Below are 72,089 nucleotides of genomic sequence, written 5' to 3'. Positions count from 1 at the left end.
GTTTTAGTGCATATACTAATATAGAGGAATTAATCAAAATGTCACATGACATACAGTATATGCCCCTATATCAATAAGGTTTTTTTCCACATACACCAATTAGGCATAACATTATGACCACCTTCCTAATATTGTGTTAGTCCCCCTCTTTCTGCCAAAACAGCCCTGACCCATCAAGGCATGGACTCCACTAGACCCCTAAAGGTGTGCTGTGGTATCTGGCACCAAGATGTTAGCAGCAGATCCTTTAACTCCTGTAAGTTGCGAGGTGGGGCTTCCATGGATTAGACTTGTTTGTCCAGCACATCCCACAGATGCTCCACAGAATTGAGATCTGGGGAATTTGGAGGCCAAGTCAACACCTCAAACTCATTGTTGTAGTGCTCCTCAAACCATTCCTGCTGAAAGAGGCCACAACCATCAGGGAATACCATCTATGCAGCCCTATGATGCACTGTGTATTCTGACACCTTTCTATCAGAACCAGCATTAACTTCTTTAGCAGTTTGAGCTACAGTAGCTCGTCTGTTGGATCGGACCACACGGGCCAGCCTTCACTCTACACGTGCATCAATGAGTCTTGGCCACCCCGACCCTGTCGCCTGTTTACCACTGTTCCTTTCTTGGACCACTTTTGATAGATACTGACCACTGCAAACCGGGAACACATCACAAGAGCTGCAGTTTTGGAGATGCTCTGACCCGTCGTCTAGCCATCACAATTTGGCTCTTGTCAAGCTCAAATCCTTACGCTTGATCATTTTTCCTGCTTCTAACACATCAACTTGCTTGCCTAATATATCCCACCCACTAACAGGTGCCGTGATGAAGAGATAATCAGTGTTATTCACTTCACCTGTCAGTGATCATAATGTTATGCTTGGTTGGTGTATGTTACATATATGTCAAAAAATTTATTACACATACATGAGCATACACATTTCTATGGGCCACACATAGTATATGTCAATATATGAAATTGTTCCAATTTCCAATAGGTGTCATATACAGTTTGCACAAATATGGGCATACAGTGTATCACAAAAGTGAGTACACCCCTCACATTTCTGCAAATATTTCATTATATCTTTTCATGGGACAACACTATAGAAATAAAACTTGGATATAAGTTAGAGTAGTCAGTGTACAACTTGTATAGCAGTGTAGATTTACTGTCTTCTGAAAATAACTCAACACACAGCCATTAATGTCTAAATGGCTGGCAACATAAGTGAGTACACCCCACAGTGAACATGTCCAAATTGTGCCCAAAGTGTCAATATTTTGTGTGACCACCATTATTATCCAGCACTGCCTTAACCCTCCTGGGCATGGAATTCACCAGAGCTGCACAGGTTGCTACTGGAATCCTCTTCCACTCCTCCATGATGACATCACGGAGCTGGTGGATGTTAGACACCTTGAACTCCTCCACCTTCCACTTGAGGATGCGCCACAGGTGCTCAATTGGGTTTAGTCCATCACCTTTACCTTCAGCTTCCTCAGCAAGGCAGTTGTCATCTTGGAGGTTGTTTTTGGGGTCGTTATCCTGTTGGAAAACTGCCATGAGGCCCAGTTTTCGAAGGGAGGGGATCATGCTCTGTTTCAGAATGTCACAGTACATGTTGGAATTCATGTTTCCCTCAATGAACTGCAGCTCCCCAGTGCCAGCAACACTCATGCAGCCCAAGACCATGATGCTACCACCACCATGCTTGACTGTAGGCAAGATACAGTTGTCTTGGTACTTCTCACCAGGGCGCCGCCACACATGCTGGACACCATCTGAGCCAAACAAGTTTATCTTGGTCTCGTCAGACCACAGGGCATTCCAGTAATCCATGTTCTTGGACTGCTTGTCTTCAGCAAACTGTTTGCGGGCTTTCTTGTGCGTCAGCTTCCTTCTGGGATGACGACCATGCAGACCGAGTTGATGCAGTGTGCGGCGTATGGTCTGAGCACTGACAGGCTGACCTCCCACGTCTTCAACCTCTGCAGCAATGTTGGCAGCACTCATGTGTCTATTTTTTAAAGCCAACCTCTGGATATGACGCCGAACACGTGGACTCAACTTCTTTGGTCGACCCTGGCGAAGCCTGTTCCGAGTGGAACCTGTCCTGGAAAACCGCTGTATGACCTTGGCCACCATGCTGTAGCTCAGTTTCAGGGTGTTAGCAATCTTCTTATAGCCCAGGCCATCTTTGTGGAGAGCAACAATTCTATTTCTCACATCCTCAGAGAGTTCTTTGCCATGAGGTGCCATGTTGAATATCCAGTGGCCAGTATGAGAGAATTGTACCCAAAACACCAAATTTAACAGCCCTGCTCCCCATTCACACCTGGGACCTTGACACATGACACCAGGGAGGGACAACGACACATTTGGGCACAATTTGGACATGTTCACTGTGGGGTGTACTCACTTATGTTGCCAGCTATTTAGACATTAATGGCTGTGTGTTGAGTTATTTTCAGAAGACAGTAAATCTACACTGCTATACAAGCTGTACACTGACTACTGTAAGTTATATCCAAGTTTCATTTCTATAGTGTTGTCCCATGAAAAGATATAATGAAATATTTGCAGAGATGTGAGGGGTGTACTCACTTTTGTGATACACTGTATATTAAAAAAGGTTATATATGTATTACAATTGCGTATGGGTTGATTTAGGTATCATGTTTTACCCCAGTGGCTTGTTTTGCATCCTTCTGCATGGTACTATTTTATTTTATGCATTTATTTAATACAATCTATGACTATTAAGTGCTCTCTGGATGGCATGCTGTATCGATTTAGCAGTGACTACCCTGTAATATTGTTACGGCCAATTCCCATTGGCAACTTATGCATAGCTGCCAAAAACAAGTAAAGAATCTGGCCTGCTAAACATACCTCTGGTTTTCTAATGATCCTAGCAGACTCTGTTTTCTCTGTCAGTGACACATTGTTTTACTTGCACGTAGACCACAAAATGACCTTTGGCTAATAATAATGTCTGTCCTTTACTTTGGGTATCAGTGACTGATTAATTGAACGCATGGGGTCACTTTTAGTCCTTGGTATAACGTAAGAATTTGCTAGTGCGGCAGGTAGTTTGAGTGCTTTGCAGTACTAAGGATTTAGAGATCTAAGCTCTGCATTGTGTTTAGATGAGTGAGCGAATGTTTGCCCTTTGATGCACTGGCAGCATGTTCAGGGTCTAATCCAGGGTTAAAACAAGTGTTTACAGGTGGGGTCGGACTGCAACCCGACCTGGAAAAGTAGTTAGTGTAAATAAATAAATGTAAAAATAAACGTGCCGCTCAGGTACGCCAGCACACCAGAGTTGGGGTTTCTAATACATCGTATCGAATCTCAGCTCTGCCTTCCGACTGGGCTGGGCGGCCGCATTAACAGCGATTGGCTGTTGTTCATAGGGGTAAAAAGTTTTTAATTTCGACCGTAGCGGGCACTGATTCGCTGAATAAGACTTGATTCTTATTGAGTTTTACTGTTGACTTAGTCAAAACAGATGTCACATGTGAGCAGAATATAAGATTTCGACCACTTTCACCTGCAGTGTAAACACAGCCAAACACTGTGTGTGTATGTGTGTGTGATCCTGTTGAACATGTTTATGTGGCATATGCGTGTGTGCGCAACCTCAGCTCCTCGACCTCCCCTTAGACTGTAGTTCCTGGGGCCCCCAAGTTAACACCTCTGACTGTCACACACACCTGCGTCTGATTACAACATGTGTGTAACCAATGAAGCATGTCTTCTCTCATGAAATATTTCATCCAATTTGAGGTGTGTTAGGTCCTGACCCGTGTTACCAGAGAGGACTATGCTCATACCTCACAGCCTTTCCTGAAGCCTTGCAGATTTGATTGAATGTTTTGTGGTTTTCTGTATGTGTCCATGTTGTGCATCTGGGTATGAGTGTATGTACATTTGCAGGAAATAATACCTAAGTTTGTACAAGCCTTAGTTTTAAAAAAGTTGGGATATCGGATCTTTATGTATGAAAGATTCAAATTGAAAATCTTTACAGATATAAATTGTATAATTTTTTAGAAGAAAATGATAGTGACAGGCAACAATGGTTAATGGAAACCAACATCTTCAACCCATTAAGGCTTGGATTCAAAATAACACTCAAAATCAAAGTAAAAAATGAATTCACAGGCTGATCCAATTTGTGTGAATTTCATAATGTGACTCACTAGTGGGTTTGATCCTCACATGCCTGTATACACTCCTGTCCAAGTACTAACCAGGGCCGACCCTGTTTAGCTTCTTAGATCGGGCGTTCTCAGGGTGGTATGGCCATAAGCGATGGATGCCTGTATACATTCCTGACAACATCTGGGCATGCTCCTGATGAGACGATCATTTTGTAGGGCTCTGGTAGTGCTCCTTCTGTTCCTCCTTGCACAAAAGAGCAAATATCAGTCCTACCCAAATATCGGTTGATGCTCTTCTATGGCACTGTCCAGTTCTCTTCATGTAACTCTCCTGGCATCTCATTAATGTTCTTGAGACTGTGCTCGGATGCACAGCAAACCTTCTTGCGATGGCACATGGTTGTGCCCTCCTTATGTGCCAGAACCAGCATTAACTTCTTCAGCAATTTGAGCTACAGTAGCTCGTCTGTTGGATCGGACCACACAGGCCAGCCTTCGCTCCCCTTGTGCATCAATGAGCCTTGGCTGCCCATGACCCTGTCACTGGTTTACCACTGTTCCTTCCTTGGACCACTTTTGATAGATACTGACCACTGCAGACCGGGAACACCCCACAAGACCTGCAGTTTTGGAGATGATCTGACCCAGTTGTCTAGCCATCACAATTCGGCCCTTGTTAAACTCACTCAAATCCTTATGCTTGCCCATTTCTCCTGCTTCTAACACATCAACTTTGAGGATAAAATGTTCACTTGCTGCCTAATATATCCCACCCACTAACAGGTGCCGTGATGAAGAGATAGTAAGTGTTATTCACTTCACCTGTCAGTGGTCATAATGTCATAATGGTATGCCTAGTTGGTGTATAATCTTAATTAAATACTATTTATGAAAATAAACAGAGATTTTTTTATATTTAAAGCAAAAATACTTTCAGTTCGGAGCTAAACTACATAAATGACTGACATTATAAAATGGTACTTTTTTCATCTCATATCAAGAAGAAATCATAGACTTCCACAATCTTATGAGGAGTTATGAGATACACATCTTGGTCACATATAGACCTAAAGAATATGTAGGAATTTTTTAGTTACTTGTAAACTACGGACATTGAATCAGCATGACCACAATGCCTCAAATGCTGAAATTACCGGTGAAGAAATAATAAATTCAATTAGCTCTTTAAAAAATGGGAAAAATCCAGGTCCAGATGGGCTAGGAAATGAGATGTTGGTTAATTCGCTTACTCTATGGTTCTTATATACCAATTAAAAAAGAAAAACCCTGGCCAAAATACAGCTAGAAGACTGTGTACTAATGGATATGTTATTGCATACAGACCATACCTCTATACAGTCCTTGGAAAGTTTTAAATGGGCAACGAATTCATTTCCTGGATCAAATTTCTATAGCAATCCTACAGCAAGAATACTCACAAATCAGATGCTATCTACATAAGTTAGGTTTTGCAGAGGCACCAGGCAAGAGTACGTGCTTAGCTACTTGCTGTTTGCTTTAGCTCTGGAACTGCTTGCAGAGGATATTAGATTTCATCCTGATGTACATGGATTTAATGTGGGCCATACAGTCAATAAGATATCACTGTACCCAGATTTATATTGATATATGTATCTAAAGCTTAGATCACTATCCCAGCTATTTTAATTATGGGGGAGTTAGTCTGTGCCTTTTTAGGATGTAGGGTCAGTTGGGGTAAGAGCAATATAAATCCTATAGAATGTAAATATAAGAAAGAGCACATTTGTGCTCATCAAGCATAGATCACATGGGGGCTTGCATTACCTAATTTTACATATTATTTTTGTTGTTATTATAGGGCTAGTTGTACAGTCATGTGAAAAAGTTAGAACACCCCATGAAAACCTTTCTTTTTGAACCTATTTAAACATATAAACATTTGAACTTCATTTGAACAGTACTGAGAGATGGAGCTTATATAACTAAACAAAAAAATGTTAAAAATTACTTTTAAACACAAGTTGTAAAATGTAATGAACAAAAATTGAAATTTATTGTGAGAAAAAAGTTAGGACACCCCCACATTTATTACTACTAAAAATGTCTAAAATTAGAATCCGGTGCAGCAATCAGCTGCAATGATTAGACCATCGTTAGAGGACATTGGAGTTTTATTTAAACCTCAGACATTAGTTTGGTTTGCTCTTGATTGTTGAAGTGAGTGTTATCACCATGGAGAGTTCTAAAGAGCTCTCTGAGGCCTTCAGAAAGAAGGTTGTAGATGCATATGAGTCTGGGAAGGGATTTAAAAAGATCTCAAAACAATTAGAAATCAGCCATTCCACTGTCTGGAAAATAATTTACCATTGGTGAACATTTAAAACAACTGCCAACATGGCCAGGTTAGGCTATCCTAGCAAGTTCAGCCCAAGATCAGACCGCAAGTCTCCAGTAATCCTACAATGTCATCACGGGACCTACAGGTAACTCTTGGTACATGCATCTATCATCAGAAAGAGACTGCACAAGTTTAATTTTTATTGGAGGTGAGCAAGGAGGAAACCCTTGCTGTGAAAAAAAACATCAGAGCAAGGCTAAAGTTTACCAGAGAACGCCTAGACAAAGACCAGGACTTCTGGAACAATGTGCTTTGGACAGATGAATCCAAAGTTGAATTATTTGGGCACAGTATCAGAAGACATGTTTGGTGCAAACCAAACACAGCATTTGAGCAGAAGAACCCCATACCAATTGTGAAGTATGGAGGTGGAAATGTCATGGTGTGGGGCTGCTTTGCAGCAGCAGGGCCTGGCAAGCTCTCTAGTATAGAATCTCTGATGAATTCTTCACTGTATCAGAGGGTGCTTGAGAAAATGTAAGACCATCTGTCCAAAAACTGAAGCTGAAGTGGAAGTGGACCATGCAGCATGACTACGACCCAAAACATTCCAGTAAATCTACCAAGGAATGGCTCAAAAGAAAGAAATGGAGAGTTCTGGCATTAACCAGTCAAAGCCCGGATCTTAATCCTATTGAGTTGTTGTGAAAAGGGCTCTGCATGCAAGAAACCCTTCAAACCTCACACAGCTGAAGAAATTCTGCATGGAGGAGTGGGAAAAACTTTCTCCCAGTTGATGTCAGAGACTGGTAGATGGTTATAGGAAATGTCTAATTGAGGTTATTTCAGCCAAAAGGAGAAATACCAGCTATTAGGACATAGTGTGTGCTAACTTTTTCCTCACAATCAATTTCCATTTTTGTTCATTACATTTTACAACTTGTGTTTAAAAGTAATTTTTACAGTTTTATTTGTTTAGTTATTTAAGCTCCATCTCTCAATACTGTTCAAATGAAGCTCAAATGTCCATATGTTTAAATATGTTCAAAAAGACAAAGGTTCTCAAGGGGTGTCCTAACTTTTTCACATGGCTGTATATGTTCCATTACAGCTCTGCTAGATGATACAGCTGTGCTTCTTAGTGGACTGTCCGCCATACTCAGTTCAGTGCAGTAATTTTGCCTCCAGTTCCTCTTAGTAACACATGCTATAAATTCCGGAAACATTTTCAAATCCTTTTTATTGCCATTATCAGCAAACCCACCTTTCCCTCCATCCAGTGTAGATGGGGCCTTTAATACATGGAAAGGCCGCTCAGGTGGTGCAGTAGTAAAACACGCTAGCACACCAGAGCTGACATTTCAAACTCGTCGGTTCCAAACTCAGCTCTGCCATCCGGCTGAGCTGGGTGGCTATATGAACAACGATTGACGATAAATCCGAACTACTGTATAAGCTCTCTCTCAGACACGGCCAATTACTACTCCGCCCACCCTCACCCAAATCCTCAATACAATAAAGTGTGCTAAGAGTCCACTGTATGTGTGTGTGGCTTCAAAGAAACTAAGGCTTGTCTGGTCTGCCTTGATGTTTCAAAACTATATATTTTTTTCCCAGTAACCCTGTTTGTTCATCCCATCTTGACCCTGCTGTCATAATAAATCTAAATGATAAAAACAGTTGTCTACATTTCTTCTGCTTTTTTTCCACTTCACTTATATCTGCTACTGTCTGTATCCATGCTGCAAACCCTCAGACAGTAATGACCATTCCCACAGGAACCAGATGACAAGGGCCGTCAGCGCTTGATGAACACGCCGGACGCAAAGCTGCCTTTTTTATCGGCAGGAAGTTATTGGAAGGAAAAGATACTTTTGTTTGTTGGTGTTGTGATGGAAACAGTCAGGTGACATGTTTGCGGAGAGGCAAGGGTAAACTGGACCAACTACAGCTGTGTATAGAGGAGCGAAGTAATGGAGTAATCAATCAACACGGCACACTTAAAAAGAACACGGCCGAGGCTTTACTGGTGCCTTTAGTGTTCATGTTCAAAGTTACTACAGTATATTCTTTATAACCAGGAACTAGTGACAAATAACTTGAAGCAGCTCTTTTAAGTCTTCCTTTAGTACAAGACCAACTGTACAGTTCAAGTTAAAAGTAAAGGTCATGTATGTGATTTTAATTATTAACTTCTTTAATAACATTCTAGAACGTTCCACATCACCAAATTATTGATCTTATTACAGTATGTATACTTTACAGTATGTTTAAATTTGCAGAGTAGATTTTTAAGATGTATTAGCATAGGGGTTTAGATATCTATATATCTGTCTGCCTATCTATCTATCTGTCTGTCTGTCATCTGTCTGTCAATATATCTGTCTGTCTATCCTATGTCTGTCTATATATCTGTCTGCCTATCTGTCTGCCTATCTATCTGCCTGTCTGTCTGTCATCTGTCTGTCTATATATCTATCTGTCTGTTGTCTATTTGTCTGTCTATCTGCCTGGAGTCTGTCTATCTGTTTATATATCTGTCTGTCTATCTATTAATCTGTCTGTCTTTCTGTCTATTTTAGAACGTTCCACATCACCAAATTATTGATCTTATTACAGTATGTATACTTTACAGTATGTTTAAATTTGCCATGTAGATGTATTAGCATAGGGGTTTATATATCTATAAATCTGTCTGCTTATCTATCTGTCTGTCTTTCTATCTGTCTGTCTATCTATCTGTCTGTCGTCTGTCTGTCAATATATCTGTCTATCTATCTATCTATCTATCTATCTATCTATCTATCTATCTATCTATCTATCTATCTATCTATTTCTCTATATATCTGTCTGTCTATATATCTGTCTGTCTATCCTATCTGTCTCTCTGTATGTTTGTCTGTCTATCTATCTATCTATCTATCTATCTATCTATCTATCTATCTATCTATCTATCTATCTATCTATCTATCTATCTATCTATCTATTTCTCTATATATCTGTCTGTCTATATATCTGTCTGTCTATCCTATCTGTCTCTCTGTATGTTTGTCTGTCTATCTATCTATCTATCTATCTATCTATCTATCTATCTATCTATCTATCTATCTATCTATCTATCTATCTATCTATCTATCTATCTATCTATCTATCTATCTATCTATCTATCTATCTATCTATCTATCTATCTATCTATCTAGGCCATGCAGGACAAACAAATCCACTCCTTGTTACGCTTGCTTGACTGTTAAAAGTGCCACCCAAGTTCCAGCCCCTTTAAATATGGCAGACCTTTGGTTTTTGGTGCTTCTTTGATTACCTTTGATTACCTGTTTAGATCTGACCATCTAAACACATTTTCTTTTAGCATAAGGTGTGAGTTTGGGATTTCTTGCGGACCTTGGCAGGAGACCACTTTTCCATGTACTTCGTAATGGGTATGGTCAAATTAGTTGTATTTATATGGGCATAGATAAGTCATCAGCTGTAGTCTATCACCAACAAACAAGAGAGGCCCTGCCACAACTTTGATAACATTCTAGAACTTTCCACATCACTAAAATATTAATTATAAAACGGATAGTTCCGGTCCTAAAATCTGATTGGCTGAGCCGCGTTCGAAGCCGTTGTAAAATCCCCGATAAACGCACACCTAGGACCACCTCACATCATTCCATATTAATACGCCACTGAATAGAGAAAGTTTATGTTATTTTCGCCCTCACGTTGCCTAGCAACACTGTTAATCGGATTACCTTGCGTCGCGGAAGAATGCTTTATTGTAAGTTTATACACAATAAATACATTTATGATTAAACATTGTTGTATTTATTATATTTTATGTTGACCGGCGTTTTATAAAAGCAATAAGCCACTCGAGACCGTACGTTACTGTTATGATTTTAGCACGGGGAAAGAAGTTTTAGGCACTCCGCTTCGCGTCGTGCCAAAAACGTCATCCCCGTGCTAAAATCACAGTAACGTACGGCCTCTCGTGGCTTATTGCTTTATTTTATTACAGTATGTATACTGTAGAGTACTGTTTATATTTGCCAAGTACATTTTTAAGAGCCACAATAAAGGTGGATTGCATCACTTGGTGCATGTCAAACAAAACTATAATTTATAGCAACATTAGTTATTAGTAGCATATTAAATGTAAACATATACATTATTACAAATGATTTGCATTATTGAATAGTTGAGTGTAGTTGCTGTAGGAAAATTGTATTCAGTTGTATTTGTAGGGTTAATGTAAAGCCTAGAATGTGCTGGAATGTTTAGTGAGAACTGTTAGAACTGTTTAAGCTCATCCTTAGTTTACCTTAATTGCCAAATGTACACAATGGGTGTGTTCGAAAAGCTAGTGTGCTGTCTACATAGACAGCATTTTACGTCATCCTGTGCGCGCTCCCAAGAAGGAGGCTGTTCGAAATCCTAGATGACTTAAAATCCTCACTTCTGAGGCATCTTCATATTTCAATGTTATTTTGGCTCAAGAACGAGTGAGCTCCGACGCTGCCTTAGTGATCAAGGCAACAGCGTTCATTGTGGGTCGGCTCTCACAGAAAAATAAACATTGCTGACGGGTCGTTGAAACGAATGGAGTTATTTTTAAACGTAAATAAAATATTACTAATTTTTAACTTGTATAAACTTGTGCCGAGTGTTTTTATTTGCAAGTTCGGGCTTGTCAGGAAATTTAACCGTTATCGGTACATGAAGAGAGATGTTATTGACGTTAGCATGCTGTGCTACCTCAGTTTATTGGTTTTAAAGGATCTTTTAAGGGTTAATGGCGAGATGCTAAATGCTAAACGCGAAATGCTAAACCCGATGTTATCGCTATCTAAGTAGTGCGTTCGAATAACCTGACTTTTAAGTCACTAACTTATTAGAATCCTCTCTACTAAGTCAGCTGCCTATGTAGACAGTAAGACAGCAAGGCAGCTCCCTAGGTTTTCGAACACACCCAATATCTTGGCAAGCAGCTCAGAATTCACTCCAGAAGCATCCATCTATACAATCTGAAGCATCCTGCATCCTGATTCTGCATCCAAACATTCCAGAGCCTTTGTTTTCAGATGTAAGGAAATAAAGTAAATGAGTCTTCTGTTGACTTGACATCCTTGGAAAGCCCAAAAGACCCTCGCACCTGCTGACAATCCATGCCATCCCTCTGCATGTAGGTCCGGAGGATGCATCGTCTGGAAAGTATGCATTCAGCTGAAGACTTGAGAAATAGAATGCTTTTGGGAGTTGCCAAGAATGTCCGTTGATCGTGACTTCCACGTCCACCTATGAAGCCAAGAATGTGACCATTGTTTGTGTAGCTGTATGCTTCATTATTGATATAAACATCTGTTCAACTGATTCTACAGTGCAGTTTTGTATATCTATATTATGCCAGTCATTTAGAAGTACATGTTCACAAGTCGCTACAGTGACAAGAAAGTATGACACCTAAATGACAGTGTATGTACTATTCCTTTTATACTTCAGCTATTAAGAATGATGACCGAGACATTATTAGGGTCAGTGAGTCCAACTGCAGTGTGACAGCTACATTACTTGGCAGGTACAGAATTAGAAATGTCCTTGAGAGTTGGACTGCTCTGTCCAGGGTGAAACACTTTCAGTGCCCTTTTAAACTTATGTAGTTACAATGGAATTTCAGTGAAGAAAGCATTGCTGAAAGAAGTTTCAGCAATCTAAAGATCAAAAGAACCCTAATTCCACCTAAAAACCACAGACTTAACAACAGTGTTATAAATAATTGCTTTTCTCATCTATGCTGTTCGGAGTTACCGTAAACATCAATCTGTTATCAAATGGCTGAGTTAAAAGTTTGATTGTGACATGGCTCAAGACCAATAAAACAATAAATCAAAACCAATCATTATGAAACCAATTTTTTTTTTCTCAGTGGTCAGTAATGTTATGTACATTTTACATTTTTGCGGCATTTAGCAGACACTTTAATCCAAAGCGACTTACAGTACTGTGACACTATACTGTCTAAGAAATTAAGGGTTAAGAGCCTTGCTTAGGGGCTTAACAGTTGCACCCTGGCAGTGGTGGGGCGTAAACCAGAGACCTTTTGATTACTAGTGCAGTACCTTAACAGCTAGGCTACAACTGCCCTTCAAGTTGGATTTTACATTATTATACAGTATTTTACTCCAGTATGTGGCCAAAACCATACTGTACTTGTAATTAAGGGTTAAGGGCCTTGCTTAAGGGCCCAACAGTGGCAACCTGGCAGTGGTCGGGCTTAAACCAGAGACCTTTTGATTACTAGTACAGTACCTTAACAGCCAGGCTACAACTGCCCTTCGAGTTAAATTTTACATTATTATACAGTATTTTACTCCAAACTATATCCAGTATGTTGCCAAAACCATACTGTACTGTGATAGTATACTGTCTAAGCAATTGAGGGTTAACAGCCTTGCTCAAGTGCCCAACAGTGGCAGCCTGGCAGTGGTGGGGCTTGAACCAGAGACCTTTTGATTACTATTACAGTACCTTAACCACTAGGCTATAACTGCCCTATAAGTTGGATTTTACATCATTATACAGTATTTTACTCCAAACCACATCCAGTATGTGGCAAAAACCATACTGTACTTGTAATTGAGGGTCAAAGGCTTTGCTTAAGGGCCCAACAGTGGCAACCTGGCAGTGGCAGGGCTTGAACCAGCAACATTTTGACTACTAGTATAGTCCCTTAACAGCTAGGCTACAACTGCCCTTCGAGTTGGATTTTACATTATTATACAGTATTTTACTCCAAACCACATCCAGTATATGGCCAGAACCTTGTTTGTACCTGACCCTGGGCATAATTATGGGGTTACCCCCTTCACCCTTTGTGGTTAAACCTGTAACAGAGGCACTAGGCGAAGCCCTGCATTTCAAATGTTAAAGAGAATGAACCCAATGTGATCGAGCCACATGGGGATCCTTCAGTACCAAACAACATTCCAATATATTCCAAAGGTCTTCGATGGGTTTGAGTTCAGAGCACTCCGGTCACTCGAGTAAACTAAAATCTCAAACCTTGTCTTTATGTACCTTACGTTGTGCACCAGGGCACAGTCACCACTGAACTGTTGCGACAAATCTGGAAACAGCTATTAAGTTCCTGTAGTGCACACATCCATCAGTCCAGACTTCGGTCAGTGTGCCCTGTGGCATGTCTTTGTCTGCTCCAGGCCGCCCTGTTACACACAGGGGAAGCTGCTGAAAGGTTTGATATATAATCAGGAAGCTCTAAGGGTCGGCTTCAGCTCTCCAGCAGGCATTTGATTCCCATGCTAGACTTCGTTTCTTTTTCTCCGCAGCCGCTGGTTAATGTGGCACCCTATGGTTTTGTCCTACTCAGGAGCCCCCTGACAGCATCCCAGCCTTAAATTTACGAGGGCTCTGCTTTGTTTGGTTTTGGGTTTACTCTTGTTTGGTTTGGCTTTTTAAGAGACTATGTCTTAAGATAATGAATCAGCAAGTGAAAGGGAGAGTTCAAGCATCTTAGGGATCCTTTGGTTGACCAGTCATCTGGTTTGAGCATTTTACTGAGGGCAGGAGTCACTGCAAGGTCTTCAGGAACATAAACCTAAAGCAGACAAACAATCAAAATCTTTTTCTGTTCTATAGGTACGGTTCTGGAAATGTGTAGGACGGATATAGCCAAGGTGTCAAGGTTGAGGAATTCCACCAGATAATTCTGAAGGGCCTCAATCATCTTTACTCAGTATGCAGCACTTGTGGCTCTCCAGGAATCACAGAATTAGCAGAGCAGCAATTTTCCCATGCCCATTTGTAGCACTGTTTTCTTTAGCCCAGCAAGTTCTGAAGAGGCCTCAATGCTAATGTATCATTTTAAAGCAAACACATTATATTTAAGTGTGGAATACGTAGGATTTATGGTGTTAACCACATGGAACTAATCCTAAAACCACTTTAATTGTTCCAAGATGAAAACATAACCAACACATCTACACTTGTAGAATTGTAGCCTAGAGGTTAAGGAACTGGACTAGTAATCAAAGTTCACTGGTTCAAGCTCCACCATTGCCAGGTTGCCAGTGTTGGGCCCTTAAGCAAGGCCCTTAATGCTCAAGTGCTTGGACAATATACTTTCACAGTGCTGTAAGTCGCTTTGGATATAAGCTTCTGCTAAATGCCAAAAATGTAAATGTAAACATAGAGATATGATGATTGTTAAAAACAAAGTTAAATTACTAAATCCACTGACTTATAGCCCCCTCAATGCTTAGTGTGTGGAGAAGGTGAAAGGTGACCACAGTGGAAAAATGACTGGTGGGGCTATAATGAGCTAAAAATAGAAGGTGTCACTGAATCAGTGAAAGGCATGTGTGTTCAGAAGGGTCAAAGCTACCAGCCAGCACGTATGTTTCAGATTGCTAGGAGCATGATGCTTCTTTTTTCCAAGTGGCCAGCTTGGAGAGTCTAAATACCAGGGCCTTATTGAACTCTGTGCCTCTCAATCCTTCTTGCTAAAGGAAAAGCTAGTTAGCAAAGTGCTTGTATACCAGCTGTATTAAACATGGTACTATAAGTATTATTAAACATGGTCAAATAGTTTTGGACAACTTTTTTAGTAAGTAGGTTATTAAGCATATTATGGATATTAAGGTAGCAAATCAATGCAACAAAGCGGCTGGTTGCCATTCATTTAAAATTAAAGCTGGTTTCCGGGAACAAGGGGCATAGCAAACATTAGCTGCGCAAAGGCAGAATGACTTGAAAAGTATATTAGTTGGGCAACTATGGGTAATTTTATTAGATTTATAATATACACCGATCAGCCATAACAATAAAACCACCTCCTTGTTTCTACACACATTGTCCATTTTATCAGCTCCACCATATAGAAGCACTTTGTAGTTCTACAATTGCTGACTGTAGTCCATCTGTTTCTCTGCATGCTTTGTTAGCCTGCTCTCTCCCAGGACCACCACATAGCAGGTATTATTTAGGTGGTGGGTCATTCTCAGCACTGCAGTGACACTGACATGGTGGTGGTGTGTTAGTGTGTGTTGTGCTGGTATGAGTGGATCAGACACTGCAGCGCTGATGGAATTTTTAAACACTCACTGTCACTGCTGGACTGAGAGTAGTCCACCACTTGTCTTCTATAAAATGTCTTTTTAGCAATCAAGCTGTCATTGCACCAATCATATGATAATTACCAGTAATAGTAAATGCAAATATCACTCTGCAAGCACAGTCACAATAAATAAAGACATCTGATATAAGGTGCTTATTACATTGTTATATCTGTCTTATGGTGCATTCTTAATTTACTTAATTTTCTTGGCCTTTATTTTATTTATTTCTCATATTTATGGATATATGCCAAATCTTATACAAGATGAAGTGCAGTATAAGGGTTGTGTGCAATGGGAGTGTTAATGTGTGGCTTTGCCAAAGGTTTGTGCATTGGATCAACAACTAAATGTGAATCTTTCGTAGCTGCCATTCGTTAACCTTTGCACTTTTGTGGTGGGCATTTCAAATATGTGTGCTTTCTCAAAGACCTAACGTAGGCTACAGGCAGTTTAAAACACTTATTGCATCACAATAGATCTACTGTATATGACATCACAAGAAAAATGAGGGGAAAAAACAAGAAAATTAGCAGGCTATTGGGATACAGGAGATTTCTTGTGATGTCATATAGATCTATTGTGATGTCATAAAAATCTACTATGATTACATATAGATCTATTTTAAATAGGTTTCCTTTCTCAGTGACCTAACGTAGGCTACAGGCAGTTTAAAACAGACCATTATGACATCACAATAGATCTATATTGATGTCATATAGATCCATTTTAAATATTACAATAGATCTATATGACATCACGAGAAAAATGACGAATCTATTGTGATGTCATAAAGATCTATTGTGATGTAATATAGATCAATTTTAAATGTGTCCTTTCTCAATGACCTAACGTAGGCTATAGGCAATAGATCTACAGTATATTACATCACAATAGATCTATAGGACAGCACAAGAAATCTCCTGTATCCCAATAGCCTGTTGATTTTCCGGTCCCATCATGTGTAATTTCTTTTTCTTTTTTTACTCTTTTTTTTACTTTTTTTTATGATTTTTGCAACATTATCTGATCGTGTCATATCCTAAAAGTGAACATTTTTTCAGGTGCGTTGCAGGTTTCCTGTGAATGCAAGTCTTGCATTTGAAGTCAAATTACTGCAATTACATCTTTGTCCAAACAGAAATATCAAAACTAATACAGGATTAGATTCTTGGAAAAGAATTCAAACTTAGAAGCATTAAGCTGTAATCAAGATTTGTGATGCATTTGGCCATCTAAGCAACTTCATAACTTCATATTGATCAAATTAGAAAACATTTTTGATCAAGTTTGAGTTGATGAAGTTCACGTGGTGGAATTCTTCTGCACCGGATCCTCTATAATAAAGAGGGGAAAATTCCAACGGCAAATTAGAGGCCTCAATAATAGACATTATTAAGCTAAACAAAGGTGCACACACATACACACACACCATAACACATGCACACGAACACATATTCAGGCCAACAGACAGGATGCCAGAGAGAGGGGAAGCAGGCCAGTTGATAGGAAACTGAGACAGTAGGAGCCGGAGTGTGGCCATGTCCCTGAAAAATACAGCATTTCTGTATTTTCCTGTTTACCGGCGCACTTGCTCCCTCGCTCGGATGTTTTCCTCCACTCCTCCACTTCCCAAATATAGATCATATATCTCCCTGTCACATGCTGGGCACTGGTCCAATTTTACCTCAGTTACCTCTGACTTCTGGACCTCAATAAAGCTGAATTTCAGAGTTATATCATTTCGAAAATGTTTTTGGTTTTTACTTCAGCTGTTTGTCACAGACAACTTATTGCCTACCTTTAGTTTAACTTAGACTGCCTAAGGCTGCCATCAGATTAAAAAAACTCATACAGTGGGTTCAGAAAATATTTAGACCCCTTGACTTTTTGCACACTTTACTGTGCCGTGGATTTGATTGTAAATTGATATAGCTGCACTTTTTTCTCCCAATTAGTTTTCCGCTGCTGGGGATCCCGATTGTGTTCGAGAAGAGTATATTTGTATATATATCGTGTCTAGATGCATTGTTTGCTTTAATTACTGAAGTCAATTGAAGTTCAATTCTTGCAATTTAAATTAGACGTAGTTTCTAAAGACACAAAGTTAGGTCTTTAGGAGCCTACAATTGCACTTCTCTTGTAAAACCAAGTCATGATGTCCAAGGAACTGCCTGTCTCTGTGATCAAATGTTAGCTAGGCATAGATCAGGGTAAGCATATAAAACATTATCTAAGGTTGTTAGCATTCCCAGGACCACAATGTTCTCAAGTACTTTGAAATGGAAAAGCTTGACACAACCTTGAACCGTCCTCAAGTTGGCCAGCTGACTGAATTGGGCGTCCGAACAAAAAGGACAGTGGTCAGGGAGGTCTAAAAGTCAACCTGTTGGGCAGACGGCCATCTCTGCAGCATTCCATAAATCAGGACTGTATGGCAGAGTGGCAGGATGGAAACCACTGTTGAGTAAATATGCACATGACAGACCACTTGAGGTTTCCAAAGGTGTATACATTACTCTGGCAATATAAGCCAAAAGAAAGATAAAAATCCAACACATTGGGCAGAACAGCAGGCAATATGTCTGGCAAAAACAGGCACTACATATCCCCTGGCTTATACGATTCCTGTGGTAAAACGTTGAGGTGGCAGTATCATCAGTATCATATGAGGAACGGATGAATGCAGTCATACTTTTAGAATGGCAAAGACCCAAAGCATAACACTAACACAACACTTGAGTGGCTTTGAGTCTCTAAGTGTTTTTTTAGTGGTCCAGTCAAAGTCCAAACTTAAACCCCATTGAATATCTGTGGAGACAACTGTAGGTGGCATGATAATCTGGGATAAACTGCTCAAATCTAGGTGTGCAAAGCTTGTACATTAAATGAACATGAAACATTTAGAGAGTAGATCTATCTAATCCCCCACCAACCCCCCTTAACCAGCTAGGAGGATGCCAGGAAGATCCCATCTGGACCTGAGAGTTGCATTGTCCACTAAATCAAGCTGGCATGGGGGAAAAGTCAGGTTCAAGGCCCATTGTCACATCTGCTGGCTCTCAAGGACTGGGATGGCCCTTTTGGTCTTCTACATATGGGGCTAAATTGTCAATATTGGGTACCTTTCATGCTGTGCACAACATTCAGCCTCTCAGACACAATGCAGGGGCCATTCTAGTACTTTTGGCAAGGGTCCTTTTCTGTGGTGAGGAGTGTTCTGGGACTCCCGGTCTTTGGTGCAGAGGTGGTAGCTCTTCCACTGCTAATACTATACAGTTGTTGTGTGCTGTCTCGGCAGCTGATGCACATGGTCCATTCTTTGCTGCAACTCCATGACATAATCTGGCCAAGGCTCTGCTGGAAGCTGGTCATCTGGTGGCTGATCCAGAGGGGTGTTGCAATCCCATCACAAAATCAGCAATGCTGGTGTGCAGCATGGGGAAATATCAGTCCCAGTTACACTGTCAGCGATTTAATAAGAGCACCAACTTGGACCACTCTGTGGCCGAAGCTTCACTCTGTAGTCAAAGCAGGATGGTACAGGTTTTGTGGATGCCCAACCGGCTGCAAAGTATCAGCTACTGTTGCTGTGCAGCTTTCCTGGGATGCCAAAGCAGGCAAACATACCCTTCAAAAAGCAGTCTATTACCATGGTGACCTCCTGGTTAGGCACAGCATAGGCTTTGGGCCACTTGGTGAATTTGTCCATGGCAACAAGCACATAGCAGTTTCTATGATTAGTCTATAAGAAGAGGCCCAACATGACAACGACCACTCATACTACTGGGGCCCCAACTTGCAGCTGCTGACAAACCAGACCTTCGTAGCCATGCAGATCTTGCACTGCTGGTTAAACTGCTCTAAGTTCTCGCATCTACCATGTGGAATGGGCAAACACGCCAAGGATACGCCACTGCAATGGCAGCTGGACTGCATACTTGAGGCAATTTGAGCTGGTGCCTGACTTAGCAGGTTGGAATAATCAGGTCAAGACAATGCAGCTGGCCGCATACTGGAGGGCACTGGAGGATCTCACACCAGAGGGCAATATTTACCTTTTATGTGAAAGCTGGAATACTTGGACTATTGCTTCAGATGGGGTTCCTCTTCTGACTACAGTATATTTAGTACAGTAGTATGACTCAAAGTACCATGTCCCTCATGCAATGCCGTCTTTGGTTTTGAAGGTCACACACATTCAATAGAGGTTTCCAGCTTTGCCCCACATAGTGGTGAGCCACCACCCATCTTTACTTGCAAAGACTGAGGCTTTGGTGGATCCAACTTTTATACCCAATCATGATACCTTCACCTGTTACCAATTCACCTGCTAATTCTTCTGAAGTGTTTTTTGAAAAGTGTAAGCTGCAACACATTCCAAAAAAAGTTGGGACAGTAAAGCATTTACCACTTTGTAATGTTGCCATTCCTTTTCACCAGACTTAAAGACGTTTCGGCTCCGAAGAGACCAAGTGATTCAGTGTTTCAGCTTCGTCGCACTTTTCATTTTAAAATTCTCCACACATTCTGTACTGGCCATGCCTTTTTAATGTGTGCAGAATGTGGTTTTGCATTGTCTTGTTGAAAAATGCATGGACGTCCCTGTAAAAGATGACGTCTTGAAGAACATGGTTAACATAAGGCTTCTTTTTTGCACAGTAAAGTGGCATTTGTGCATGTAACTCTGTATTGTAGTGCTTGACAAAGGTTTGCCAAAGTAATCCCTTGCCCATGTGGTTATATCAGCTATTGTTGAGTGGCGGGTTCTTGATGCAGTGCCGCCTGAGGGATTGAAGATCACGGGCGTTCAGCTTAAGCTTGCGCCCTTTACACACTGAAATTCCTCCCGATTCCTTGAATTGTTTAGTGATAGTATACACTGTAGAGGGAGAAATATGCAAATCCCTTCCAATCTTTTTTTGAGGTACATTGTTTTTAAACATTTTAATCATTTTCTCACACATTTGTTGACAAACTGGAGATCTCTGTTCATCAAAGCCATCACCTGTTTGGAATCACATCATTATTTAGTTATTTTACCTCATTACTAGCCCTAAATTGCTCCCATCCCAACTTTTTTTGGAATGTGTTGCAGGCCTGAAATGCAGGAATGGAGGTAAATCCTGTCTGCAATCAAATAAAAGTCAAAGTAAATGTAAGGAACACCGCACTGTTCCAACGTTTTCTGATTTGGGGTCATATAAACTTTCCACTTTTATTTTGCCTCTTTTTGGAGTGAGTCTGGAGATTGGCTGTGGCTGCAGAAAGCTTTTTCTTTCATTAATTTCCGTTTGGAAATATAAACCAATGCCACGTACTGGCATGTCTTAAGGATTGTCTCATTTCTCTTGCAACTGTCGTATTACCTTGAGAAAAACAAAAAGATGTTCATGGAATCTCACCTCTTAGATTAATGTGCACTTTAAATGCCAGAAGTAAATATCATCTGATGAACTGAGTGACACGATTTTTGAGCTGCAGACAGGAATAAAGTCATAACATCAGACAATAATGTGGTGGCTGCCAGAATGTCTGCTATTCAAGTGCACCCAGCATTCTATGTCTTTTTTTTAACATCTTTCTGGTATGTCCGCTCTTTATTCACAACATTCAGCCTGGGTATCATTCAGGCAGCTTACCCCCATCTTCCTGCTCAGTCCTCCCCCTCCAGCGTCACCTCCTGACCCCAGTGTCTGGGAGACAGTTCAGATATGCTATGGTTATCCCAAGTGAGGGTCACACCTCACTGACCTTTCCAACTATTTGTTTGATCTGAGTTTTCATACATGTCAGGGTCCTCAAAATCGGGAACTATAAGGGAAATGAACCAAGCAGGCAAACAAAACAAAAGGCATGCTTTGTGGAGTGCACTTGACAGTTTATTCTGTTTGTTTGCTAATGAACCCTGCTGCTGTGTCTTTCTTTGAGGTCCAAGATCATCTCACATATGCAAAGTTCATTGTGAGCCATAAAGTAGATCTCCTAAAAACAAATTTCTACTGTCTAAAGCAAAGGAGGTCAAAGCCATTAACTTTCCAAATACAGCTGCAATTAGAAAATTTCAAGCAACCCCCCCCCCCCCCATTTTATCAGCTCCACTTACCATATAGAAGCACTACAATTACCAACTGTAGTCCATGTTTCTCTGCATGCTTTGTTAGCCCCCTTTCATGTTGTTCTTCAATGGTCAGGACTCTCCCCAGACCACTACAGAGCAGGTATTATTTGGGTAGTGGCTCATTCTCCGCACTGCGTGACACTGACATGGTGGTGGTGTGTTAGTGTGTGTTGTGCTGGTATGAGTGGATCAGACACAGCACTGAGTTTTTAAACAACTTACTGTCACTGCTGGACTGAGAATTGTCCACCAACCAAAAATATCCAGCCAACAGCGCCCCATGGGCAGCGTCCTGTGACCACTGATGAAGGTCTACAAGATGACCAACTCAAACAGCAGCAATAGATGAGCGATCGTCTCTGACTTTACATCTACAAGGTGGACCAACTAGGTAGGAGTGTCTAATAGAGTAAACAGTGTGTGGACACAGTATTTAAAAATACCAGCAGCGCTGCTGAGTCTAATCCACTCATACCAGCACAACACACAACAACACACCACCACCATGTTATTGTCACTGCAGTGCTGAGAATGATTCACCACCTAAATAATACCTGCTCTGTGGTGGTCCTGTAGGGGTCCTAAACATTGAAGAACAGGGTGAAATCAGTCTGAAAAACATGCAGAGAAACAGATGGACTACAGTCAGTAATTGTAGAACTACAAAGTGCTTCTATATGGTAAGAGGAGCTGATAAAATGGACAGTGAGTTTAGAAACAAGGAGGTGGTTTTAATGTTATGGCTGATCAGTGTAAGCAATACACAGATATTCAAGTGTTCAAATTGTGTTGCAACCATGGTAAAAAAAAACAAGCTGTCACAAAAGCTGAAAGAGGAGATAATTTCATTACTGGAGATTTTTAAGACCTGGCAACTAAGCAGCAAACTTCCCTGGCCATTGGGGAAAGACCAAAATTTCATCCAGAGGCCTAAGCAATCTCATCAAGACAACAAATGAGAAAAACCTGTTTTATCATGAAAGACCTACAGGATGACCTGATAAAGGCTGGGAGGAATGTGTCAGTGACAACCTTAAGAAGGACTTCATAGCTGAACTAAAAAATGCTTGCCATTCTTGACCAAGAAGCACAAGAAGGGTCAACTAGAATACACCAGAAGGAACTTGAATTGGGCTCTAGAGTTCTTATGGACCTTATGGATCAGCGGTTTGTCTAATACAAGACATACTAGACTTACTATCTGCATACTATCTGCATACTATCTGCATAGTCAAGCATGAAGGCAGATCACTGATGATTTGGTGATGATTGATGACTGGCATTATGGATTCACATAAGTACCAAGGCATTTTGAGGAATTTGGTGTTGAATATTCTTTCTCTGACTTCTTGTTTTATATTTTTTATGTAATTCTATACTCATCACCATACCAACTTTCAAGATGATAGGGTGGCATAATTGTTCCTGCAATCGTAGCTGACAATGAATGCATCTCATGTCTCATTTACACAACAGGGTTATCATAGGCACAGTGAAATAGACAAAAAATAATTGCCCCCTTTGCAGTGGCTAAACAGAATCATTACAAATCTGAATAACAAACAACAGAAAAACAACATAAAACTATTGCCTGAGTTGGGATTCCATATGGTGATCAGACTTACTGTATAGGAAAGGGGTAGTCCAGTGGCTCAAGGCAGGTTTCAATAAATGCTGTAGAGCATCAAAGTCTTAACACCAGCAAGCCAGCAAGAAGTGTGCAGCAGCAAGTTCACAGTAGTGGTCTTCTGTCTTACTAATTGGTTTACAAAAAGGGTTAAATTAAATAAATAGGATTGCAATAGACTCATATATTGATACAAATATATGAACATTTATAAGCATTTTATTATGTACAGATAGCTGTAGGACTTGATACATAGACTAGCTTGCTAGTGGTAAGTGAGACAGGTGTTGGAGGCTCATGAGCTGGATGTTTGGGCTAACTTTGTTGGAGAAACTTTTTCAACATGTGAATCAACATTTGGAATGGAACTGGTTTGTATCTAGAGGACTAACTGGGATTGTTGAGATAAATCAATCAGCACTTTAACCAAATCGTATTCCAACCGATTTCTGTGGCTTTCATTTTTGGCAAAGACCTCAAAGCCTGTAACATTTCAGAATCAGAGTCACTTTATTTTGCTAGGTATGTTACACATACAAGGAATTTGTTTTGGTGATACACATAATAGTACACATACACCAACTAGGCATAACATTATGACCAATGACAGGTGAAGTGAATAACACTGATTATCTCTTCATCACGGCACCTGTTAGCGGGTGGGCTATATTAGGCAGCAAGTGAACATTTTATCCTCAGAGTTGATGTGTTAGAAGCAGGACAAATGAGCAAGCGTAAGGATTTGAGCGAGTTTGACAAGGGCCAAATTGTGATGGCTAGACGACTGGGTCAGAGCATCTCCAAAACTGCAGTTCGTGTGACGTGTTCCCAGTCTGCAGTGGTCAGTATCTATTAAAAGTGGTCCAAGGAAGGAACAGTGGTAAACCAGAGACAGGGTCATGGACGGCCAAGGCTCATCAATGCACGTGTGGAGCGAAGGCTGGTATGTGTCTGCCGATCCAACAGACGAGCTACTGTAGCCCAGATTGCTGAAGAAGTTAATGCTGGTTCTGATAGAAAGGTGCCAGAATACACAGTGCAGCATAGCAGCTTGTTGCGTATAGGGCTGCAGACCAGTCAGGGTGCCCATGCCGAAAGCTCCAACATTGGGCGCGTGAGCATTGGAACTGGACCACGGAGCAATGGAACAAGGTGGCCTGGTCTGATGAATCACGTTTTCTTTTACATCACAGGTAAGCCGGCAAAGGCAGTGCCACATAACATCTTGGTGCCAGATACCGCAGCCCACCTTCAGGGGTCTAGTGGAGTCCATGCCTCGATGGGTCAGGGCTGTTTTGGCAGAAAAAGTGGGACCAACACAATATTGGGAAAGTGGTCATAATGTTACCCCTGATCGGTGTAATAGTACACATGTATGACATAACAGTTTTAACAGACCAGACCGCACACGGACTGTAACAAGTATTTAACCAAGGGTTGAGAAGTGGTACAGCTTTTTCCGGGTTGTGTTCCTTTTGATTGCCCTGAATCTTCTCCCAGATGGAAGTGTTTTAAAAAGGAGACGTCCAAGATGAGAGGGGTCTGCTGTAATTTTGCCAGCATGCTTCAGCACTCTGCTGTTGTAGAGGTCTTGAAGCATTGACAGACTACAAGAGTCTGGCTCGTTATTGTGATGTGGAGGAACCAAACCAGATGGTTATGGATGATGTGAGGATGGACTCGATGATTGCTGTGTAGAATTCTGTGGCAGGTTGAATTTTCTCAGCTGTCTCAGGAAGAATATTCTCTGCTGAGTCCTCTTGGCGATGGAGAGTGTGTTCCTTTCCTACTTTAGATCCCTGGATAAGGTGATGCCCAGGAACTTGAGTGACCCCACTATAGAAACCATAGAGCCATTGATTGTGAGGAAAGGTAAGGTTAAAGGTTTTTCTGTGTAGTTGAGGTCAACAAAAGTGTCTTGAAACTTAAGTCTTGTCTGTAGAGAGCGGTTTATTCCTTCCATTGTTGTTTGATCACTGTTTGGCCAGTCCATGTGGCAAAGTTAAAATTCATCCCTAACCTAGTGTATCTTCTGGAAGACAATTCTTGGTTGTATGTGTTTCTATCTTCAATGTCTTTACAGATGATCTTGTAGTGCTACTCCTTGTCCTTCCACTTTGGAAATTACAGCTTTTATTGTGGAAGTCCTAAGATTTTATTGGCTTCTTCATCGAGTTCCATCCATAACTAGTTGTCAATTATGTGTAACATCTAAAACCGGTTCCTGATGTTTTCCTTAAAGACATGTGGTATGTTCTCCTGGTCAAATTTTGGAAGCCTGATTTTGGAAGGTTTGATTGTTTTTTTCTCAGCTTCATTTGGAGCTTGCACATTAGAAGTTCATGGTCTATTCCACAGTCAGCTTCGGGCTAGGTCTTTGCAATTAAAACTGATCTGTTTTTCTCTTTATGTCTTGACGCAAAGAATGCAGTTGATTTGTTTTTAGTGAATATCATCTGGTGCCCAGGTGTAAATACGTCATTTTGGTTTGCTTGAAGAATGTATAAGTACTAAAAAAAGTTATTAAAGTTGCAGAAGTTAGTCATTCTCCAGCTTTGCAGACTTTGGCATTGCGGTCTCCCATAACCAGCAGATCATCTTGTTTTTAGGTCTTGTCAATTTTATTTTAAACTTCATCATTAAATTATTCGATTTCTTCATTACGCATCTGTTGTTGTGCCATAAACCTGAATGACTGTAACATTCTGTGGTTGTAAATGAAATAGGCTTTACATCAACTGATCATTCCGTAAAAGCCAGTCAGTAATAGACAGTGTGTTCTTTTGATTAAAAGTGTCCCAATCCAATCTATGTGTGTGTGCTGATCCCAATAATGCTGATACTGTATGTATATAGGTGATCCCGGACGAGCCCCTAAATATGTTACATGCCAGCCTAGGGTATCTGTGTATCTCATGCACCAAAATTACACACACCCGTTTCACACTGAAGTGAGCTTGACAATCACAAATTAATTTACAATAGATACAATAATAAACTACCTCAGTTGTTCCTCAATAACAAGCTGAGTGCTTTTCAACCTGAGGGTCCCATCCTCCAGCATTATACTGGCAGTCATTCTGTTGGTTTTCTTGGTACAGAGGATTGATGTTGCCATTGCCTCTGACATTTTCTCTTTGCCATTTAGCTGCTGCCCAGTATAGGTTTAGTCCGGCACCACTTTAGTATGGCTAAGTATTTGCACTTTAGTATTTGCATGTTCTCCAGTTTCCTCCCACAGTCCAAAAACATGCAGTCAGGTTAATTGGAGATACTGAATTGCCCTATAAGTGAATGTGTGTGTGTGTGTGTGTGCCCTGCAATAGACTGGCGTCCCGTCCAGGGTGTTACTGTGTGCCTTGCACCCATTGAAAAGCTGGGATAGGCTGCAGCACCCCCCAGCGACCCTAACTGGATAAGTGGAAAAGAAAATGAATGAATTAATGAAATATATATATAACTATAAATAAAATTATCGTAATTATAATTAATTAATGATTTTTACTGGATCGTGTAGACTATTCAGGAAACCTTGGAGTGGAGTTATTCTCCAGTGGAGTTATTTTGCGGGTGGCATGGTGGCTCAGTTGGTAGCACTGTTGCCTTACAGCAAGAAGGTCCTGGGTTCGATCCCCAGGTAAACTGTTCCGGGTCCTTTCTGTGTGGCATTTGCATGTTCTTTCTGTTCCTTCTGTGTGGGTTTTCTCAGGGAGCTCTGGTTTCCTCCCACAGTCCAAAGACAATCAAGTGAGGTGAATTGGAGAGACAAAATTGTCCATGACTGTGTTTGACATTAAACTTCTGTCCCTTTAATACATCACTCCATTCATATTTCCTTTCATGACATGTAATGTTTCCATACCATTTGCAGTGCAGCATCCCCATATTAAGATTTTCCAATCTGTACACTTTAATGTTGGTAATTGAACAAAAAACTATTTGATTATGTTATAGACTATGTTCAGCAGACCACACAGTGTTTTATTGTTCCATTAATGTACTGGTGACTGATCCTTTCTGTAATTTAAATCACAGCCTGGGCAGTTTGTCAAGGATCTATTCACATCCTCTCAGCAGCCTTAAGTGCACTCATACAGCATGTGTTTGAGCATGTGTTAAGCACAGTGGTCAGTGCCAAATACAAATACCACTTTAGCACTGCAGAGTACAGTATGGCAATGTACAGCTGTAAAGGTTTTACTTTCATATGTATAAGTCGTGGCGACTTGGGTGGGATTCAGGGTCTCTATACAGATATGTTGGGCAGCCTATATATCTATACAGATATACAGATATAGATGTATATCTATATATCTATACAGATATACAGGACAGTTGTAGTAAACTCTACTTATTTGATTAGTGCCAGTTTTGAACAAATAAAAAGAAGATTTAGGAATTTCTTTTAGGAATTAAAAAAATAATAATAGCCATGTAACTCTACGTTTGTAGTGGGAATCAGCATTTGCATTCTGTGCATGTGTGTTTGCATTTCTAAGCACACAGAACATTGATAAAAATAGTCCAGTAAGACAAAAACAGATTGTGTTAAACATACAACATGTTATCAGAAAACAGTTTAAGGGCACAAATCTGACTACAAACTCTGCATGCATTCATACAGGCTTGTACTGATTGGACTGTGGTCTCAAGCTGACGTAATAGTATGTTAGCTAAGCCACAGTGAATAAACCTTAACCCTATTTGCTGCATGCATTCCATTTGGACAAAACAGCTGATAGTACTTAGTTTTATTTGACAAATGACAATTTGATAATAGGTACACAATGTACATGATTTCAGCAAATGCACAATTAAATCCTATTATTTAGTGCTAACAACCCTTTCTATTGGGTTACAAGTTCAGTACTTTAAAAAAGAAAAATACCTAAGTAGACAAGCTTCATTTTCTTTTTCCAAGTCAATGAAAGTTAATCCGTAGTGATTTTAATACCTGGATGAGTAATATAAAGACTCATTGTTGGATTGTTGGAGAACATGAGATATACAGTATATGGGCTGATTTTCTAGTCTGAGTAAGTAGCCAACCAGCAGTCTTTTATATACATTAAAGCTTGTTAAGATATTTTGAAGGCAGATCAGAAAGAAATGCATTACAGTAATACAGATGGAGTCAAAGGTGACTTTAATGTTTCTGGCAGTATTGGAGAGACATATCGTAATACTATCCTTGGCAAGAGCAGCCTTAGACTCTAGTAGTATTATTTTTGCTTTATTATAGTTCCCCATACTGAAGCTTAAAAAAATCATGACATCCAATGTTTATCCAGCACAGCAATAAAGGTTTAAACCATGCTTACGAATAATAGAACCAAATGTAGGCATATAGATGATAAAGAGTTACACTTATCACAGTTATAGACAAGGATTTGCCTCTTTCTGCAGCATAGTAGTCATAGACAGACAGGAAGAAAGTACCCATAAGTTTCCCACAGACAATTAACATTGTTGTCTGCTTTTCAAAAAGTGTAAATATGGACTTTCATCTGTGTGAACCATTTAAAGCACTTTCAGCTGACTGATATGGTACAATATGGATAAATGGCAACAGTAAATGAGGGGAAGCTCTTGAGTTAAATCAACATTAAGAGAAATAGACCAAATATTGGCCAGAAAAAAAGAAGTAGAAATCCTACAATCTATTATTAAAGTTATTTTTATATTTTTTTTTTACAGTAAACATTGTTGCAAAACCCCAAATGTAACAAGAAAGATATTTTAAGAAGAACACACTAAAAAGTGGCCCATCCTCCCTAAGCAACTTAAAAGATATCTAGCATGTTACTGTAAGAAGGTTAGTGGTGACAACTACAAACAAGAATGATCACCCCCAAGCTGATTCTCTACCCAAGTACAAGGGCTGAACAGTATTAAATGAATTACTGAACCAAAACAACTGTCTGTATTTTGGTGTGATAGTTCACAAATCAAGTTGAGCGAGACTAGTGGCTTAGAGGTTGCGTGGTACAGAGCGGGGTTTTATAAGTTCTCTGTGGTAGCTGGTCCATTTTTGGCTTTGTAGGCAAGCATCAGTGTTTTTAACTGAATGCGTAGCTATGTGCAGCTACAGGAAGCCAATGAAGAGAACACAGCAGTGGAGTGATGTGGCAGTGTTTAGGTTGGTTAAAAACCAGGCGAGCAGCTGCATTTTGAATGAATGCAGTTTGCAAGGGTTTAATAGTGAACACAGGAGCACCTGCCAGGAGGGAGTTGCAGTAGTCCGACCGTGAGATTACAAGTGACTGGACAAGAATCTGAGTGGCTTCCATGGAGAGAAATGGACGAATCTTTTTGATGTTGTAGAGGAGGAACTGACACGATCTTGTCATCACTTAAAATGTGATTACATTATATAGCGCTTGAGTCAGCTGTGGTGCGATAGCGCTAATGATTGCTGTAACCCCTGGGATGTGTAGTCCTATTGGGATTACATTTAGTCTATCTTTGCTTTCTACTGTGGGAGGAAGCAGACAAAGGTGATCGACCAAAGAGGTTGATATGATGCACTTGAGGGTGATGAAGTTTCGAAGAAAGTGTCTTGACTAGCCGAACTGAAGAGGGATGTGGACAATTGGTGATGGTCTTGGTTTTGGCAGACTGCCACTGGATATGACAAAAAAAAAGAAATTGGGACTTCTCTAGTCTGACATACATATATACAGTTCTGAAGGAGCAGTTGCAGTGCAAAGGCACTTTTCAGCCATCACAATGATATGCACTGTGACAGCCTTAATCCAGGAAGGGCCCCATGTTACAGAACCTTACTTATTTTGAGGGTGTCTATTTTTTTTCTTCTTTTTCTTAAAAATTGGGTTGTCACAGACAGCTGGAGTACCCTGGTATAGTGTCACAACCAGTACTTGGTTCTTTGCTATCCCTTTTTAATCCACTGTTTCTGTTGCGGGCTACAGATGTTTCCATTATTTTGACCACTGCTTTATTTTTGCTTTATTATCCTCTTTTTATTTGTGGATTTTTAGCCAAAGAATTATTCTACCGTGCTTAAGCATCCTGCAAGTTGGACTTATTTTTTCGAGTCTTGTATGTACAGGGCTACATCTGCAGCCTCAGTGGTGAAGTGCAGTAGTCGAGTCTAGCCAAGTCAATAAGGTCATTACACCAATACAGAATTACTCTATTTATTGAGAATTTTAAAAACAAAAAAACATCAGTTTTCTACATAATCACCTTCCGATGCATTTTTCCAGCGTCTTCCAACTTTTAATGCCATCAGCAAAAAATTTTTTTGGTTGACTGCATAGCCACTGATGCACCGCTGATTTCACATCATCATCACATGAAAATCTTCTTCCCCTTAAAGCTTCTTTGAGCGTCCAAAAGATCTGAATCTGGACTAAAAGCTCACTTTTAGACACACCCAATTGCTTGCACCACGTGATGCAAATAAGCTCTACAAAATGGCTTTGTGTAGCAAGGTAGAAAAAATATGCTATGTCAGGCACATGCTATCACCTTTACTTTAGCCGTTAATGGACAGCATAGTGGGCAAGCTTGTCGATAAACCTCCTAGGTTATGCCGTCCAGGGAGCTAGGTCTTCCATTTGCCTGAAACAGACACTATAATTGAGTCAGTTTTCTCTTTTTTCTCAGAAATGGCTTTGAGAGTAAATAATGACTTTCTATTTTAAAAATAGCAAATGTGATGGTGTTTTTCCTTTAATCTGATCATCAGAAAAAAGACCACTTCAATTCAAGGCCTTTTTCCTTTCTTGTTCAAGCATTCCGTAACCCAAATCTAATAACTGGATTCTTCATCTACAAAAGTACTGGATTTCATATTTTGGTTGATATAAATCTCTGGTATCCCAGGTTTGATCTTGGCTTATATTAGAGGATTGCAATGCTTGCTGCAATAGTTCACTTTCTCTCAAGTCTGGAAGGTGGTCCTGAGTATTAAATCTGTATTCTGCTCTCTGTTCTTGGCTGTAAAGCAACAGCATATCAATTACATTATTTTAGAACTCATAAAGCCACACTATGACCTTTCATGTCCACTAAATGGGGTGATGTCCTCTTGTAACAAACAACCTCATTTCATTCAGGCTGTGACAGGATGCATTTCTAATATTTTTAGTAATCTCAACACACTGTCACACTAGACCAGACTTTTATGATGTGTATTTTGGGAGATAAAAGGAAACTGCTGTAGGCGATGAAAATCTACAGTAACCAGTCAAGGATCAAGCCCTGTTTTCCAGGTGCTATAATTTCAAATTAACAATGAACGAATCTGCATTTGTGTAGAATAGCTGTCAAATTCACTCAGAAAGCTCCACATGTTTCTGTGTTTAGCTGGATTTTCTTCCTGTTTCACTTTTAAACTTGTTTTATAGCTTGGAGTGTTGGACAATTGTGAGAATCAGATTTTCCAAGAGAGTCTAAAACACATCCTTAAAAAAAAGCTTGATGTGACTTAATGTTCTAAAAGAACGACATAAGAATACTAAACCTTTCTTAATTATTACTGCTCATAAAATCTCTCTACTAATGAAATTCTTTGCTTGTTTTAGTACAATAAGTCACGTGAAGCTTTGTACACCATCACACTCCATAGTAAATAACAGCACAGCCAGCGCAAAAGCTATTTTGCCACTTTTCATGTGAATGCACCTTTACTGAATGGAATACGGTATTCCAAGATCGCATCTCTATGATTAAGAAGCATAAGGAAACAATAAAGAAGCAAAGGTCAAGAGCAGGTTTTATTGTATTTAACTGTTTTCAATTGTATTTCAGTTTTTTGTATATTATATTTACACTCACTGTATATTTTATCAGCTCCACTTACCATATAGAAGCACTTTGTAGTTCTACAATTACTGACTGTAGTCCATCTGTTCTCTGCATGCTTTGTTAGCCCCCTTTCATGCTGTTCTTCAACAGGAGTTGAACTACCAGGACTTTCCCAGGACCACTACAGAGTAGGTATTATTTGGGTGGTGGATCATTCTCAGTACTGCAGTGACACTGACATGGTGGTGGTGTGTTGTGCTGGTATAAGTGGATCAGACACAGCAGTGCTGATGGGGTTTTTAATCACCTCACTGTCACTGCTGAACTGAGAATAATCCGCCAACCAAAAATATATCCAGCCAACAGTGCATGTGGGCAGCGTCCTGTGACCACTGATGAAGGTCTAGAAGATGACCAACTCAAATAGCAGCAATAGATGAGCGATCGTCTCTGACTTTACATCTACAAGGTGGACCAACTAGGTAGGAGTGTCTAATAGAGTGGACAGTGAGTGGACACGGTATTTAAAAACCAGCACAACACACACTAACACACCATCAACATGTCATTGTCAGGCAGTGCTGAGAATGATCCACCACCTAAATAAGACCTGCTCTGTAGTGGTCCTGTGGGGGTCCTGAACATAATAGATGGACTACAGTCAGTAATTGTAGAACTACAAAGTGCTCCTATATGGTAAGTGGAGCTGATAAAATGGACAATGAGTGTAGAAACAAGGAGGTGGTTTTAATGTTATGGCTGATCGGTGTATATATTTATATAGACAGAATATAGACAGAATTAAATCTTATGTTCATCCATATATCCCTCTCAATTGCATAAATATTCCTATTGGTTGAGATGGACTTGGATAGTCTTTATTTAAGCCTCAGTGAATTTAAATAATGAACTAGTCCTGGGAAAATAATTCAGCTTTTTCGCACCCCATCAAAGCAAGCCATCCACATTAATGAGAGCGGATTAGACACATTGTATACTCCTCCCAGTGAGCAGCACTAAACCCAGAGCTCTTTATTATGCAGACATTTTATTCACAGCAGATAACGTTACATATTCATTCATCTGGTTAAACAGCACACAGTTCATCTCTTCTTCTGGTTTATTTAACCAAGTATGTGGGAAGTATGTAAATAATGGGGTGTTGTGTATAACCGTGCGCTCGTCTGGGGACCACCCGCTGATTATTAAAATTCCATCACCTCTGACTGTCTAAGCACAGCCAAGAGGTTTTATCATCCATTTTTTCTGACCCTGTCTGACCCCCCCTAATTCCACTGTTCTGATTATGCATTGTCTTTGATCAACTGGCAGGGTAACACTACTTTGAACATCTATTTCGAATATGTTTGACTCATTGATTCAGATTGGCAGCTGATGCCATACAGACTGGTGCATCCCTTTGCTTATCCAGGGTTCCTTTTATGCTCCCGGTATTGTTTGTGTGGGAGAAACACTTTGAAGTCTTACATAGAAGTCCTAACACCCCGATTTCAGTTAGTTTAAGGTTATCTGCTGTTGTGTCGGGCGGCTGTGGGTTGACCACGGTATTTGACCTGAGATGACCAGAGATCAGATAACTTAGCTCGTGCTGTATGTGTTGGAGGATTTCTGTTAATGCGACACTAAAAAGTGAAACAGCATAATAAGCTAAACCCTATCATTTTAGAAAAGTAAATTAGTGTAAAGTGTAATGATTGATGACATTCTCAGATTTCAACCCTACCTCCAGGCAAGTCTGGTTTGAATTACATACATGGCTGTATAGTAACATTTGGCGACATGGAAAGAAAATGTGCTGGATGCAAACAGTCCTTCATAAGTTCCATATTGTTTTGGCAAACATTTATCAAGATAAGTTTTAACCAACATGGTAGAAATATGACACTTCATGCTGTAACTGTTTACCCTTTCAGTGTTATCACGATCTGTCTAATCAATCAGGCATTTTAGAGCAGTGCAGAGCAGCGGCTCAAACCTTTGAGACTTCGAATTTAAACATGGAAATGACCAGAGCTTTTATCTCAAGCACTTAGCAAAGTTTACAGTGATTAGTTTTTAAAGAAAACATAGATTAATCATTGTAATCTTAGCAAAAGCTGTTCACACCCAGGGTCTCAGGGATTCAGGAATGAAGACAAAATCAACTTTGTTTAAACTACATTTGACGTCTCTGCTAGAGGCTGTTGTACATAACTTTAATTAGTATTTATTATGTATTTTGCACCCATTTGCAGACCGCATTTTGTCCAGAAAATCACGTGTGCTATGTAAAAAAAATGTCTTTGAGTCCAAGGTATTTGAGTCTTGTACAACCCCAAATCAGAAAAAGCTGTGACAGTATGGTAAAGCTTAAACTGAACGCCCGTGATCTTCGATCACTTACTCGTTACTTTGTCAAGCACTACAATACAGAGTTACATGTAAAACTTTACCGTGCAAAAAAGACGCCTTATGTTAACCATGTCCAGAAGCGGCATCAACTTCTCTGGGCTCTGAGGCAAGTTTAATTTGTGTTTGTGCCCATTAAAATTTGTTGATGTAATTATTTTATTTTTTTATATTTTTATATTTAAATGTGTAATATATGATATATGGCAAGCCAAACAGGAAATATATAGCAAACACTAATAAACTGTATATATGGAATGAAACTAGATATATATATATATATATATATATGGAATTAAAACTTATATATGTGGAATGAAAAGTGATATACTGTATATAAAATGAAACTGATATATATGGAATGAAAATGGATATATACAAAATGAAACTCGATATATATAAAACATAAAATATATGGAATGAAACTCAATATATATGGAATGAAAATGGATATATACAAAATGAAACTCGTTATATATAAAATGAAACATACAAAATGAAACTCGTTATATATGGAATAAAAACTGATATATATAAAATTAATCTTGATATATATAAAATGAAACTCGATATACATCAAATGAAACTTGATATATATGGAATGAAAATTGCAAATAAACAAATAAAACTACTTTCACTGCAAACCAAGAACTTTAGGAACTGTATATACACTCATAAAATACCAGTAATAATCTAAGCAGTAAAATATTGATGTAACACAACTAACATCAGAATTATTTCTTTCAAGGAGGGAATTAAAAGTGTTTTGTTATAATGCTATCAGTGTAAAGCACTAAACTCTGTCTAAATGTTCACATGCATCTAAAAAAAAAAGCTCCTGTTGCAGCATAATGGCGCTGCTGTGTGTATCAGACTAACACAGTTTGTTGTTGAAGGAGTGTGTTTCCAGGGTCTGGACTGTGTGTAATGATTAAGTTCTCTCAGCTCACTCAGCTCCTGCACTGTGGTCAGTGAACCTTATCCATGATTGAGCGTCTACGCTGGGTCTGGCTCCTCGGTGTCAGCCCCAATGAAGCTAGAAGCTGCTCCACATTACCAGGGAACAGTTGCCAGGGCTACCATTTATTAATATCTATCATTAACTTTGAGCACTGTGCTCATTTGAGCAAATAATGAAGGCATACTCCTGGGAAGAATATGCTGACATTTACGCACAGGAATATATTTAGCCTGTGTGTGTGTGTGTGTGTGTGTGTGTTACTTCATTTGCTGATATAAGTACTAAAATCTATACATCTATACAACTGTGCATAGATATACCTTATGGCAAAAAGTATTCGGACACCTGATTATTAGCTTGTTGGACATCCCATTTTGGCTATAACAAAAGCCACTCTTTTGAGAAGGCTTCTCACTAGACTGGGAATTTGTGCCCATTTAGTCAAAAGAGCATTGTATGGTTGGGCTGAAAGCCTTACCTGATGTTCCAGTTCATTTCAAAGCTGTTCAGTGAGGCTCATGGCAGGTCTCCCTCTGGGGTTAAAGGGCTGAGATTTAAGAATCACCAGGGTCAGAGAGCTGAGATTTAAGAATCACTGGGGTTAGAGGACTGAGATTTAAGAATCACTGGGGCTATAGGGCCGAGGTTTAAGAATCACTGGGGTTAGAGGGCTGTGATTTAAAAATCACTGGGGTTAGAGAGCTGAGATTTAAAAATCACTGGGGTTGGAGGGCTGTGATTTAAGAATCACTGGGGTTAGAGAGCTGCGATTTAAAAATCACTGGGGTTAGAGGGCTGAGATTTAAGAATCACTGGGGTTAGAGAGCTGAGATTTAAAAATCACTGGGGTTAGAGGGCTGTGATTTAAAAATCACTGGGGTTAGAGAGCTGAGATTTAAGAATCATTGGGGTTAGAGAGCTGAGATTTAAGAATCATTGGGGTTAGAGAGCTGAGATTTAAGAATCATTGGGGTTAGAGAGCTGAGATTTAAGAATCACTGGGGTTAGAGGGCTGAGATTCAAGAATCACTGGGGTTAGAGGGCTGAGATTCAAGAATCATTGGGGTTAGAGAGCTGAGATTTAAGAATCATTGGGGTTAGAGAGCTGAGATTTAAGAATCACTGGGGTTAGAGGGCTGAGATTTAAGAATCACTGGGGTTAGAGGGCTGAGATTCAAGAATCACTGGGGTTAGAGGGCTGAGATTCAAGAATCATTGGGGTTAGAGAGCTGAGATTTAAGAATCATTGGGGTTAGAGGGCTGAGATTTAAGAATCACTGGGGTTAGAGAGCTGAGCTGAGGCTGAGTTTTAGAAATCACTCTCTCCTACTAAAGTTCCTGAGCACAGCAGAGTGGCACAGCAGGTAAAGTTTGTGCCAAAACAAATCAAAAGGCCTGTGTCCTCATCCTCACCTCCATGTTCTATCTTTGTGTTGTTTGGTATGTTGTCACGTTACCTGTGTACACAAGATCAGTTGGGCAGCTTGGCTCCGTGGGTAGCACTGTTACCTCACAGCAAGAAGGCCCTGGGTTCAGTTATCAGGTGGAGTGGTCCGGGCTCTTTCTGTATGTCTGAGTGGGTTTTCTTTAAAGCTAAGGTTTCCTTCTACAAGTCCAAAGTATGACATTGAACTTGAACTGATGTATCATGTAACCTAACGACCTGTCCGGTCATGAATGTAACCAATCACTTTATAGAAACCAGTAACTAGAAGGTTCTATGTCTACTTGGAATTGTCTATAGAAAGGAAAGAATGTGCAAGTGAAGGATGCTTTACAATTGACAGTTGTTCACTGTTATACTCTGCTCCAACTCCGCATCCTGTGTTTCTGGACTAAATTCTACTGTTGGTTGGTTTGTTTATTAATTTGTCCATCCGTTCTTTTCCTTTATGGTATTAGACACTGTGTTTTTAGAAAAAAAAATGGTGATGAATTATGTTTTTTAGATGAAAAGCCTGAGGTTACAGCTTAGATATATTTTTCAACAGACTAATATACAAGACCCTAGGCAGTGGTTTATATATTATAGCACATTAACCAGTTTATTTAAATTACCTATAGTGCTGTGGAAAAGTAACCATGTCTTGTGTTCTAGTTTTTCACTAAACTTTTTTTTTACTTTTTTTACTTTTTTTTTAAATGCAATTTCTCCCCTTTTTCTCCCTTTTTAGCGTGTCCAATTGCCCGATTGCATCATGCTTCCTCTCCACCAATGCCGATCCCTGCTCTGATTGAGGAGAACGAAGCTAACCCACGCTCCTTCCGACACGTGGGCAGCATGCCGTATGCATCTTATCACCTACACTTTGACGAGTGCAGTGCAGCCCAGCGTTGTGTACGGAGAGACACACCCTGAGAGCACTCTCTTTTCTCATCTGTGCAGGCGCCATCAATCAGCCAGCAGAGGTCGTAATTGCACCAGTCATGAGAGAGAGACCCCATCCAGCTATACCGCCCATATCTGAACAACAGGCCAATCGTTGTTCATGTGGCCGCTCAGCCTTAGCCGGCAGGCAGACCTGAGATTTGATACGATGTATTCGAGAACCCAGCTCTGGTTCCAGCGTGTGTTTTTTTACACTACACTTGATTTCTGATAATAAAATCTAGGAAGGAAACAAGTAAACACAAAACACATTCTGTAAAACGTAATACATAAACTTAGATGTCAATTTAAATGTATTCCATTTATTATCCATTTATTATCAAACATTAGGGTCTTTCACATCACATTTATTACTTTCTTGGTCCAGGTGATCTAAAACTACCTCTATAATATTTAGGTTTTGACTCTCGATCATCATCAAGCTAAAAAATAAAACCATTCCCAATCAGACGCTTTCCAGATGAAATGGCATGACACCACAATGCTAACAATTTAAAATATATAAATATTATTATGCATCAAACCTTGTGTCAATAGTTTTGGAATGGCCCTTTCCGGTTCCAGCATGAACGCCATAAAGACATGGTTTGAAGGTTTTCGTGAGGAGGAACTCCAGTGCCCAGGACAGATCCCTGGCCCCAAACAAGATGTGCACAGCTTGAACTATTTTATACTAGGCTTCTTTTTGCATTTCATTTTGTTTCTTTGTACAGGTGATTCCATACTGCCTCTATAATATTTAGGTCTGAGTTCTGTGGTGATCAGTCTGTTACTGTCAGTGTTTTATCAGCTGTTTTTCTCCCCAAGTTTAATTTTACTGCATTAGCAGTGTGCTCAGGATCACAATCAGGCTAAAAAATAAAACCATTCCCAATCAGACGCTTTCCAAATGAAATGGTATGACAAATTAAAACCTGTCTGTATTTTTAAGCATTCATCCCATCAATTCAGTTCAAGTGATTCAGCCACCCCAAAGCTAACAGCTTACGATAAATATTATGTGTCCATCCATGTGTCAACAGTTTGGGAAAGGCCCTTTCAGGTTCCTGCATGAAATCCATAAAGACATGGTTTGACAAGTTTCGTGTGGAGGAACTCCAGTGGCCGGCACAGATCCCTGACCTCACACATACTGAAAACATCTGGAATTAATTGGAAAGTCAATAGCTATCCAGGCCATCTGATCCAACTCTAGTGACTGACCTCACAAATGTTGATTTAACCAAATGGGCACACAGTCCAGTAGGCACACTCAAACCGGATAATGGTCAGGTGTCCACAAACATGGCATGCGCTTACTTCCCACACTATTACACACCTATGTATTTACAGCTTTTAGGTGTACATTTAGTATTCCAGCCCTATATTAGTTTATGACCACTGGGCATGTTAGATTGATAGAGGTGAGGATCAAATGCAGTTCCACAGAGTCACTTTGATACCTCTTGTGCTCCCATGTCGCCCTACAAGGTAAGTCTGTATACGTGTACATTTCTTTCTAAATGAAATGTAAACCACCTCCCTTGTGTAGTATCATAAATCACTATTTTTCTCTGTTCTAAACTATCTGACATACATTCGTGTGATTTCAAAACAAGGCTTTTGTGGGCATTGGTATTTATTCTCTGCGACTACCGCCTATATTAATTTGATAACCACATACCCCACGTTATGATCAGGTGACTGCTAAACCCAGTGGTGTATTTATGAAACAGGTCTGCCCTCTGCTGGATGTACTACACACTTACTGTATAAATACTGTATAACTCTTTAAAATGATTGATTACATTACAGATATAAAACATTTACTACAAAAATATTTCATAAATAAGTTTTTAGACTTTCCAATCATGCAGCACATACAAAAACATAATCTACAATACTTATAAATTAACTATTTTTTTATATTTTTGTATTTTATACAACCACAAATCAGAAAAAGTTGGGACGGAAAAAGCAAATAATAAAAAAAAACACAGTTTCTTACATATTCCTTTACTTTTATTTGATTGGAGACAGGATGAACCTAAGATACTTCATCTTACATATTTCACGTCTCGGGGCTCAGAGGCATCTAACATGGACCATCACACAGTGGAAATGGAATTGTGGTCAGATGAATCAGCATTCCAGGTCTTTTTTGGAAAAAATGGACATCGTGTGCTCTGGACCAAAGACGAAAAGGACCATCCAGACTGTTATCAGCAACAAGTCCAAAAGTCAGGGTCTGTCAACGTCTTTTCAGTGTGGTGAAAAGGAATTACAAAGTGGTAAATGCTTTACTGTCCCAACTTTTTTTATAATGTGTTGCAGGCCTGAAATGCAGGAATGGATGTTTATTAATAAATGAAATGAAGTTGAGCAGATAAAACATGAAACATCTCAGGTTCAAACTGTCTGCAATCAAATAAAAGTCAAAGTAAATGTAAGAAACACTGCATTCTTATTTTATTTGCATTTTCCATACTGTCTCAACTTTTTCTGATTTGGGGTTGTAGATAATTGTATTTTATAATCTGTTACTTCCCAGAAATTGACCTTTAACTATAATTTATTCATGTGTGACTAATGAGATTGTTGTTGTTGCTGCTGCAGTTTGCTGTATTTTAAAACATTTGACCTAATGTAAAATATCTAACTTCATATAACTTATTAATTACTTATTCTTTCATTTGTTTTTAGGGACAGTGGTAACCTAGTTACCTAGGTAAAGCTGTGAGTTACCAACTAGAAGGTTGTAGGTTTGAATATCGACTCGGCCAAGTAGTCACTGTAGGGCTCTTGAGCATGGCTATTAACCTGCCCTGTTTTGACCCCAGCTTTCATATGCAAATAACGAACTGCATTGTATTTTACATGTGCATGACATATAACATGACATATAAAGGCATTCCATGTGCCCTAGGTTATTCTTATATATACATTTTTATTTTTATTATATTTATTGAACTATTTTTTTTTCAAGCAGTGGAATGATTAGGCTGCATATTGTGTTTATTATTGTGTTCTGAGTTGTTGGTGATAAAAGTAGCTCAATTGCTTATTAACTTCAGCAGCCAGTTGCTTTTTTTTTTGTATTCCTAATGCCAAGTCATGAGCTGTGGGATTTGGTCACCCACAATTAGGTCTTACTGAAATCCTGTTCTAGCTGCTTTATGTTGATTTGCAATTTCGAATATCATAGTAAAACTCATTAAAGCTTCATTGTAGCTGAAACATGTTAATTAATGATTAACCAAACTGAACTTTTTACCTTCTCTGCTGTCTCAGTTAATGGTTATTTCTTTTCTAGATAGATTAACTTTATTAATCTCAGAGAGAGAGAGAGAGAGAGAGAGAGAGAGAGAGAGAGAGAGAGACAGATAGACAGACAGACAGATAGATAGACGGACGGACAGATACACAGACAGACCGACCGACAGACAGACAGATAGATAGATAGATAGATAGATAGATAGATAGATAGATAGATAGATAGATAGATAGATAGATAGAAAGAGATAGATAGATAGATAGATAGATAGATAGATAGATAGATAGATAGATAGATAGATAGATAGATAGATAGATAGATAGACAGACAGACAGACAGACAGACAGACAGGCAGGCAGGCAGGCAGGCAGGCAGGCAGATAAACAGATGGACGGACGGACAGACAGATAGATAGAAACTTGTCAGAGGTGGAATCTTGTTGAGAGGCATATTACATTGAGAGGGAAGTTATGCTGCTGCTTGATTTTTCCACTTTTCTTGCAGGCAAATTTAAGAAAAATTGATTAGGCTGTTTCTAAAGATTATAGATAATTGATTAGGCTGTTTCTAACACATAATAATGTGTTATTAATCATAATAAGCAATCATAGATTGGGTACATGGGCACATGGAAGGAGTGCAAAACAATGAAAATGACCTATAAAACATTTAGACCAAAACCTATATTAACCTTAGAATCAAACACAAAACAAGAAAAAAAACTGGCAGAAACAAACCAGTAAATGGGTATTCATGGGTTTTTGTATTGTTTTAGCAAGTAGCACATTTTGGTTAAAGATTTCTTCCAAACAATCACAGGCAAACATTAACAAGTCATGTGTTCAGAGAAGTTTTTGTACACTCAGCCAGCACACTGTAATCAAGAGGAAAATACCAGCTTAGTTATCATGACTCAACAACATGCCAGTCTTTTCTAGTCTGGCACATGACAAATTTGCATTTATGGCTGTGGAAAATGGCTCTGTGGCTATTACTGTTTTATTTTACTCAAATAATCTACTAGCAATCATATGTCTTATTTCTGTTGTTCTAACTCTAATAATCCCTGTATATTTGCAACATTTTACTTACATTTACATTTTCGGCATTTAGCAGAAAATTTATCCAGAGTGACTTACAGAAGTGCTTCCATAGTAAACATTACCTTATGCTAATTTAAGTAAACAACAGTCCAAGAACACAAATCTGCTAAAACTCGTTAGAACCAAAGTTTGTTGGGTTTATTTTGCAAGAAATGAATAAGATCATTAGTAAGTAAGTAAGTACAAGTCAGCTTAAGTGCTTAGTAAAGAGGTGATGGAGGTTTTAATCATTTTTTAAAGATAGCAAGAGACTCAGATGTTCGGACAGACGGGGAAGCTTGTTCCACCACTTGGGTGCCAGTACAGAGAAGAGCCTTGATGCTGGTCTTCCTCGAGTCCTGGGTGGAGGATCAAGTCGAGCGAGACTAGTGGCTCGGAGGTTGTGTGGTACAGAGCGGGGTTTGATTAGACCTCGAAGGTAACTTGGGGCTGGTCCATTTTTGGCTTTGTAGGCGAGCATCAGTGTTTTAAACTTTGCATACAGCTACAGGAAGCCAGGGAAGAGAACGCAGCAGTGGGGTGATGTGGCAGTGTTTAGGTTGGTTAAAAACCAGGCGTGCAGCTGCATTTTGAATGAGCCGCAAGGGTTTAATAGTGGACATGGGAACACCTGCCAGCAGGGAGTTGCAGTAGTCCAGCAGTGAGATTACAAGTGACTGAACCAGAATCTGAGTAGCTTCCATGGAGAGAAATGGCCGAATCTTTCTGATGTTGTAGAGGAGGAACCGGCACGATCTTGTCATGTTGGCTACATGAGAAGAGAAGGTCAGCTGGTTATCCAGGACAACACCAAGGCTTCTTACATTATCAGATGGTCTGATCTGGGAGTCGTCAAGAGAGATGACTGGGTCCTGGGTTGAAGATTGATCTCCAGGAATAAGTAACAGCTCTGTCTTGCTGGGATTGAGTTTTAGATGATGAGCTGACATCCATTGTGAGATATCTCACAGACATGCTGAGATGCAAGCTGAGACTTGTGTGTCTATAGGAGGAAAAGACAGAATGAGCTGAGTATCATCTGCATAGGAGTGGTAAGAGAAGCCATGGGAGGCTATGACCTTACCCAGAGAGCGGGTGTTGATAGAGAATAGAAGTGGGCCGAGTATAGAGCCGGTTGAGAGAGTGCATGGATATAGATCCCTTCGATGACACTTGGTAGGAGCGCCCTTCCAGGTAGGAGGCCATCCATTGCCATGCCGAACCAGTCACACCAAGGTTGGAGAGAGTAGACAAGAGAATGCTGTGGTTTACTGTGTTTACTTAAATTGCATAAACAAATTGAAAGACTTTTAATTATGCAGATAGAGAGAGAGAGAGAGAGAGAGAGAGAGAGAGAGAGAGAGAGAGAGAGAGAGAGAGATACTTTATTGATCCCAAAGGAAATTAATTAATAATGGCAAGACTAGCAGACAGTGGTAGCCTAGTTGGTAGTGGTTTAGGCTATAATTCAAAAGGTTTGAGTTTGAATCCCAGCTCTGCCATGCAGCCACTGTTGGGCACTTAAGCAAGACTTCTAACCCTCGAAAAGTTGAGAGTTCAAATCCCAGCACCTTTGGCAGATTCCACAGGCAGACAATGGTAACCTAGTTGGTAGAGCTTTGGGCTATTAATTGAAAGGTCTGAGTTCGAATTCCAGTTCTGCCATGCAGCCCCTGTTGGGCACTTGAGCAAGAGTCTTAACCCTCAAAAGTTTGAGAGTTTGAATCCCAGCGCCATTGACAGATTCCACAGGCAGACAGTGGTAGCTCAGTAAATAGAGCTTTGGGCTTAGTCGAAAGGTTAAGAGTTTGAATCCCAGCGCCATTGGCAGATTCCACTGGAGGACCGTGGTAGCCTAGTTGGTAGAGCTTTGGGCTATCAATTGAAAGGTAGAGCTTTGGGTTAGTCGAAAGGTTAAGAGTTCGAATCCCAGCACCATTGGTAGATTTCACTGGCAGACAGTGGTAGCCTAGTTTATAGAACTGTGGGCTGTCACTTGAAAGGTTGAGATTCCACTGGCAGACAGGTTAAAAGTTTGAATCCTAGCTCTGCCATGCAGCCACTGTTGGGCACTTAAGCAAGACTCTTAACCCTCGAGTTTGAATCCCAGAGCCATTGGCAGATTCCACTGGCAGACAGTGGTAGCCCAGTAGGTACAGCTTTGGGCTTAGTCGAAAGGTTGAGAGTTCGAATCCCATCGCCATTGGCAGATTTCACTGGGAGACAGTAGTAGTCTAGTTGGTAGAGCTTTGGGCTATCATTTGAGTTCCAGCTCTGCCATGCAGTCACTGTTGGGCACTTAAGCAAGGCTCTTAACCCTCTCAGCTCCAGAGGCGTTGTACAACAACTGACCCAGCGCTCTGACACCAGCTTACAAATGAGCTGGGATACACACAAAAATTTGCATTGTACTGTACACCTGTATATGGATATATGCCAAATAAAGACATTCTATAGATCATGTAGATTATATTGCTTTATACCTCTAGATCTAAAAGTGTTTAATGAGATAAGCTCTTTCTTTTTCTTCTCAAAGGTCAGATCTTGACAGTGCTATCACGATGACCTTGATAAAGCAGCTGTATAACCTGCGCCGCAAACAGTAACTCACTCTGAGGCACAGCAGCTTTATTGTCTAGCCGACAGAAGGCTGATCAAGTGTATTAAATACACGCCACCGGCATGCAAATCCGGGACGGAGGGGACAAAGTCTGGCTGTTAACAAGTAGCGCAGGGAAGACATCAAAACTGTGTACTCCGGACCAAGCAGAAAGGATGAGTAACAAAAGCCTGACTGGAATTCTTTATTTATGTGGCTTGTGGATTTTATGCCACACCATAAAGACGGAGGCAAGAGAGTGAGAGAAAGTGCATGTTTTATTGCAAGAGTGAAGAGTGAAGTTCCGCCCCCTCATCCATTACACATTATTCATAAAGGAAGACTCCTCCAAGCGCAGATAATGCACGTGGTGTCAAATATAGTGTATATATACGCTGGCACCCGTGCCCCGCTGTCAATCTGTGTGTGGATTTGCCTGAAGCAGATGGTCTAAAATGACGTTCTCAGGATGGATTCTGGCTTTGTGTCTAGTGGCTCTTGAAGGTAAAAAGAAAAAGTTTGTAAGATTGAAATGTCTCATTGGCTTGAATTTTTTGATGTTGAGATAATTGTGCACATTACAAAAATGTCTGAAAATTTATTTAGGAGACATATTTGCATGGTTTTGTCTACCAGATTTTGTGGTTTCTAACCAACACATCTGCATGCCGGTTTATTTATTAACATGCTTGATGCATTTTCCCAGCATGACAGCAGATTTTCAACCTTTTGATCATAAATCGGGTTGTGCATCACATGGTAGGCTGGCTCTAGTGTGTCCCGTCTTGTAATGAACAACTGTAACGTCGCAGCTGTAAGTGGAAGTCACGGTCTAGTTACATGCCAACTTGGGCATGACTGAAGAGATAGGGTGGCATGGTGGCACAGCGATTAACATTAGTGCAGCACGGTTCCGGCAACATGGGTTTAGTCAGTCCTCGTCTCTTGGGACTGTCTGCGTAGAGATAGTTCAGGGTGAAGCAAGTATAGAAGTCGTCTTTACACAAGGTGGCAGGCTTGTGGATGAATATGTTTTGAAAACTTTAGTGGTACATGCATTTTAGTAATGACAAGTCTAAGATCTATGGTTCTACATGTATTTGCCAAATAGTTTTATGGTCTGTCACCATAAAATCCACTTATGCTTGTAAACTTATTTTAAAGGATTTCTGTGCAGCGGTTCTCGACCCTTCTGTATTCAAAACTATTTCTGAAACCCCTTGACACGCTTTATAATATACATCTTACACTTTTAGCAAGGATAACGCAAGATATTGTTTTCTTGCTCATGGGAAATTTGATAAAGGTATATATCTTGGTATCTTCTGATTGTGGTTGATGTCGTGGGTTCACTTCTGGTGAACTGGTGGCAGGAGCTTCGTCAACTGGGTCTGCTTTAGCAGCAACAACTGAATCAGAATTATTCATAGTCACCGTCCATTGACTTTTGCACTTTTGAGTTGGGAGAATCAAATATTTGTCCATTCTTAAAGACCCAATGTAGACTATCGGTAGCATAGAATAGATCTATATCCTCCTGAGACCCAGAGGAAAAAATGTTTTGATATTTAGGATTGTTTTTTAATATAAGTAACATAGTACAAAACTTTATTTTTCAACAATGTTATTGGTTTGTTTTTTATCATCAGTTTGATCAAAAAATTTAATGGTGTAATGTAATGATTTTTGTATAGATTTCAATTAAAATTTCATTTCACATACATTAAAACAGTTTAATAAAGGAAACACATGTCAACCCTGAAACACTGAAAAGTAGACAAAAACATCTGAGTGAAACTTTTTTCTTTAAACTGCATTTACTTAAATAGTCACCTAAAGATCACATCACACAGTATTTACAGCATCACACACACGGTATAACAGGAAGCAGTTTTTTGTCTTTGAAATACACAAAAACATGTTACATTTAATACATTTGACAAATGTTTTCCCTTTGCATCTTGCTCTTCTGCATGGTGATGCATGTACTGCATCCAGCATTTTTGGCAAATGCAGTGCCCCATATTTTTTGACCTTGTCATTGGACTGTGGTTCAACAGGCCTCCTTTTCTTCCAGCTTTACAGTCTGGCCCTCTTCTTCCTCATCTTCTGACAGCTCTAAATCTAACTCTTCTGCATAAATTCTTAATAAAATCATCTTTGCCTTATTCAGCCCATTGCTTCCTTGTATAGAAACAGGCTAAAAACAGGGGGTCCTGCTGTCCACTACAAAGGGCATTGAATAAATGTTGTTTTAAAGGGGTGCTGTACATTTCTGAAATCTTTCTAAATTGAAGTTAAGACTCTCATATTGATGAAATAATTTGATTATTAGCAACAGAAACATATCAGCAAAAAAACTGATCTCTTACATTGCTTGTTGCATTTTGAAAAGAAAGTTAATGAGCTCTGTTTGCCACACCCTCACAAATGTGACATTACCAAAAAGCCCAGGATGTACTCTATAAAATAAAGTAGTACTCAAATGGATTGCATAAATGAGTTAGAGATCTCAGACTCATGTCCTCTACAGAGGACAAAAATGAATTGCTGGGTCTCAGGAGGATATGACATCACAAGAGATCTTCTGTATACTAATAGCCTGTTGATTTTCTCATCCCATCTTATCAAATGCAACAGGACCACTCTTTTGGCTCACTGAGGTTTTTTAGTGGGTCCAGGCCCCCTGGTTGAGAACCACTGTTATAAGGTATCTGTCTGTTTAAAGACTAACTGCTTTATTTATTTTCACGAATGGCTTCATCCTGGTTGGGATTGGTGTTGTTTTTACGTCTTGTGTTTCCAGTTGGTAACAATACCACCATGTATACACAACCCCGATAAGTGCATTAAGCCTGGCATGGTGCATTGTTCTGTTGACTTGCTTGCAAAATACACACGCATCAGACAGTACATCGCTTTTTTAAATATATTTATATTATCAAGTTTGAACGCTAAGCAACCAGGACTAAAATGTAACAGTGTATCATAATCTTGGTTGGTGTTACAAGTGTTAAAGCAAAGGGTCTGATTATTTTTGTTTTTTAGTAATTTCTTGGGGTAAAAAAAAAACTTAAATTGTGAAAAAAAATGTTGAATGTATTTATTAAAAATTAAATCCATAACATAATAAAGAGTGCAAAAAGTCAAGAGATCTAAATCCCCTTTAAATCTTCTGTACCTCCAGCGGTGTACAAAAAAACTGATGCTTAAATAATATTTATATTTTGTTACTATGATTGCAAGTGTTAATAGGTCTCAAGAAGCTCAAGAACAAAACTGCCATAAGTTACCTTAATGTATAGATTCTGTGTGTTTTATTGTGTTTCTTTCCAAGTACCTTTACCAACCAGAGGGTGAACTATATGGTCTTATTTTCACTCAGGCATCAATCTATTGCAGGGCAACACAAATACTGAAGTAGCCAAACCACTTTTTGCATGTTTTTAGGAGGTGAGAGGTAACCAGTGTACCCAGAGATAAAAAATTAGACATATAGAAGTTTTAGCCATGTGCTATTACAAAAAATAAAGTGGTAGGTACCTTCTCCATTGTCCTTGTCCCTTGCATGCATTGTTCTAGTCTATAGGCAGGATATCTAATACATCAAGCATACAAAAGTTAGGTTAACTAGAGACACTGAATTGCCCTATAGGTGTGTGTGTGTGTGTGTGTGTGTGTGTGTGTGTGTGTGTGTGTGTGTGTGTGTGTGTGTGTGTGTGTGTGTGTGTGTGTGTGTGTTGTGTTTGTGTTTGTGTTTGTGTTTGTGTTTGTGTTTGTGTGTATGCGTGTCTGCCCCGCAATTGACTGGCACCCCATCCAGGGTGTTACTGTGTGCTTTGCGCCTATTGAAAAGCTCGGATAGACTTCAGCACCTAGCGCGACCCTGATTGGATAAGTGGTTAAGAAAGTGAGTGAATACATTTCAACAAGTGGTACCTTCTTTGTTGTCCTGATCCCTAGCATGCTTTGTTTTATCCTATAGCCACTATATCTAATACATAACATTTTCAAAAGGGAAAATGTTGCTGGTACTAAAACTACACTCACAATATACACTCACTATACAAAGTGCTACCATGCATTAGTTCTTTAAAATGTATCCCTGTTTAGTATGCCTGATGCTACTACTGTTGATGGAAGTTGAAAGGATATATTTTAAGACCTTGCCATTGACCAAAAGTAACAAAAATGAGTGTTTTTGTTTTGTGTTATTTATTTTTCATGATTGTCCTTTTCATCCTATTACAGGACAAAGGTATGCAGCAGAAGCTGAAGGCACGGAGAGAAACTGCACCCTAGTACCACCGGTATATAATTCTCTTACTTTTTCTTAACCAACAGCACATCATCATGTTCTTTAATAAAGACACCTGACACTGGTCATACAAGGTCTCTGCAGACAATGTTTAAGCCTACATCTGGCATTCAGCTGTGAGATTCCAACTTATAACTGAGATTATCATTTCTCAGATTTTACTATAGTAATATACTCTAATGCTATGTAAATTCTTGGGATTAGTCATACTAGTCCACTAGTCCTAACTTATACTATACCAACAGTACTAAAGACCTACCATTCTTCAACATGTTTAATATATTTGAAAAAACATTATTATTGTTGTTATTATTATTATTACTGTTATTGTTTTGTTGTTGTTGTTGTTATTATTGTTGTTGTTGTTGTGGTTGTTATTGTTATTATTGTTGTTGTTGCAGTTATCATTATCGTTGTTGTTGCAGTTATCATTATTGTTGTTGTTGTTATTATTATTATTGTGGTTGTTGTTGTTATTGTTTTTGTTATTATTATTGTGGTTGTTGTTATTGTTGTAGTTGTTATTATTATTGTTGTTGCTTTTGTTGTTGTTATTATTGTTGTTATTATTGTTGTTGGTGGTGTTATTATTGTTGTTGCAATTGTTTTGTTATTATTATTGTTGTTGTTGTTGCTGTTATTATTATTGTTGTTGTTGTTATTGTTGTTGTTGTTGCTGTTATTGTTGTTATTGTGGTTTTGTTGTTATATTTATTATTATCATTGTTGTTATTAAGATTCATATTATTATTATTATTATTATTATTATTATTATTACTATTATTACTATTATTATTATTATTATTATTATTATTATTATTATTATTATTATTATTATTAGAGAGAAGAGAATAGCAATAATCCAGGCAAGAGAAAATGAAAGCATTTACCAATATCAATGTTTGATAGATCTAATAGAACTACACTGTGTTCATGGTGCATGTGTGGATGTGCTAAGATAAAATAAGATTAAGATAAGATTCCTTTATTGATCCCCATTGGGGAAATTCGAGTCTCACAGCAGCTCTAGCACAGAGTAAATACAGTTAAAGATGGTGTAGATAACATTGGGTAGAATTAAATGAAAATATAGACTATATGAGGACAATTATTATACAATAGTAGGACAGATTTAGAAACTATATATGACCTGCTACAAGATTGTAGTGTACAGGACAAAATATTAAGTATTTTGTTCTGTAAACTTGTATATATACACTTGTAAGCTTTGTACTCTCTAGTGCAGGAGAAAGTGGGGAAGAAGGATCTTTGAGTTTGGGTATTGCAGGGTTTCCATTATTGTCAAAGAACTTTCTAGTAAAATTCATCTTTGTGCATATTTTACTGGATCCCTCGTGTAAATGATTAATTTCTCTTTTTGCAGTATTTGCCCCCAACAGCAGTTAACACGACTCAGAGGCTTCATGACCTAAGAGCAGTCATGAAACCATACAACATCTCTGCCTACATCATACCCGGGACAGACGCCCACCTGGTACTAATCCGTCTGTTACTATTCCCTGTTCTATTCCCCTTTAAATTCATATCAATCATCTTTTGTTTTTACCTGGCAGAGTGAGTACATTGCTCCACGAGATGCCAGGTTGAACTGGATGTCCGGGTTCAGTGGTTCCGCAGGTGTGTTTCTGTCCAACATACAAAAATCCTTCATTCACATCCACATTTTTTTATGACTTCTGCTTCATTTGATCCATTAGGCGTAAGTTTTTCATTATTTAAACAATGCCATGTCAGCAGATGATGTATATAAATTTATATTTCTTTATAAAATAAGATTGATTTATTATTATGTTAACACTGTCATTCATTGTTCAGGCACAGCTGTCATTACCCAAGATAAAGCAGTCTTATTTACTGATAGTCGCTACTGGGTTCAAGCGGAGCGCCAGATGGACTGCAACTGGGAACTGGAAAAAGAAGGTGTGTTAAAACAAACATAAAGATAATAAAATAACCAACATGTGCATTTTTATGCCTATAATTTTTTTAATAGTAGGCATTGGATAGAGGGAAATTCTGGTTGGGAAAGAAAATCTGAATATTTGCATCATTCATTTATAGAATTAGGTCAAACCCATGATTTATATGTAATTATTAAACATACTGTGTAATAATTGTAATTTCAGACTAAAAATATATACATATATATGTCAGCATGTACCTAGACTTCTCTAATGGACAAGGTTTGAACGAGACCACACTTTGCTCCCAAAACTGACCATTATTATGATGGGATCTGTCTTAATGACAACACTGCAGCACTATTAAAAGAGGCACTTATTATTGCGCTACTGGTGATACCACAAAATCATAGCTAATCACCACTGACAGGTGGCAATTCAGATAATACTTCCGTTTTGGTTATAGTCTTCGCCAATCGATGTCGGATAGATTTCATACAATATAATGCTATGCAGTACAATACAATACTGATTTTTTTTTCCAATCCCAGTTCATTTTTGAAGCTGGGGTCAGAGCACAGGGTCAGCCACTGTACGGCGCCCCAGGAGCAGAGAGGGTTAAGGGCCTTGCTTAAGAGTCCAACAGTGGCTGCAAGGCAGAGACAGGATTCAAACCCACAATGTTCAGATTGAGAATCGAGAACTCGACCCACTAGGCTAGACTGTACAACTGAATATTTAGAGAGGCATAACCGTGCAAACGTCTATATAAGACGTTTTAGGTCTTTAGGTCTAAGTCTATTAATGACAAAATGTAAAAATGTACCTCTGCAACAGGGGCGGCTCGTTCCTTAGGGCGATCGGGCGACGCACCACCAAAGGGCGAAAGGGAAAAAAAATTTCTATCACATTCAACCAGTGTTAAACTAGCTGTGACTGTTCTGGAGTCTGTCTTGCCTCTGAATATCGTAGTCCAATCAGCGTCGAGTTGTGTTCCGTACAGTACCGCCCCTTTTGGGGCAACTCCAGTCTAACTGAAAATTGCCCCGGATCGCTCTCATAGACTCTCATGTTAAAGCTCTTTTTTTCGTATTGCAGGCACTGTAATGCATTTTAAATGCCTGCGTCACATGTAATCATTCCTTATTTGGAAACTAAAGGTGATGTTCCGTATTTTTATCAATGGGAGAGAAATGCTGCAGATTAGACTGAGACCGCGATTTGTATGAAACAGAAGGAAACTGCTGCTACCGTGGGAATTAGAAAGCGTTTGGTTATTATTTTAAGTAGTGTTCACTTTTAGTCTTAGTAACACCGTGTGTAGGGCAAAAGTAAAGTAACACACGCAGGGCCGGCACTTTTCTCACTGCCCCCTAAGCAACGCAGTCCAGAACCGGGGCTGCATGTCAGTGTGAAGATGGATTATGTAAAAATGTTGTTTGCAGTATTGAGAAAAAATTTTACATGATGTTCTTTATGTTGTTTTGCCTAAAATATGGTTCTGATTTATTATTATAAAGAATGAAAATAATAAATGTTAAACAGTCTAAATAAAACATTTTGATAATGTTCCTACGACGATGGAAGACCCGTTATATTTTTTATAGGTGCAACCCTAACCGCCTACCCCCCGCTCCCGCTCAGGTATACACCCGCCATACCACCCCCCACCCTATGCCTTCCGCCAACCCGTCAGCCCAGTTCTTTCCAGTTCTGAAAGTTGGCAACCCTAATTGGATCTGCTGCACCTAAAATAAAATGCTGATGATGACTGAATTAAATTGTTAGTGTGAAGCTTTACTTAATTTTATGATTAATGGTAAAGCTGGTCTCTCTCCATGTTCAAAGTTATTTGTGAGGGCAAACTGACAGATGACTTAAGATGTTAATTATTTAAGCTTTAATTTACCCATTGAACGGGTCACCTTGGCCATCATCGCAACAATTGCCCCTGAGAGATTTGGCAGGAGCCGCCACTGCTCTGCAACACTATACTAGTAGATATTTATATAGTTATATAAAACACGCCAGCCCCAGTGCTGAGATCCCAAGCTCTTGATTGGACCTGTAGGGGGAGGGACAATGGCTGAAACTGGGATTCTCATTGGTGGTGCAGGGCACCACTGCTGACCGATTGAAGCACCTGCATCACAGATAGCAGTGTGCTCTAAGACAAAGCATAAAAAAAACAATTATCTGTGTCAAGAGAGAAAGAGATAGAGGCAAGCTCCAATTGGCCACGATGAATAAGGGTGCAAAAAAAACCCACTAAAACCTTGAATAAATTTAAAACGTTGCTTTTGAGCCTATATAATGTTACATAGAAAGTAGCTCACCACTACTCTGTTTGCTAAATTGTAAACATTTGACTCTGTAGCTTGTGAGTTTGATCTAACCAAATTGGACCACAGTTTATGTCCCCAGCATCACCAAGTGGCTCATAAAGGAGGTCAAGGAGGGCGATCACGTTGGCTTGGATCCATTTCTCTTTTCTGTAGGTAAGTAATAAACAAATATGTCATTACCCTCCTCCACCTTTAAACAGATTCTCCTTACGCGCATTGACATAGGATAACATAAAGGTAATGGAACCCTTTTTGAAATGTTGATCTAGGGCTGGGTAATATGACCAAAAATTTGTATCATGGTATTTTTTAAGATTCTGACGGTTTCACGATATATCGCGGTATGTTTTTTTTGTATGACTGGGACTTTTTATATGTCTGGGGCTGATTTTACTGTCATAAGTACATAGAATATAAAAAGTTTTTATTTCACCATGTACACCAATCAGGCATAACATTATGACCACCTTTCTAATATTGTGTTGGTTCCCCTGCAACTGCGATGGTGTATTCTGACACCTTTCTATCAGAACCAGCGTTAACTTCTTCAGCAGTTTAAGCTACAGTAACTCGCCTGTTGGATCGGACCACATGGGCCGCAATGAGCCTTGGCCGCCCATGACTGTCACCGGTTTACCACTGTTCATTGGACCACTTTTGATAGATACTGACCACTGCAGACTGGGAACACCCCACAAGAGCTCCAGTCATCTAGCCATCACAATTTGGCCCTGGTCAAACTCGCTCAAATCCTTACGCTTGTTCATTTTCCTGCTTCTAACACATCAGCTTTGAGGATAAATGTTCACTTGCTGCCTAATATATCCCACCCACTAACAGGTGCCGTGCTGAAGAGATAATCAGTGTTATTCACTTCACCTGTCAGTGCTCATAATGTTATGCCTTGTCAGGGTATATTTACTGATTGTCTATTTGCACAAATCAGTTTGAAATGTGAAGGGCTGTTTTGGCAACAAAAGGGGGACCAACACAATATTAGGAAGATGGTCATAATGTTATGCCTCATCGTTGAAACTCACAAGTGTGTTTGTAACTTGTCATCTAGTCACTTTAAACTTAAGCTCAATTATCATGTGCTGTTTCTGTTATTTTGTCCATCCTTTGCAGACATAACATCCAGTAACCTTAGTAGTAACTCATTATTGCTCTTTGTCAACACAGACACATTTGCTAGCTACAACAATTACCTGGCTCCAGCGAAACGGATCCTAGAATCTATACCTGATAACCTGGTGGATAAAACGTGGACAGAGCGTCCGTCTCTTCATCCTGATAACCTCACACGATTGCCAGATGACTTCATCGGTCTGTGCATGCTTTCTATTACACGCTTCTTATCACTTTACTGATAAATGTCTGCAAACGTTAAATCCTATCTTTGTCGTAAACATGACCATAAATCTTCAATGTACACTATTACTTATAGTAATAACAAATGCAAATGGCCCTGAGACTAGGTGGATTGTTCATCTTTCCTATCGTCTCTCTTAGGGGGTTGTTTAATTTTGAATGGTAAATGTAATAAGGTGGTTGTAATGTAGAAAACGAAGTCTATGTGCATTCTAATTGTTCTTGTGTTTGGTAAACGTGGCTGGACAGAAAGAACCTGGCAAATGAAGGTGGACCAGATACGTGATCAGATGATGGACAATCCGTACAAACCTTCTGCTGTCCTGCTCTCAGCTCTGGATGAAACAGCATGTAAGAAACCTGCAGCAAAGGTTTAGCTTGGTTTCACTATACATTTACAGGCTTAAAACTCGTTATGTTAGAGTATCCATAAAAAAATTCTAAACACTTTGTCATTTAATAGATGTTTGCATCATTACACATAAAACAGGGACTGTAATAGTCATAGTATAAAATCATGTTGTGACTAAACTCACATTACATAAACAAATGTGATTTTTATTCAACACGTATAATATTTATTTACAATAAATATTCACAAATCAGCCGCTCAGGTGGTGCAGCGGTAAAATACGCTGGCGCACCAGAGCTGGGTTTTCGAATACATTGTGTTGAATCTCAGCTCTGCCATCCGGCTGGGCTGGGTGGCTGTATGAACAACGATTGGCACTTGTTCATAGGGTCAGGGGCAAGCCGGATCATAGGTCCTCATAACTGGTCCTCATTACAACCCCTGCTGGCTGATTGATGGTGCCTGCACAGAGTCGAGGAATAATGCGTTGATCAGGGTGTGGCTCTCCGTACACAAAGCTGATCCGCATATGAACTCGCCTCGTGCAGGTGAAAAGATGCAGTCGGCTACTGCACACGTGTCGGATATTTAATACTTTTATTTTCAAAGAGCAAACAACAAAGTAACCAAATGTAAGCATTCAGATGAACAAATTAAAACATACAAAACAAGGTATCTGAATTTCTAACAGAAATTTAAAACTTTCGAAAACTCTGTAAAATAAAAGACAGTTAGGGCGCATTCACATGAGAAGCGTTTTGAGCTTCGTTCACCGTGAGCCTCGGTGCAAACTGCAGCTTTTGAGCGGTGCAGGTAAAACGTAATCAAAGTGCACTATGACACGAATATCCATTTGTGTGAAAAAACCATCAAATCCACTCTAAAACTTGTGTTTAACAGTTCAATCAACTTCTTCGGGAGAGTCTAAAACGATTATTGCAAAACGCTAAAAATAAAGGGCTTTATGTGGCTTTATGTACTAAAAGAACGACACAGGAACACTGAGTTTCTCTAAATTATTACTGGTCATAAGTTTTCTGTACCACTGAAATTCTTAGGTCGTTGTTTCAGTACAATACGTCACGTTTTGTTTTGTTTACGTTAAGTGTTTTTCAGACAGCCTAAGTCGCTTTTATCACGTCATATCAAAAAGTACAGCACATTCGTGGTTTTGTCGCTTCTCATGTGAATGCGTACTCCTCCTTGGGCACCACTAGGGGGCCTCCAGCAGCAGATTGACTTCACTAAAATTGGGAGAAAAAGTGGGGTAAAATGCAAAAAAAAATTTTATGCGTACTTGCACAGTGTTTCTGTCACCATCTGGTAAAAAGAGGAATTGCATGTTGAATTTGTATGATTTTTTTTTTTTTTTTTTTTCGGTTTGACTGTGCTGGCGGGCCACAAATTATGCAATTTAAGACAGAAGACGCAGGCCGTATAAAATCCGACCTCGGGCCGTGATTAGCAGACGGGCCGGACTTTGGACGTGCCTGCTCTAAAGCTCCTTTGAGCGGTCCAGAAAGGACCCACCTTACTGTTTCCAACCAAAATATAAAAGTGTGGAAGCCTTACTCTGCTGTCTATGAAGGTTTTTAGTCAGACCCATGTTTTATTTGTTCATCTAAAAATCTGAATGTGTTGGTTTGTTAATTACAAATCTTTTACAACCTTTTTATAACAATCTCTTCTGAAATAATATGAACAGAACAGCTGAATTCTCTGTCTTTTCAGGGCTTTTTAACATGCGTGGTAATGATATTCCCTTCAACCCCTTCTTCTACTCCTACACGCTGCTGACATTAGATAAGATATGGCAAGTGAAATATTTTCCGTTCGTTTATCTTTTTCCTAAAAATTTTAATCGTTACTAAGTAACACAGTAAAACCACCAGTACATCCCCTTCTCTTTTCAAAGGCTTTTTGTTCACACTGAGAGAGTAACTGAGGAGCTGAAGGTGTACCTCAGCTCATCTTGTGAAGCATCTCACTGCATGCAGCTCTTTGAGTATGACTTAGTCCAGGAGCAGCTAAAAAACTACTTGAAGGAGTCTAATGTGAAAGTGTGGGTGGGCACGGAGTACACTAATCAGGCCCTGTATGAGCTCATCACTCCAGAGGTGAGACCTATCAAGTTCATACATATATACTTATTAATCTTTATGTAGTCTTAACAATCGTTATACTCCTTTGCTCTGAAGGTCAAAATTGACCTGCCTCTACTTAACCCATAAAATTTAAACCCCAAACATATTTTGCATAAAAACCATTTTGTGAATATCTGGGGTCACTCTAGGACAACTCGAAGCTCAGGCTAAATTAAGATTGAGGGGATCTTATTTGCTGATATTCATATTGACCACAACTCAAGGAAGACAGGCATCAAGGCTATTCTCTGTACTAGCACCCAAACGGTGGAATGAACTTCCCCTGGAGTCTCTCACCATCTTCAGAAGACAATTGAAGACCATTTTATCAGCTCCACTTACCGTATAGAAGCACTTTGTAGTTCTACAATTACTGACTGTAGTCCATCTGTTTCTCTGCATGCTTTTTTAGCCTGCTTTTACCCTGTTCTTCAATGGTGTTAGTGTGTGTTGTGCTGGTATGAGTGGATCAGACACAGCAGCTCTGCTGGAGTTTTTAAATACCGTGTCCACTCACTGTCCACTCTATTAGACACTCCTAACTAGTTGGTCCACCTTGTAAATGTAAAGTCAGAGACGGTCGCTCATCTATTGCTGCTGTTTGAGTTGGTCATCTTCTAGACCCTCATCAGTGGTCACAGGGTGCTGCCCATAGTGCACTGTTGGCTGGATATTTTGGTTGGTGGACTATTCTCAGTCCAGCAGTGACAGCCCTGCTGTGTCTGATCCACTGATACCAGCACAACACACACTAACACACCACCACCATGTCAGTGTCACTGCAGTGCTGAGAATGACCCACCACCCAAATAATACCTACTCTATAGTGGTCCTGGGAGAGTCCTGACCATTGAAGAACAGCATTAAAGGGGGCTAACAAAGCATGCAGAGAAACATATGGACTACAGTCAGTAATTGTAGAACTACAAAGTGCTTCTATTTTACAGAAAGCCCTTCTAAAGAAGTGTGAGGGAGGCATCAAAATGCTCATGATTTCACAATCTGACATCCACCAAGCTCATGGTCACATGTCTACATACTTTTGGTCATATAGTGTTTTATAGTGTTTTAATTTTATGCACTTTATGCATTTTATTTCACATTGTAGTGTAAATTTAACCTTACACACTGATACACACCTTTCTTTCCATCTAGGATAAACTGCTGCAAAGCACCTACTCTCCAGTGCTGACCACTAAAGCAGTGAAGGACACAACCGAGCAGACAATCCTTCGAGCGGCTCATGTAAGAGAAGAGTAAATTACTTTTCACTTCCCCACTGACCTCATTCAGGACACCTGACAAACAGGCTCCATCTGGGGCTCGAAATGCACCATTACCTTCTTACTAAGTAGTGTTTTATTGTGCCATAAACCACTCAGAACTTTCCTTTCATTGTGTTCAACTGCTGTAAAGGCTGCACAAACTGCTGACGGGTTGTTGGGCAGCCAAGACTCATTGAAGCCATTGGAAATTGAATCTGGTATAGATTAACAAAAGGCTACTGTGACTTAAATCGCAGGGAATTGTAACATTAGTGATGGGGGTAATGTGACACAACACAGTGCACCAGACCTGTTACATCCCCACCCACCAGACCGTGGGGAAAGAATAACAGCCAGTCAGTGAAATTATATCTGATATGAAACCAAAAAAAAGTAGGGGACCGATGCTTTACGGGGCTGCATAGTTGAATTATACTGTTGAAATCACCTTCAATTGGCACGTGGCATAACAACAGTACAGTACATTGGAGCAATAAAAGAAGGTCAGCTGGTGTGACGAATCCTGTATCTCTAAGATCATGTGGACGCCCAGACGGGTGTGTATTATTTACCCAGAGAAGTATCCACCTTGTTAACATACAGTAGTTAAAGGATCTGCTGGTATTGCTCTGGTACCAGATACCACAGGAGTTCTTCAGACGTCTTGTTGAGTCCATGTCTCGTGGGTCAAGGCTGTTTAGACAGCACATTAGATCGGTGGTCTTAATGTTTTGGCTCATTGATGTATAATAAGAAATGGTGAGTTCTTGGAGCTGGACTGTGTAAACATTGTTTGTTTTTATGCCCTGAGTGTCCTTACTTGTATTCCCTAGATAAGAGACGCAGTGGCAGTGATGCAGCTTCTTTATCAGCTTGAAAAAACTGTTCATGAGGGCAAGCAGACGGAGATTACTGCAGCCGAATTTGTCGACGAGTGTCGAAGGTATAAAGCAAAGCAGGCACAAATACACATTTGTATCTAAGGCTCGCTATCCTGTCCTACGAACTAAATATTTATGGTACAAAACTAAAGCCTCCCGCTCCCTACAGTTCAAGTCCAAAGTTTTCATACAGACATACAGGAATGCCAGTACTATCAGTGTATGTCAGTGTATGTCATGGTCTTGTGATTTCAATGATTTCTGTGACTAAATAATTGAAACACATACCTTAAACAACTCAAAGAATTGTTTAAGTTGTGATTTGGGGTATTTAAATACTATGCTGGGTCAAAATGTACATGCAACAACTTAAATAAGTTAAATAATTATGCTTGAATGTTCTCTTCTTGTACATTTTGGGATAATTTTGTAAATATTTCTCAACGTCACTTATTGGAAAACCGCCACAGTTAAACGGTGATGTATAAACTAGCGTGGCGGGAAATAGTTCAGTCATCATCTATAGTTAAATAATCACTAAAAAGAAAAGACCAATACAAGGACACGAAAGTGTAATTACACTTTACACTTTAATTACATTTTGTTTGAAGTTGTTTTTTTTGTTTTTTGTTTTTCAAAAAAAATTTATTAATAAAAACTATATTGGACGGCATGGTGGCTCGGTGGGTAGCACTATCGCCTGACAGCAAGAAGGTCCTGGGTTTGATTTCCAGGTGGAGCATTCCGCATCCTTTCTGTGTGGAGTTTGCATGTTCTCCCAGTATCCGTGTGGGGTTTCCTCCAGGTGCTCCGGATTTGTCCCACAGTCCAAAGACATGCAATCGGGTTAACTGAAGCTACTAAACATTGCCCTAAGTGTGTGTGTGTGGGACTGGCAAACCGTCCAGGGTGAACCTTTCCCCCATTGAATTGTACCCACTGCGCCCCTGAGTAGGATAAAGCGATGGTAAAACAAGCAATAAACAAAAAATTTAATGTGATTTAATTCCTGTTTGCATTTGTAAATTAATAGAACTGAAGGGCAGATACTAATCCTATGGCTATTTTGCACAAAGGCTGTATTTGTTATAATGCAAAATAAAATAAAAAAGACACTTTATGTTTATTCAGTAAACATTGATGTCAATGTTTTATTGCAAATAAAACAATCCATGGTTTACAATGCATGTTCTATGTGTGTGTCATGTCAGCAAGCAACAATACAGCAGGGGACCAAGCTTTGAGACCATCTCTGCAAGTGGGCCCAATGCTGCCCTTGCCCATTACAGGTAAAATCATTCTAATAATTCTAAATTTGTGGAGCTTAGGTGGCGCAGCGGTAAAACGCGCTAGATTGGCTGTTGTTCATAAAGGGTGGGAGCCGGTCGGGAATTCCTCCTAACTGATGCAATTATGACCTCTGCTGGCTGATTGATGGCACCTGCACAGAGTCAAGGGATAATGAGGATCAGAGTGTGTCTCTCCATACACAAAACTGATCCGCATATGAACTCGCCTCGTGCAGGTGAAAAGGTGAAAAGATACTGCACATGTATCGGAGGGGGCGTGTGTCAGTTTTGGCTCTCCTCAATCAGGGCGGGGAACGGCATCAGTAGAGAGGAAGCATAATGCAACTGGGTAATTGGATACGCTAAAAGTCAGGAGAAAAAAGGGAGAAAATGCATAAAGAAAAATAATTCAAATAAATAAATATTAAATACTAAAAATGTTGTATTGCCCAAGTTTTTAATTATTTGCTTAATTAATTTTTAGTCCGTCTAATGAAACTGCAAGAAAGCTGACTGTGAATGAGATGTATCTCGTCGACTCAGGAGGACAGTACCTGTAAGTGAGATATTAAATATTTTAATCACTTTTGTTACCAAACTGTTACCAAACATCATCTCACTGACCTGACATAATGAATGTTTATTTTTTAGGGATGGTACGACTGATATCACTCGGACCGTGCACTGGGGGACACCTACTGATTTTCAGAAGGTGATGTTTTGTATAAATACGGTGCATATAAACGTTCTACTTATCTTTAATGTAAAGCCAGAAATGTAATTCAGGTGGTGGACAAAATAATGGAAACTCTTCAATAAAAGAAGACTTTAAAGTGACTAATAGCAAATACAAACCCAGCTGTTTTATATGGTTATTTGCCAATAAACTGCATGTGCAATATATGGCCAAAACTATGTAGACAGCTTTCCTTGTGATGTATTTTAAGTTAAATAAATGACATGCTTCCAAGATTAAAGAAGAATATTATCTATTCTAGCAAGACTGTCTCCCTGTGCAAATTGATGTACATGTTCAGGCCCTTCACCCCTTCTGCTCCAGGGCGCAGTACAATGGGCGATATTTCTTAACAAGATTGGATATGCGAAAAAAGTATTTCATTATACTGTACGCATGTATATGTATGTATGATAAACAAAGACATTCTAGATAGGTGGTAGGTAGGTAGGTAGGTAGGTAGGTAGGTTGGATGGATGGATGGATGGATGGATGGATGGATGGATGGATGGATGGATATGTATGTATATACGACAAACAAAGACATTCTAGATAGATAGGTACGATGGATGGATGGCTGGATGGATGGCTGGATGGATGGCTGGATGGATGGATGGATGGATGGATGGATGGATGGATGGATGGATGGATGGATGGATATGTATGTATATATGACAAACAAAGACATTCTAGATAGAAAGGTAGGTTGGATGGATGGATGGATGGATGGATGGTTGGATGGATATGTATGTATATATGACAAACAAAGACATTCTAGATAGAAAGGTAGGTTGGATGGATGGATGGATGGATGGATTGGTTAGTGGGTGGGTGGTTGGATGGATGGATGGATGACTGAAGAATGCTTTATTGATCCAGAAGAACATTATTCTATTCTAGTTCTTTGGTTGATTACCATATACGTGAGTAGATTTGACACCTTATTAGAATATTAGGGTAAATCATGAATTTTGGAACCCTTGAAGCTGATAGCTACATCATTTTCAGCTGAAATTAGCACTTTGCTAATGACTGGACACATTGTAGTTATATCTTTCAATAGTATTATCACATGGATGGTTTGTTAGTGTTTTGCAAACCATGAGTGTTTTTTGTTGGACATAGTTATGCCAGCTATATAAACAGGGTTTTTTCTGTGGTTAATCAGCATAATTTGTTTCATAATTTTGTTCATTAGAGAGTAACTTTAAAGATAAACTAGATCTAAAAGGGTGTTTCTATATTTTTTGTAAGTGTATATCCTATTAAAAAATAGAAAATTAATATTTACCTGTCTAAACAGGAGGCATACACAAGAGTGCTCATGGGAAACATTGAGATTTCAAGAACCATCTTTCCATCAGGGACAAGAGGCAAGATGTTTGAAGTCTTTTCACACACATTGTGTAATACACACTTACACACACTACTGTTATTCTCCCACAAGAGGTCTCCATCTGTTCATCACGCTTTGATCTTAAATCAACATCAAAAGGATGTTACTTAACAGTACTCATACTCTCTTTTTAAGGCGTCAACATTGAGATGCTTGGACGCAGAGCCTTGTGGGAAGTTGGTCTTAATTATGGACATGGCACCGGTCATGGTGTGGGGAACTATTTTGGAGTTCATGAATGTAAGTCTTCATTCTGTAAAGGAGAACATTCTGCTACGCTTGTTGAAGTCTTCAATGATTCATTAATAAGGGTGGTTATTTAATAAATGAAAAATCTTTTCTCACAGGGCCTGTTGGTTTCCAGACCAACAATGTTCCATTTCTGCAAGGCATGTTCACATCCATCGGTAAGACGTCAAATGATATAATGAGATACACTGATCATTAAACATTAAAACCACCACTTTGTAGTTCTACAATTACTGACTGTAGTCCATCTGTTTCTCTACATACCTTTTTAACCTGCTTTCACCCTGTTCTTCAATGGTCAGGAGCACCACAGACCAGGTATTATTTAGGTGGTGGATCATTCTCAGCACTGCGGTGACACTGACATGGTGGTGGTGTGTTAGTGTGTGTTGTGCTGGTATGAGTGGATCAGACAGAGCAGCGCTGCTGGAGCTCACTGTCCACTCTATTAGACACTACTACCTAAATGGCCCACCTTGTAGATGTAAAGTCAGAGACGATCGCTCATCTATTGCTGCTGTTTGAGTTGGTCATCTTCTAGACCTTCACCAGTGGTCACAGGACGCTGCCCTTGGGGTGCTGTTGGCTGGATATTATTGGTTGGTGGACCATTCTCAATCCAGCAGTGACAGTGGGGTGCTTAAAAACTCCATCAGCATTGATGTGTCTTATCCACTCATACCAGGACAACACACACTAACACACCACCACCATGTCAGTGTCACTGCAGTGCTGAGAATGACCCAGTCCTGACCATTAAAGAACAGCATGAAAGGGGGCTAACAAAGCATGCAGAGAAACAGACGGACTACAGTCAGTAATTGTAGAACTACAAAGTGCATCTATATGGTAAGTGGAGCCTAAATATGCATGAATATAACAGTGTAATTCTTTTTCGTAGAACCTGGTTATTACAAAGAGAATGAATTTGGCATAAGGATTGAGGATGTTGCTGTTATTGTGCCAGCTAACACAGGGGTACATCCAACGTATCGAATCATACTACTGCAAATATTACATTTGTTTGTTTGTTTTTTGCATTAATCACACATATATGTATACTATTTGTTTCACTTTTCCAGTATGGCAATAATTATCTAACATTCGACACTGTGTCACTGGTTCCATATGACAGGAAGCTAATTGACACCTCTATTATGAGCCCTGAACAGGTAACAAATTATTCTTCACTAATAATGAGGTGAAAAGTGTTTGAATGTTGATGCAGGGTTGTTAGTTGCTAAGTGGAAGTGGCTTTTGGTGTGTTCATTTAGAATAATGTTATCTGTGCCATAGCTTCTTACTGTTGACTTGGGTTTGATAGAAGGGCAACACAATCATGTAATAATGTTACAAGTCATTAATTATGTTTCCTCATGTTGCTGCAGATTTTAAATTCAATGAATTAACACTGGTCTTTTAGTGCAGACCCTGAATTAAATGTCCACTATATTGCTGCATAGTCTCTTACAAATGGAACTGTACAGAAGTGCTTTCCACAAACACCTAGTGTCCCACATCAATTCTAATGGCTGCTTTATGAGAGTCTTCAAGTGTACAGGCATTTCTGATTGTAATAGCATTAAAGGTTTCTCCCAACGTAGGGCTATTCAGTTTTATTGGCACTTTAATTGGTTCTTTCCAGTCACCTTATTTAGAATTTAACCCATTAAAAGGACTGTACTAGTGGAGGAATTTTACCACAGCCCCCTAACTTTGACATAAACTTGATTGAGATTGAGATTGAGAGGTTAGTCTTTTGTTTATGGTCCTCAACTTGTCTTACTCTAAACTTATTGAATAGCCCTGAGCAACAGTCATGCCAAGACCAGCGGTGGCAACATTACAGTACAAATATTACTTACTTCACTGTAGAACAATATGCCAATGAGAAAAAATAAAAGACTTTGTATTATAGTTCTTTAGAGCTTCTGTAGTAAAATATAGACTATGGGATATCTGACCACAGCACACAGTTCCAGTGTCTTTTTGAGTCCTTTGAGACATTTCAGGTTGCATTTCTTAATATAGGGGTTGACTGAATTAAGTGACAATGGTGTTCCAAAGTCCTTTAAATCCACATTGCTCTATTTTTGTCTATAGCCAGACAGCTTCTCATGAATTGCTCATGAATGGCTCAGAGGTCACACACATTTAACAGTGGTTCACAACCTTGCCCTATATAAACTAAGATTTTCTAAATCCTTTTCCAATATTATGTACAGTAGATAGTTAAAGACCTAAAATATTTGTAATCTTGCATTGAAAACTGTTCTTTTTGTAATGACTGACAATATCCAATTCGAAAAAGGTTGTTGGTTACGTTTTTACTGTTGGTCCATGAGCAAGACAACTAACACTTACCCCTTAACAATGCTTGCACTGAGCCGCTCAGGTGGCACAGCAGTAAAATACGCTAGCACACCAGAGCTGGAATTTCAAATACATCGTATCGAATCTCAGCTCTGCCATCCGACTGGGCTGGGCGGCTATATGGACTGTTGTTCATCCAGGTATTGAGTCGGATAGGGGCCTCATAAATTATGCAATTACGACCTCTGCTGGCTGACTGATGGCGTCTGCACAGAGTAGAGGAATAATGCTGATCCGTGCACAAGGCTGATTGGCATGAGAACTCGCCTCGTTCAGGTGAAAAGATGCAGGGGGTAAAAAGAGGGGGCGTGTGTCAGTTCACTCTCCTCAATCAGGCACGGGGGTCAGCACCAGTAGAGAGGAAACATAACGCAATCGGGTAAAATTGTGTGTTTTTATCTTTTAGCTTCAGTGGCTGGACACTTATTACCAGACTATTCGGAAGACGATGGGGCCGGAACTGAAGAATCAAGACCTGGTTCAGGAGTATGATTGGATGATGAAGAACACAGAGCCGTTCCAGAGGGCTGGGGCTTCCGCTACTGTTCCATCCGTCTCCATGCTGCTGCTGCTCCTACCCATAGCATTACTGTAGAACTACTGGGACCAAATCACACACAGTAACCAAATCACTACAGCTATCTATCTGCATTAAAGTGATGAAGCTGAAGCAGTTTCCAGGGCTCTATTGCTTGCTTGCTTAATATATACATACACTATATGGCCAGAAGTATTTGGACATGACCATAAACTTGTTGGACATCCCAAAATAGACTGACCGTTATCTAATTGTTTCAGCTATAACAACAGCCACTCTTTTGAGAATTCTTCTAACAAGACATGTGTCTGTGGGAATTTGTGCCCATTCAGTCAAAAGAGCATTTGTATGACTGTGCACTAATGCAGGTCAAGGAAGCCTCAATTGATGCTCCAGTTCATTCCAAACCTGTTCAGTGGGGCTGATGCCAAAGTTCTGTAAAGATGGTGTTTCTTTAAACCAAGTTTTCTTCATGTATTTAAAGATCTTGCTTTGTACACAGGGGCACAATCATTCTGCAACAGGAAAGCTATTTCCCTAAACTGCTGTAGCAAAGTTGGAAGCATGTAGTTTCCTTTGTATAATTGATTTATCGTACCATTTAGCAATTGTTTGGCTGAAACACATAAATTCAGTTAAAAGGAGTGTCCCAATACTTTTGTCTATCTAGTGTACTTGAGCTCCTTCAAGTTAATTGTCAAAGAAATTCTGCACTGTCATACTGAATAAAATAATTTACTACTGATTATTTTTAATCATTTTAATCCTTTATAAATCCAAAAAATATTTACAGTGCCTTTATTTTGGTTGTTATTAACATGTTTGCTGTTTATATGAAACTGTTTAATTTTAGTTTACCATGTTTGTTATTTGTGGACAGAGCGGTGAATGTACAAACCGTCACTACCTTAATTTATTAAACTATATAAAGAATATCTAAAAGCTACACTGGCTTTACACCAAGTTATTTGTTTACACCATAACATTAAAACCACCTCCTTGTTTCTACACACATTGTCCATTTTATCAGCTTCACTTATCATATAGGAGCACTTTGTAGTTCTACAATTACTGACTGTTGTCCATCTGTTTCTCTGCATGCTTTGTTAGCCCCATTGCATGCTGTTCTTCAATGGTCAGGACTTTCCCAGGACCACTACAGAGCAGGTATTGTTTGGGTGGTGGATCATTCTCAGCACAGCACTGGTATGACTGAATAAGACAAAGCAGCGCTGCTGGAGTTTTTAAACACCTCACTGTCACTGCTGGACTGAGAATAGTCCACCAACCAAAAATATCCAGCCCCGTAGGAAGCGTCCTGTGACCACTGATGAAGGTCTAGAAGATGACCAACTCAAAGAGCAGCAATGGATGAGCGATCTCTGGTCTCAGATTTTACATCTACAAGGTGGACCAACTAGGTAGGAGTGTCTAATAGAGTGGACAGTGAGTGGACACAGTATTTAAAAACTTCATCAGCGCTGCTGTGTCTGATCCACTCATACCAGCACAACACACACGAACACACCACCACCATGTCATTGTCACTGCAGTGCTAAGAATGATCCACCACCCAAATAATACCTGCTCTGTGGTGGTCCTGACCATTGAAGAACAGGGTGAAAGCAGGCTAAAAATGTATGTAGAGAAACAGATGGACTACAGTCAGTAATTGTAGAAAGTGCTCCTATATGGTAAGTGGAGCTGATAAAATGGACAGTGAGTGTAGAAACAAGGAGGTGGTTTTAATGTTATGGCTTATCAGTCTATATGTTTAAAAATATGTATTTTCTGATTTTGGCTGATGTAGTGGGTTTACTTCTGGTGAACTGGTGGTGGGAGCTTCCCCACCCTGGTCTGGAATCTTTCGTAGTCGCCATCTGTTGGCCTTTGCACTCGTGGTGGGCAAATCAAATATGTGTCCTTTCTCAAGACCCAGCCCAAAATAGATTTATATAACATTACAATAAATCTCCCATATGCTAATAGTGTGATTCTTTTTTGCTCTGCAATTAAATGAAACGGGAGCCACTGCTCTAATATACCAGAATAATAAAAAATTACTACCCTGTTTGGTTCAACACGCCTGGTTTTGGTATTCACACCACCAACAGCGCCAAATTACTCGATCCAATAGAACATAGAGATTGAAACTTAACTCTACAGGACTGAACTCTGGGTTAAATTCTATGATGCATAGGCTTTTGTTAAAAATTTCTGAGGTGGAACTGTACTGCTGTTCTCTGCTTTAGCTAAAATTTATTAGCTGATTAGGCTATTATGAGGCCCTTTTCTAGTCAGTGTGATGGTTAAGAAAATCTGAAGTAGTGTAGATGAATGTTCCCATGGCTGCTGTTGAGGCTTCCTATCCTACATAAATGTATTGATATGTAGGAACCAGTGCTGCTATTTAGATAGCCTTAAATAGATAGCATTGATTACCCTTATTTAATCTGAAGAGGGCTTGCCAGTGATTTTCTGGCCCCGAAACCAGGGAATCGAACCCAGGCCATCGAACCCAGGCCATTCTTGCTAGTTGTTTACACATTGGCTTTAAGAATAGCATTAATCTCTTTAGTGATGCTATGGGGGTAGGATGCTTGGTCCTCTCATCCCTTGATTATTATCCCTCTTCTTCCAATGTCTACAGTAGCTAACTGTGGAGTTGTTGAGTCTTAGGTCACTTATCTGTACCAGCAAAACTAATCCAGATTATTACATTAGGTATTTTATCAAAAATCATTTTTATTACAGGAATAATACAATAAACATATATGCTTTCAAAAAGGAGTAAAATCTCTCATTTCAATTTAGTGTTGGGCCTCCACCAATGAACCACCAATGTAGTTCTTACCATTGTTCTTCCTGTACCACATGTAAAGCTCTCATACCAGTAGAAATCTTGGTTGCTTGGCAACATTTCTATAAGAGCTGCAGCAGGAAGGTGTAAATGTGGTTTGAGGTTGTCTGCTGTTTCGTTTTACTTTGTTTCGCTCTTCCTTTCTACTTCTCTGTCAGTGTGCACTTCTTTTAGCTTTCAACATGCAATCTGACGTGACTTTAGACAGAGCTGTTCAACAGGTGACCCACCAGACTTTAAAACATCATTTACAACAAATTTATTACTAGTGTTTTTGTAAAACTGTCAGTCCCAGACTTGCTGAGAGCTAGGGGAAAGAATAAACAAGCAAGAGACTAATAAAGTTCTAAATGCAGCATACCTCTTTCTTAGAGTTATAAAATCAGAATAATGTTAAAATAAATGAAATCATAGATTGTGTATACATTTCAATTTGGGACACAGTGTTTTGTTTGCCCTGTGATGGACTGGCAACCTGTCCAGGGTGTTTTCTGCCTTTCGTCCAGTGAATGGTACCCACTGCAATCCTGGATTGGATAAATCGGTGGTAAAAAAGTGAATTACTATTTTGATTAGATTTTTTTTTCTTTGGGGTGGTATGGCGACACAACTGGTAAGGTGGGTAACAGCAACAACGGTCTTGAGGACCTGGGTCTCAAGCCCTGTGAGAAGTTTAGCAGGTTTTTCATAGATCCTGTTTCCTCCTACCTCTCCAGATCTGCTCTTTAATGCACCTGGGTAATTGTGTAAGTATTTGAAGCCTTGATATGAATTGCTGTCCTGTCTGGAGTGTGTTTGTGTGCCCAGTGTTTTCAAGTGGCTCTGTGCCAGAAGTAATTCTGACTGAAGTAGTTTATTAATACATTTATTAATTTATTTTTAAATTCATCAATTGATTTTCTTTGTTTCATATATTTTGTTCCACACATCGAAAAGCAGGTGGATTAAATGTAATGTAATGAGTTGACATGCTTTTGTAAATATTAAAAATAAATAACTAAATAAAATAAATAACTAAATTAAATATAAATAAATTAAATAAATAAAAAATTGTAAATAAAAAATATATATAAAACCTGCAGTGACACTGAAATTGTGCTGGTATGAGTGGAGTTGCTGGACTTTTTAAATACCCTGTCCACTCACTGTCCATTTTATTAGACACTCCTATCTAGTTGGTCCACCTTGTAGATGTAAAGTCAGAGATGATCGCTCATCTATTGCTGTTGTTTGAGTTGGTCATTTTCTAGACCTTCATCAGTGGTCACAGGACGCTATCGACAGGGCGCTGTTGGCTGGATGTTTTTGTTTGGTGGACTATTCTGTGGATTCTATTCTAGCAGTGACAGTGAGGTGTTTAAAAACTCCATCAGCACTGCTGTGTCTGATCCACTCATACCAGCACAACGCACACTAACACACCACCACCATGTCAGTGTCACTGCAGTGCTAAGAATGATCCACCACCCAAATAATACCTACTCTGTGGTGGTCATGTGGGGGTCCTGACCATTGAAGAACAGCATGAAAGGGGGCTAACAAAGCATGCAGAGAAACAGATGGACTACAGTCAGTAAGTGTAGAACTAGTGTAGCTGATAAAATGGAAACAATGAGGTGATTTTAATGTTATGGTAGTGTATTAGTGTAAAATGGGGGGGTCTTGCATAAGGGACATTCAGCTTTTTTTTTTTTACTGTTGCTTTCACATTTGTAATGTGTTTTTAACAAATAAAAAAGAAAGAGGAAGTTTTTAGCCAAAAAAGAGATGTTGAGGTGGATGAGGTAATCCTTTTCTTCCCACACTCAGGATGAGGCTGATGAGGGAAGAGAGGTACCCACTGCAACAATGTCATGCTACAGTTATGATTTTAATTAGGTGCCATCCTGCTGTCACTTTCTAAATGAGTGTATAAATATGTGAGCTCTTGTTGAGTGATAGATAATAAAGTAGTATCCTAGGAGATCAGTATCATGATGAGTAGTATCATGAGGCTAGCAACAACGCTCTACCAACACACATTGTCAACATTAGTACATGTTCATTTAGTTCTGCTTTTTGTCTTCATGCAAATAATATATGTAAAGCCTTTTCCTTCTCATATACAATATCAGTGTCTCATTAAAATTGGGTTTGTGGTTAGTAATGGGACAGACATGTTCAGGTTACAGTTCGCTTATCGATATTACCTCTGAGTTAGTGTGGGGGTGTATAAAATCACACAATGACTAATTTACAAGGTTTTTAAAGTTCCAGAGTTTCATAAATAAGTTAACCACAAAAGTGGGATTTTCTCACCCAATTACAACCCCAACTCAGAAAAAGTTGGGACAGTACGAAAAATGCAAATAAAATAAAAATGCAGTGTTCCTTATATTTACTATGACTTTTATTTGATTGCAGACAGGATGAACCTCAACTTCATTTCACTTGTTAATAAACATCCATTCCTGCATTTCAAGTCTGCAACACATTCCAAAAAAAGTTGGGGCAATTTAGGGCTAGTAATGAGGTGTATATAATGATGTGATTCCAAACAGGTGATTGTAATCATGGTTTGGTACAAAAGCAGCATCCAGGAAAGGCTTTGATGAGCAAAGATGATCAGAGGATCTCCAGTTTGTCAACAAATGTTAGAGAAAATGATGTACCTCAAAGACATATTGGAAGGGATTTGCATATTTCTCCCTCTACAGTGCATTATATCATTAAACCATTTAAGGAATCAGGAGGAATTTCAGTACGTAAAGGCCAAGAGCATAAGCTTATGCTGAACGCCCGTGATCTTCCATCCCTCAGACGGCACTGCATCAAGAACTGCCACTCAACAATAGCTGATATAACAACATGGTTGAGGGATTACTTTAGCAAACCTTTGTCGAGCGCTACAATATGGAGTAACATGCACAAATGCCACTTAAAACTTTACTGTGCAAAAATGAAGCCTTATGTTAACCATGTCCAGAAGCGGTGTCAACTTCTCTGGGCTCAAAGGCATCTAGGATGGACCATCACACAGTGGAAACGTGTATTGTGGTCAGATGAATCAGCATTCCAGTTTTTTTTTTTTGAAAAATGGACACCATGTGCTCCGGACCAAAGATGAAAAGGACCATCCAGACTGTTATCAGCAACAAGTCCAAAAGCCAGAGTCTGTCATGGTATGGGGCTGTGTCAGTGCCCTTGGCAAAGGTAATTTACACTTCTGTGATG

General features: G+C 39.5%; 1 protein-coding gene and 1 long non-coding RNA gene across 2 annotated transcripts; both read left to right on the top strand.

The window, feature by feature from the left end:
- Positions 1 to 28,104: 28,104 nt before the first annotated feature.
- Positions 28,105 to 38,195, top strand: LOC134318898 (uncharacterized). Its single transcript, XR_010013439.1, has 2 exons — positions 28,105 to 28,405; positions 37,689 to 38,195. It is a non-coding gene; the product is annotated as an uncharacterized LOC134318898 (long non-coding RNA).
- Positions 38,196 to 44,881: 6,686 nt separating this feature from the next.
- xpnpep2 (X-prolyl aminopeptidase (aminopeptidase P) 2, membrane-bound) lies at positions 44,882 to 66,962 on the top strand. The gene is made up of 21 exons (XM_062999845.1): positions 44,882 to 45,341; positions 49,089 to 49,147; positions 50,540 to 50,650; positions 50,730 to 50,793; positions 50,992 to 51,096; positions 53,489 to 53,575; positions 54,605 to 54,748; positions 55,043 to 55,144; positions 56,877 to 56,958; positions 57,061 to 57,262; positions 58,445 to 58,534; positions 59,388 to 59,497; positions 60,647 to 60,724; positions 61,209 to 61,280; positions 61,376 to 61,436; positions 62,764 to 62,833; positions 62,992 to 63,096; positions 63,204 to 63,263; positions 64,007 to 64,083; positions 64,188 to 64,277; positions 65,885 to 66,962. Exons 1-21 carry the CDS (start codon positions 45,293 to 45,295, stop codon positions 66,071 to 66,073), a joined length of 2,007 nt encoding a protein of 668 aa, XP_062855915.1. The 5' UTR covers positions 44,882 to 45,292; the 3' UTR covers positions 66,074 to 66,962.
- Positions 66,963 to 72,089: the final 5,127 nt, after the last annotated feature.

This window comes from Trichomycterus rosablanca, chromosome 8, assembly GCF_030014385.1.
Source record: "Trichomycterus rosablanca isolate fTriRos1 chromosome 8, fTriRos1.hap1, whole genome shotgun sequence".
Lineage (NCBI taxonomy): Eukaryota > Metazoa > Chordata > Actinopteri > Siluriformes > Trichomycteridae > Trichomycterus > Trichomycterus rosablanca.
This window is presented reverse-complemented; position numbering and strand designations above follow the sequence as displayed.

Bases quoted from the DNA above. Each gene is read 5' to 3' on its own strand.
- xpnpep2 (XM_062999845.1), top strand. From the start codon at position 45,293: ATGACGTTCTCAGGATGGATTCTGGCTTTGTGTCTAGTGGCTCTTGAA. The intron at 53,576-54,604 runs GTAAGTAATAAA...TTGTCAACACAG, and splicing joins TCCATTTCTCTTTTCTGTAG to ACACATTTGCTAGCTACAAC. The intron at 54,749-55,042 runs GTCTGTGCATGC...GTGGCTGGACAG, and splicing joins ATTGCCAGATGACTTCATCG to AAAGAACCTGGCAAATGAAG.